The sequence below is a fragment of the Pinus tabuliformis genome, chromosome Q, assembly GCF_031772625.1.
Source record: "Pinus tabuliformis cultivar Carrire ecotype Pingquan chromosome Q, CPIR1, whole genome shotgun sequence".
In the NCBI taxonomy this organism is placed as follows: Eukaryota; Viridiplantae; Streptophyta; class Pinopsida; order Pinales; family Pinaceae; genus Pinus; species Pinus tabuliformis.
The window spans coordinates 1279475737-1279547825 of record NC_142296.1 but is presented as its reverse complement, the minus strand read 5'-3'; the positions used below and the strand labels follow the sequence as shown (position 1 = coordinate 1279547825).

The 72089-nt window shown below is 35.8% G+C and overlaps 1 pseudogene; it reads left to right on the top strand.

Moving 5' to 3' along the window:
* Positions 1-25216: 25216 nt before the first annotated feature.
* On the top strand, positions 25217-29343 carry LOC149224522 (putative LRR receptor-like serine/threonine-protein kinase At4g37250; annotated as a pseudogene).
* The last annotated feature ends 42746 nt before the right edge of the window (positions 29344-72089 follow it).

The following is a 72089-nucleotide window of genomic DNA, read 5'->3' as shown; positions in this document are numbered from 1 at the left end:
AGAATCTTCTCTAATGACACTTGCCTCACTGAATTCGACCAGTGATGAGTAAGAGGCTCTCAGTCTCCAAGTGGAAGCAAGAACTGACAGAGAGAAGCCACAAGTCAAAACATAAGCTGACTCATCTTCTCTGCTTACATCTATATATGGATCCCTCATCCCAGAGATCCAAAGGCTGGAATTTTGTACTTTGCAGAGAATTGCTGTTGGTTTTGAGATTGAGATTAGTGCATTCAGGGTGATTTATGCTTTGTTGGAAGTGAGGAAGGGATTCCTTTGCTGGGAGGTAGATGCTGGATCGGGACTCACTTGGTTGTATCTCCTCTTGGACTTTCTTATTATATCAATAAAACTATTTGAGTTTCTCCTACATGCTTGTGTATCAATGATATTTTGTTATATTTGCATGTTTAGCTTAAATCTGATCCTAAGCTATTTATGAATGTAAATCTATGTCTTTGTGTAGTTTTCCTCTTCTGTGATCTTGCAGGAACTTGGTGAAGCTGGGCGAGTAAGGGAGCAGGTAGCAGGAAACAAACAAAGAGGAGAGCAATTGGATCAACAAACTAGCGCAAGACACATGTTAGTTCATTCTTCCTCTTCGTTTACATTTCATAAAGAAGAATACGAAAATAGTTTTCCTTGTTTGTTGCTAAGGCACTGTCACACCTTAGAGTGGGATAGGGGCGTTCTGAATAGATACTTTTCCCAACAACAAAATGGCGACTCCACTGTATTGAAAGAACTTCGGATCCTCCTAATAAAGCATTTCACCCGATAAAACGGCCTCATACTTTAGGGGGCAACTGTTATAGACATTTTTGTGCCTTACAGCTATAAGCATGAAATGTCCATAAACCAAGGGATCCTAAGTCCCTAAAGATGTTGTTCCAGCTCCTAAAGAAACAAGGTCAACAAATTATAGCTTCTCCCAGAAGTTCTCCACCAGAAACTGCTCAAAACTAGTCAAATCAGGATCAATTCAGATGCTCCACTAGCTGCCTACGTTGCAAAGCACCCAAATACACTGGCTAGGTGCGTTGCAACGCAGGTGAATGCACTACCAGGGTGCGTTGAGCGGGAAATGACAAATGGCAAAGTCATTCAACGAGGTGGAAAGGCAATGGAAGCTTCCAGAATCTTCTCTAATGACACTTGCCTCACTTAATTCGACCAGTGATGAGTAAGAGGCTCTCAGTCTCCAAGTGGAAGCAAGAACTGACAGAGAGAAGCCACAAGTCAAAACATAAGCTGACTCATCTTCTCTGCTTACATCTATATATGGATCCCTCATCCCAGAGATCCAAAGGCTAGAATTTTGTACTTTGCAGAGAATTGTTGTTGGTTTTGAGATTGAGATTAGTGCATTGGGTGATTTATGCTTTGTTGGAAGTGAGGAAGGGATTCCTTTGCTGGGAGGTAGATGCTGGATCGGGACTCACTTGGTTGTATCTCCTCTTGGACTTTCTTATTATATCAATAAAACTATTTGAGTTTCTCCTACATGCTTGTGTATCAATGATGTTTTGTTATATTTGCATGTTTAGCTTAAATCTGATCCTAAGCTATTTATGAATGTAAATCTATGTCTTTGTGTAGTTTTCCTCTTTTGTGATCTTGCAGGAACTTGGTGAAGCTGGGCGAGTAAGGGAGCAGGTAGCGGGAAACAAACAAAGAGGAGAGCGATTGGATCAACAAACTAGCGCAAGACACAGGTTAGTTCATCCTTCCTCTTCGTTTACATTTCATAAAGAAGAATACGAAAATAGTTTTCCTTGTTTGTTGCTAAGGCACTGTCACACCTTAGAGTGGGATAGGGGCGTTCTGAATAGATACTTTTCCCAACAACACCACTGCTTGAACCTTAGAATTTTCTGTTAAATATGATGTGATGGATGGTGGTTGATACCCATAAAGTGCCATAAATGGGGTCATTTTTGTTGTTGTATGGAAGGAAGTGTTATACCACCATTCAGCTAGAGGCAACCATTTGACCCATTGTGTCTGTTTATCAGATACAAAGCAACGAAGATATCCTTCCAAACATTTGTTTACTATCTCAGTTTTCCCATCAGATTGAGGATGATAAGATGAGCTATGAGCTAACTGAGTACCAAGACAAGAAAATAATTTTGTCCAAAAATTTCCAGTGAAAATGGGATCTCTGTCACTTACAATAATCTTTGGGTTTCCATGTAGCTTTTGAATTGTTTCCATAAATGCAGTAGAAACTGTACTGGCTTTAAATGGATGTGATAATGCACAAAAGTGTGCATACTTGGTAAGTCTATCAACTACCACCATGATGACACTCTTTCCCTCAGACTTGGGTAAACCTGTGATAAAATCCATTGAAACCTCCTCCCAACGTTGGCTTGGAATGGATAAAGGTTGTAATAGACTCGGTGTCTTAATTGTTTCAACTTTATTTTGTTGGAAAACCAAACATTCCGCCACAAACTTTTGAATATCTGATTTAAGGCCATCCCAAAAAAATTCCTTCTTAACCCTGTGGTAAGTTTTTAAAAATCCTGAGTGCCCTCCTAAGGGAGAAGTGTGCAATTCCATAAGAATCTTTTGTTTTAGCTGGGAATTCTTACAGAGGTATAAGCGATCTTTGTACCATAACGAATCATTTTGCCAGCTAAATGTATCAGACGTACTGGAATCTTGTTGTAACTTTCGAATAAGTGCCCACACTTCTTCGTCATTCTTCCATTCCTCCCTTGCTTCGTTTATCCATTCTGGTTGGATAATAGAAATGGCGTACAACAATGCTTCCACATCCTCATCCTTTCTTGAGAGTGCATCTGCCACCACATTTTGCTTCCCTTTTTTGTAGATGATTTCAAAGTCATAACCCAACATCTTTGTGACCCACTTTTGTTGCTCTTCAGAGGATAATCTTTGTTCTAAAAAGTATTTAAGGCTATCATGATCCGTTTTTACCTTGAAGTGTCTTCCCATTAGGTAGGGTCGCCATTTCTTAAGTGCATGGAGTATTGCCAACATTTCCTTCTCATAAATAGCTTTTCTTAAAAACTTTCCCTTGATTGGACGACTTTCAAAAGCAATGGGTCTTTCATCTTGCATTAGAATAGCACCAATTCCATTTCCTGAAGCATCACATTCCACAATAAAGGTTTTTGTGAAGTCCGGTGTAGCTAAGACCGGTGCTTGGCACATTGCCTCTTTAAGATGTTCAAAGGCCTTTGTTGCTTCTGGAGTCCATGAAAATGCATCTTTCTTCAATAATGTTGTTAGAGGTGCTGCTATTCTCCCATAATTCTTAACAAACTTGCGATAATACCCTGTCAACCCGAGAAATCCTCGCAGATGCTTTATGGATGTGGGGATTTTCCATTCCTTAATGGCTTTAATTTTGCTAGGGTCTACCTTAACTCCTTCATGAGATACAATATGACCCAGATATTCCACCTCCTGGACTCCAAAGAAACATTTGGATCTTTTTGCATATAATTGTTTCTCCTCCAATAGTTGTAGCACCCTGTCAACATGTTCAACATGATCCTTCCAAGACTTCTTGTAGATTAGTATATCATCAAAAAATACTAACACAAATTTTCTAAGGAATGGTTTGAAAATTGAATTCATCAAACCTTGAAATGTTGAAGGTGCATTGGTAAGGCCAAAAGGCATGACCAAAAATTCATAATGACCCTCATGAGTTCTAAATGTTGTTTTCGGAATGTCTTCAATCTTCATTCTGATTTGATGATATCCTAAATGAAGATCCAACTTGGTGAAGTAAATTGATCCATGCAATTCATCCAGTAATTCATCAATGACAGGAATGGGGAACTTATCTTTAATAGTGAGCTTGTTGAGCTCCCTATAATCTGGACACATGCGCCATGATCCATCCTTCTTGTACACCAATACTACTGGAGTAGAGAAAGAACTTTGACTCGGTTGAATTATACCAGCCTCTAGCATTTCTGCAACCATATGTTCAATTTCACTCTTTTGGACATAGGGATATCTGTACGGCCTGATGTTTGGAGGAACACTTCTTGGAATCAGATGAATAGCATGATCATGATCACGCATAGGTGGGAGACCTTTGGGAGTCTCAAATACCTTGGAATAATTGTCCAAGACTTTTTGGAGATCTTGAGAAATAGATGATTCCGATGTGGAAACATCTAGCGAACATAATTGTGCAATTACACCTCGTTGCTCCTTTTTAGAAGCTTCTCTATACCATTAGTGCTGATTATCTTTCCTGGTTTCCCTGCAATACCCCTTAATTCAACTTCCTTTCCTTCTGTAGAAAATTTGATGAAAAGTTCTTGAAAATTAAAAGCTATTGTACCCCAGGATTGTAGCCACTGGACTCCTAGTACAACATCAGCACCTCCCATTGGAATGGAAAGCATTGGGCTAGTCAGTACATATTCTCCCATGGATAGCTTGATATTATGGCACTTTCCAGAGCAATTTATTGTTCCTCTATTTGCAATCATCACTTGACACTCTAGTGCTAGATATAGGAAGCAATTCAATTATTTTGCTACCTTACAATGAATAAAATTGTGGGTGCTTCCTGAATCAATCAACACTATTACCTTTTTCTTCTTGATTTGTCCTTCTATCTTGATGGTTTGAGGAGTGGTAATTCCTACCAATGCACTACAGGATATGGTCAAATTGATTTGCTCTTCATCTAGGCTTTTTTCCTGGAGTATATCCTCTTCTTTTGACCTTTCTTGCTCCTTTTCTTCTTCCTCTTCACAATCTATGTAGAATAATTTCTTCTCAGCACACTTATGACCTTTAGTGTATTTGCTATCACAACTATAACAAATCCATTTTGCTCTTTTTTCTTCCAATTGTTGTGGTGTCAACCTTATAGGTTGTGGAAGACTAGGGGCAACAACACTTCCGTCTTTATAGTTGTGAGTGGTATGCTTCCTAGTTGCCATAATTTTGCTTTCCATTTTTCTTGCTAACCTGAATGCCTTCTCTAATGAATCAGGTTCCCAAAGGTGAACATCATGTTGGATATTATCCTTTAAAGACCCTATGAACACATCAATCTTATGCTCCTCTGGAATATCTTTTACCCTTATGTTCAATTTTTGAAACTCCTCAATGTGCTCCATTATTGAACCCTTTTGTTTGAGGCTTATCAATTGGCTAAAAAAAGTGTTGCTTTTTGTATCCTCATAATTTGCTATCAATTCTTCCGTAAAAATTGCCCAAGTGATAAATTGTTTACGAGAGCAAAGCCATTAATACCATACAAACTGATTTGGTTCCAAATATAAAGTTGCCATACGTACCTTTTTTGTGTTTTGCACATTATTGAGATTGAAGAATTGCTCCATCTGTAATATCCATGTGGCGGGATCCTTGCCATCAAACTTCCTCATATCGATTTTTGGAACATGGTGAGTCTTCGATCCAACATTAGAGTCTTTGGAATCATGATTAACATTTCTTTTGTTCTCATCATGAGTTTCCTTTAGTACCCTTTCACCCTTAGTGACCATTTCTTGTAGCAACTTATTCATATTTATCTTCAATTCTTCCATCTTATCATCCATGCCATCAATTTTAGCGTCCATGCCATTCACCTTAGCTTCCATGCCATCCATTTTAGCCTCTACGCCTTTCTTTAAACCATCCATCTTAGCTTCTACATCTTTCCTTAAACCATCCATCTTAGATTCTGTTGTTTTTTGTGCAAGTGACACTTGTTTCACTTGTTCTTGTAATTTTGATATATCATATAGCATTTCTTCTTCTTCTTCATGAGTCATGCTAGAGCTTTCAGGTTCCTTACTAAGTGTTTTCATTTTCTTTCCTCAGGGCATCAGTTACCGATAATAATGCTCTATTATGCTCTTTGAATTCCTTCAAAATAAATTTTCAAACCAAGCTTAAGCAAAAATTTAAGAAAATATACACACCTTTTTTCACTTTGTAGGAGCTCGATATTGCCTCTGATGTATCTCTGTACTTTTCGCTCATCTATTTCTAAATTTGTGAGCTGGAGTAGCCCACTATGTCCTCTTTCCAACGCCACAAGTCTGACCCAAATTGGATTCTCTAAGGAAGAGTTATGTGAAATCTCTCACAGTGACTTGATTATAGACTAGTTCAGTAGAGCGAACTTGTACGATGTGCCACGAGTTACTGTTTCGACATTTGGATCTAAAAAATGCATGCAAGAAGCTACAGTCTGTCCTGTTTCTGTACCTTCTTACGAAATTTCAATCCGATCCCTAGAGAGAAACTTATGATGATTTTCCCCAGGTCACCTGTTTGGAATGTAATTCAGGAGTCTGCAAAAAGACCAACTTCCTCATATCATATCTCCGCAAATATAGCGTGAAAAGCTCTGAAGTTCAGACCCTAGGTTCAGCGCGATTTCTTCTCAAATGGGTTTTTTTTGCAACTTCTGAAACGTCGCAAAAAAAAAGGTATAGCGAAAATGCCACGATGACCTGTTTGGAGCAGTGAAACCCTAGAATCCAAAGCTCTGATACCAAATGTTATGAAACCAGCTCAAGAAAAGATAGAAAAGATAGATCAACGCCTTAGAATTCAGCCTCTTCGAGGGGGCAGCCTCCTTTACATTACATAAATGAACAATTCTTTGATGATTCAAATGACAAAACCTCCTTTCTATATATAGGAGTCTAAGGAGTCACAATATAATCCAGTCGACCTAACAATAATAATATAAAGCCACAAAAATAACAATAGAGGGATTCTATGGGGCATAGTAATAAAAATATGGAAGCAATAGGGGCACAACAATATTAATAAGGGGTATAACTACAATAGTAATGGGGTAATCACTAGTATTATAGGACCCAACATAAATCAGTAAATTCAAGTTGGATACACTTGAGTTCAGTTGTACATTATTTATTTCAGTTAATTTGAGTTATTGTGAGTGTAACTAGTTCTCACTCTCAGTACAACTAGTGGAGGGTTAGTCAAGGGTTTGCAAATCTTTTCACACAAAGTGATCATGTAGTTAAAATGATCAATCAACCTAAATTAATTGATGCAAACAGAGAATTCGGGTTACCCAATTGAGATTGAAGTTCAAGAAAAATGTACTATTAGTTGTAGAATTTTCCAAGTTGTACAAGTGGTGCATGTAGTTAAAGAAGGGCCTAAAGGAATTACTTAATTCTCAATAAGGAATTTCCCTAATTAATAGGGTGTTAATTCCTCACCAAACAATGCAAGGAAATAAGAGCTTGGGAGACTGAGAAATTGGCTAAGTATTGGCTCGAGTCAGTCTATGACGCTGTGACATATAATATTACTATTGGAGGGGTTTCCGAACCTTAATAAAGCATTATATTTCTTCTCTATTATTTGATTAATGTAATACATATAGTAATGGGTTTTGAGAAATTTATTTCCCCTAGATAAATCTATGTGGATGTGTGTCGAATCTTGATGCATGTTAATTATTTTTGTTCCAGATTGTGATTTTCTTTACGTAGATGAGTAGAATAGCTTCATGTCTTGTGATTTAGTAAATTTCATGAAATTTTTTGAATCTACACATTAATTTTCTACATAATATCAGAGTAAGAATCACACTAGAGAAGAGAATATGAAGTTGTCTTTGCAGGTGGATCAAATTTGTAGGATCAATTCTTCAGAGCTAGCAGGATGGTTTTCTATGGACTGAGAGTTGAGTATGCCATTAAGGGTAGCTCAAATGATGTTACCTGGAAGGACAAGATGGAGGAACTGTTGGAAGATAATGGGCTGAAGGAATTCATAGCTAATGATATCTCGAAGCCTCCAACATCTGATGCTCAAGATCTAGCAGAATGGAAGAAGTGTGTAGAAAAGGTGAGGAGGATCATATTGGAGGGATTTCGAGATCATATTGTCTTGAATATCCATGGGAAAGAGACTCCATATGAAATGTGACAAGCCGTGATAAATTTTTTACATAATAGTAGTGACCATAGTAAGCTAGCACTAAAGGAAAAACTTCATAATATCAAGATGTAGAAGGGAAACACAATTCCAGAGCACCTCAATAGGTTCACACAATGTCATGATGGACATGGTCAAGTTGGTGTTAATATAGGAGCGGATTATTGGGTAAGCCTAGAACTTCTAGGCCTTCCCAAGCGCTGGCACAACTACCAAGATTTAGTAAATGGGAGGGATAAGATGCCTAATTGGGAATTCCTTTCGCCTAAATTGGTACAGTAAGAACACCAAAGATATAACCTCATCCAAGGGTGATGAGGATGATAAATGTGCCTTGGCTATAAAGGAAAAGAAAGGGAAAGGGAAGAAATCCCAATCCAAAGAAGAATTAGATCAATGGGGAAACAAGAAAGAATTGTCCAAAACCAAGTGCTTTCACTATCATGAATTGGGAAACTATGCCACAAATGTCCACACAAGAAAGCAAGTAATAAGACCACAGGAGGAGCCGCGGGTGAAGCCTTGGCTTCAAATTTCAAACTTGATTTTACCCTCATTGCATCCATGGCAAGCACAGTGATGGGTAGTGTGTGGTACCTTGATAGTAGTGCCTCATTCCACATGACAGGTAACAAATAATTTTTTAGTGACTTGGAGGAGAAGGATCTCCATATGCACATTGAGTTGATGGAAGGTATAGCATGATCGATATTTGTACAATTACTTTTCAGATGGATTTTTTCTACCCTATTAGCCTTAAGGATGTGATGTTTGTGCTGGGTCTAAATAAGAATATAGTTTCCATCGCGGTGTTGGAAGACCATGGACACGGTGTGATATTTGAAAACAGAAAGGATTTCTTGAGATCGGGGTTTGAGTAAAGATACTCTATAAATTAGGTGTGGAAGATTGTACAACATTAAGGACAAAAGCAAAGAAGTTGCAGAGCCGGAATGTCAGTGAATTATGGCATAGAATACATGGCCATTTTCATCATGGCACTTTGAATATCATGCAATGGATTGATATTGGCCTTTCCAATGGAGCACTAGAGCAACGAGATACATGAAAATGGTGTAGATTGGGGAAGTACACAAAGGCCACAATCAATGATCGAGACAACAAGGCAAATGCAATCCTTGAATGGATCCACTCTAATTTATGTGGACCCTTCTTGACAACCTCCACTACCAAGTGTAGGTATTATGTTATATTTGTGGATGATTTCTCACGGAAGTGCTGGATCTACTTCATGTAGAAGATATACCAGACATTCTATAAGTCTTTTGAGTTTAAAGAACTTGTTGAGAAAGACACTGGCAGGAAAGTGAAGGCTTTCACAAGCGATAACAATGGTGAGTACGTGTTGAACGAGTTTAATTTTTTTCATGCAAAGGAAGGCATTTAATGAAAGTTGACAACACCTCATAACCCACAACAGAATGGGTTAGATGAGGGAAAGAGAAAAAGTATTGTGGAAGAACCACAGTCACTATTGCATGACCAAATCCTACCTCTACACTTGTGGTTTGAAGCATGCAATATAACGGTCTATTTATAGAATAAGATTCCTCAAAGGATTCTTGGCATGAGTAAACTAGAGGAATATTTTTCAGGGAAGAAAATGGATGTGTCACACTTCAAGATGTTGGATCACCAATTTACTATCCTTTTTCCAAAGAAGCGAGGAAAAATATAGATCCGACAATAAAGTTAAGCATATTTTTTAGGTACACTGATACACCTCACAAATATCGAGTGTACCTTCCATTACTCGGGATGAGAGTGGTCAGACGGGATGTGAAGTTTGATCAGGAGAATGAAATGAACTCTTCTCTTGAGAGGGAGCTTTAGTTGTAGCCCGATCAAGAGCTTTTGGTTCCAAAGGAAGAGCCTCTATAAGTTGTGGAGTAGCCATAAGCACGGAAGGAGAGAGTGGAGATATCCACTTAAGCAGAGACATCTAGAGAAGGAAGGAAGCAGGTCAGGGAGGATGACATATTATTGCAAGATGCTAAAGAGAATGTGGGAGCAGCCACAACACAATGCAAGAAGAGAAGGTCACCAAATCGGTACAGTGGGTATATGGCTATGATGAGTGAACTAGTTGAGAAAGAACCATCCTCATTCGAGGAAACAGTGCAACGACCAGTATCGGTTGATGTTATGGTAGAGGAATATGATTCCATTGTCAGAAATAGTGTTTGGGATGTGGTCTCGAGACTAGCACACAAGTCGGTGGTTGGTTCGAGATGGATTTACTAGGTAAATCATGCAACATATGGGAGAATATAGAAACACAAGGCCATATTTTTGGCTGCAAGGTTCTCTTAGGTGGAGGGAATTGACTATGAGGAGACCTTTGCTTCAATAGCAAGGTACTCATCCATTAGGTCAATTATAGCACTGTCAGCACATATGGGGTGGAAGATTCACTAGATGGATGTGAAGACAACGTTCCTCAATGGAGTTATTGAGGAGGTGTATATTGAGCATTCAAAGGGGTTTAAGACCTTTGACAGAGATTCGTATCAGTGCATACTCAAGCAAGCATTGTATGGACTCATGCAAGCACCCCGTGCTTGGTATACCAGGATCAATAGCTATCTAATTGGTTTGGGCTTCACCAAAAGTGACACATATGCAAACCTTTATCACATTGTTGTAGAAGGTAAACTATTGATTATTATTTTATATGTCGATGACTTGATCATTACTGATGATGAGCGACTAATCAAATCTTGCAAGGAGGACCTTGCAAGAGAGTTTGAGATGAAGGACATGTGACTCATCCATTATTTCGTCAATCTGGAAGTATGGAAAGGAGATGGGGAATTTTTTGTCTCTTAGGGAATGTATACCAATGAGATACTAATGAAGTTCTACATGGAGAGTAGAAAACCCATGGACAATCCTCTATCAGGTAGTTGGATGAAAGAGGATGCCAGGTGAGGTGAGGAAGAGGATGCGCATAGAGAATTCGAGTTACCCAACTTATATTGGAGTTCAAGTATAGTGTACTATGAGTTGTAGAATTTTTCAAGTTGTATAGGTGGTGCATGCAGTAAAAGAAGGGCCTAAAGCAGTTACTCAATTCTCAATGAGTAGTTTCCCTAAATAATAGAGGGCTAATTCCTCATCAAACAATGCAAGGAAATCAGAGCTTGGAAGGTTGATAAATTGACTAAGGTAACTTTCCCTTTTAAAAAGATTATAAATATGTATGTTGTTTATATTAGTTAATGAACATATATTTGTTTGAAACTATAATTATATTAGTATAAAATATGAAAATAGAAAAAGTAAAAATGATTTAAAAACATTTTTCTTTTAATTATTTGTACATATATTAAATAATTTGTATATATATCAAATAATGATATATAATATATAGTTTATATATACTATAGTTTTTAATATCTTATATGTTAATTTTTTTATAATTTATGAATATGTTCTACTAAAAATTTAATAATATATATATATATTAAACCCCAAATCAAGCAAACGTACTAAAATAAACATTATTTTTTTGTTTGACGTTTCTGAATTCACTATGTAATATGGTCAATTCGTCGAACGTTTCAGATGGTGACTCCATTCATCCATGGAGGAAGTCTCCAATCACTCAACATTATTTTATTTAAACCATAATACACACAGCAAGGATCACTCGACATTATTGTATTTAAACCCTAATACACACACTAAGGACCACTCAACATTATTTTATTTAAACCCTAATACAAACATACACATCAAGCCACAAAATTCAACATCATTATTTTATTTAAACCCTAATACAAACATACACATCAAGCCACAAAATCCAACATCATTATTCTATTTAAACCCTAATACAAACATACACATCAAGCCACAAAATTCAACATCATTGTTCTATTTAAAGCCTAATACAAACATAAACATCAAGCCACAAAATTCAACATCATTATTCTATTTAAACCCTAATACAAACATACACATCAAGCCACAAAATTCAACATCATTATTCTATTTAAACCTTAATACAAACATGACTTGATCACTCAACATTATCTTATTTAAACCCTAATACTACACAAACATACACATCAAGCCACAAAATTCAACATCAAACCCTCACACAAGTGCAAAAGCCATAGACATCAAGCCACAAAATTCAACATCAAACGATCACACAACTACAAACGCATTGTGGAAGCCGCAAGGGAGGAGCACCAATATGGTGTCACACATTGAAACGGATGTCACACATAAACAACAGAATTTTTTTACCTCGACAATATGTGGGATTTATTCCCAATGAGAAAATTTAAAAATAAATGAAAAACATAATTAAAAATAACATTGAAATTTTAGTTTCTATTCCGGCTGATTGGGGATGAATCTGAGAAATCTAAGACATGGGTTTTTCTCAGAATGACCCCCCAGTCGACTTGACACCTGTGATATCGGCGAATCGATGTGCCCAATCGACTTGACACCTGTGATATCGACGAATTGATGTGCCATTTGGGAGAAAATTGCGGTTCTTTCGGAGCTAATTTTTTGAGTGACACCTAGAAAATCCCAAAACGCCATTCCAACCAGTTTCCCGGGATTTTTATTATCTGATCCAACATTATCGGCCATTTCAAGCATAGATATAGTAGTTAGGTGTGTTTGCTGGAGATTTTTATTGAATTATTGGCGTGGACAGCTTTCCCTTCATTGTTTTTGAAAAACCTTTGAAACATTGTTGCAAAGCTTAAAAATACCAGACATAATTTTATTCACACAAATTCAGTGATTTTATAGTTAATTTCTTATTTGGTTGTTTTGTTTCAGTCGTATATTGTTGTCTTTTTGGACAGGGTTCAATTTTCAACAAGATTTACAAAATGAAGCAAGAAAAATGAATGGGGGTGAAAATGCAGTGGACTGACCGACTTTTACCTCAGTTTCTTACCAAACCATGATAAAATATGGAGAATCCAGAACGTGGGTTTATCTTAGAAGGAGTCGAATTAGTTCATTGGAAGAAATTTTTGTGCTCCGATGCTGGATAATTTGGGAGGTCTTCTTGGTTCTTCTAGAAGTTATTTTGCTGGTTGCGCAGAACCACGTGTGGAAGGGAAATTGATTTGGTTTTATTTTTTTGTTTTGTTTTAAATAGAATAATTTCGTTTAGAAATTCAATCAATATAGTTTTATTTTGAAATTATTTCATATATTAATTTAGATTTAAATATGTTTTTTAATTTTTTATTCTCTGTTTGGGTAGCTGAATTAGTAATGACCATGGAATTGAAATCTCACTGAACTCGAAGTCTTGGGTTCAAATCTTGTACTATCACCCTATTGAGATGAGAAGTAAGACATAATGAAAATATAGTCTTACCAAACTTATAAAAAAAATAAAATAAAATAAAAAATCAATTAGTAATGACCATGGAACTGAAATCTCACTGAACTCGAAGTCTTGGGTTCAAATCTTGTACTATCACCCTATTGAGATGAGAAGTTAGACATAATGAAAATATAGTCTTACCAAACTTTAAAAAAAAAAAAAAATTATTCTAAAATACCATTTTATTTAGTTTTTGTTGGACACCTAATCCTCAATGGGTTAGTGTGGAAGGGGAATGGACAAAAGGAATCCAAGAGACCTTGGAATGTGAAACCCAACCGTCACATATTGTACTATAAATGTATATCTCTTGTTAATAAAAATTGTACTCTCATGATTTATCATTCAGATTATTCTTGCTTTCATGTGTGTTTAACATGGTATCAGAGCAGGCGATCGCTGGTCTTGCTCCAATTTAAGCCACTAATTTTTGTAGTCATTTTCTGTGAGTTTGTTTTTAATGTTGTCCTCTCTGTCTACTACGCAGTCTTCCTGCCTAAAATTCAGAAAGCGTTAAGAGAGGAACGACTTCAGCACTAGAATATTGTCATGCTGCGTTGAACAGTTGATTTGTGCGCCACTCCTGCTTTGTAATAAACCCAGGTATTCTAAATTTGTATGCTGCTCATGGATTTTGATCACCGGTTTGGGATTCATATCTAATGCCTCCATGCACGAACAAGGAACGAGGTTGTTTTTAAATAATTTCTTGAATGCTGCTATCAAAGTCTGAAGTATGTTGAACGCTGCTATACTCTGCTAATATAATGCTCCACCTCTCCGTTTATATATGCAGTCCCACTCCTTGATTTATTATATGTGTTTTTTAATACTCTGAGTATTGACTGGAATATTGCTTGCTGGCGAATTTTATGGTGAATACGCTTTGATGGCAACCCAGGAAATATGGTCTATGGACTGATATTTGAATAGAAGGAGGTGTTCTTATGATCTGTTTGAGTTGTTCATCTTTATAAATTGCTGGTTGTTATATACTGTGGTTGGAACACCAACCTTTCGGCATTATTAAACTGTTGTAAACAACTCCTTGAAAAATCAAAAGTACACAAAAATACCTACAACCGTATGTATGGGACATGTTTGACGAATTCTTGTTTACTATAGCTGTTATTCAATTACCACAATTTCTGAGCTTGGGTAAAAGTGTATTGTGGGTACTCCTTTATCAGTTCTAAGGGTGTGCTAAGAAAGCAACTCCCACCATTCTTAATCACTAGACAATTATCCAAAGAGGGTTCACGCTCTCCAATGCACCTGAATTTTCCCTTACAGCAGTCAAATCTACTTCTGGAACTGATTCAAGACATCTAGACCAAGACTAGAGTGGGGACAAGCATTTCTAGACAGCGCTATATCAGACGACTGGGCATTTGAGGGCTTCGTAGTGCGATTCGTGACAAGGGCATCTTCTAGAACAGCTCGAGGCGACTCTTCCTCTTCCACACGGACAGGTATGCCGGCGATCACAATCTACTATATAAAGGATGGTGGAGAGAGCCAGTGATAATGAGGCCATGCTTTTTAGGCTTTAAATGTGAATGATGAGATCCAACATATCATTTTCAAAGTTTAAAGAAATGATGAAGGCCCCCACATCTGAATCTGCACCTGAACCTGAATCTGCACCTGAATATACAATGCTACGCTGGTATATAACGCTGTCCGGTATGATGTGTGGTCTTCCATGAGTTTTATGGTCTAATCAAGCTCAACATTTAGTTTTCTAAATTTACTTGTTCAGTTCTGTGCGTAATGGTGATTATAAATTCCTTTAGCCATTCCATTTTATTGAGCGCACTCTGCACATGTCAGTGTTGTCAAATCTGAAACTAGTTCTGACCTTCCTCCTCTGCCTGTGTCTGGTCTCTATTTTTGGTCTCTAACACACTGTCCATATACATTATATCCACGTTGTCTCGGCTGACATCTCATTGAAAATGTTGGCCTGGCATCTCATGCAGTTTTAATATGTAACATTGGTTTTGATTTAAAACGAAATCTCAGAATTCCTATTCTGGCTTGGGCATTTTATCTTCCCAAGGAAACCTAATGCTCCTGCGCACTTGAGCTCTGCCAATTTGCTGACATTAATGATTGCCACCGCTCTGCTCCATTGAACCGTTTGCAGCTTGTCCCAACGAATTTGTATAGTCGAATCTAGCCTACGAACCGATCCATCAACAATAAGGGGACACTCATATCACGGTCACTTGTAATATTTGAGAAAATTTGGCGTCGACAGCAGGGAATAAAACCTGCTTCCCTTGCATGGGACTTGCAGCATGATTTTGGCGTGATGGAAATCTGCAAACACTTAAGTGTTCTAGTGACAGTTGTGTGGGAACCGAAAATGAAATAATCAGTCATTCTTGAACAGAAGGTTGCGGTCTTTCCTATTCCCCATTGCGCTTGCTGAATAACATCGAGACCTTGGCAGAAAGGAACAATTCCTCTCTACTGGATAGCAGAAGGCTTCTCAAAACCATATGCATAAAATCCTCTTAAGAGGTTTTCCTGAAGCCCCATGGAGTCGAACGTTTCATTAACTTCCTCCCAGGTAGAATAAAGTTCTTCTCCTCCAAGGAAACTCTACATGTTCTTTTCATATTTCTTGGCATCGAAGTTGTTTTCGGCCTGCTCCACAGCTGCCATTTCCAGTTTTACTTTGTATTTTCGCCCTTGATCTGAAAATAATGCTGAAAGGAAGATTTCTGTAATCAAACAAACAAACAAAAAATGCCGAAGAGAATAGAATATGTTACCTGGGCATCGTATCAACGCTCGAGTAATTTCAATCCCTCTGTCTATGGCAAAGTCTACTTTCTGAAGCATCACCGCTCAACCATTTATACTGTTGAAATCTGGTCTCTGTGTAGCTCCAATTTTTGAAGGACAAATGTGCTCAACGTATGCTACAAAATCAGTGAACCTTCAGTGACCTGTGTAGTATCTGGAATGTCGAAAAGCTCTGGAACTCTACAAGTATTGCTATCATGTCCTTCCTTATGGTAATGCTCCTTGCATTTTATCAGTTTGAAGTACAATTTATGTGCCTTAGATCTTCCATTTAAGACATTCGGAGACGGTTTTTGGTTTTGGAAAACTCCACTTCGATGCGATTTCTGTGTTGTTTGGTCTTTTGCTCAACAAGCTTTGACAGGGTTTTACTGCTATTGGGGGCCAGTTCATCGCTATTACTTACAGCTTTCGCTGGACGAAACGGATTTTTTGCGCCGTTGTATTAAAGAGAGAGTTTTTGCGTGTCTTAAATTTCCGGGTTTTTAATTTGTAATTTTCCAAATATTTGGACGCCTAGAAGAATTGTGAAATATTTTGTAATTTTGTAATTTTCCAAAGATCTCGACACCGGGAAGAATTGTTTGCAAAAAAAAAGAAAAAAGGCAGAGTTGTTTCAGTACTCTTTTGTTATAAGTGAAAATGGCTTTAATTAGTGATGTATTAGATTTATTAAATACCTTGATATTTTCCACTGTTGATGGGAAGGTAAACATCAACAAAGACACTCTCTATGACATTCAAACCTGCCTATATAATGCACAGGAAAAGATTGATTTTTTGCAGCTTGAATCACAGCTACAGCAAGAAGAGCTACAACAAAATAGACATCATTCTGAGCCTGTTTCTGTTCAGAACATTGAGACTGCAACCCATCAGCAGCAAGTCAATAATGTTATAGTTCATTCAGATTTACTACCCAATAAAGTAGCAGTTGTACATGCAGATGCAGAAGTCCAGTCTGCACTTTCCAAGTCCATCATCGGACCTTGGGAACATCTTGTCCACAACAAGCACAGAACTAGTCTTGGATATGACAAGGACTTGTCCTTTCATATTCCAGACTACTCAAAGCCCATTCAATTTCAGATTGTTGGATTCATTCATGACATTTCACATCCAGCTATTCTAGATTCTGCCCCTCTTCCACAGCAACAACAACAACAGATTGTGAAATGCCAACACTGTGACCAAGTTGGCCATTTGAAATATCACTGTTTTGATCTTCATCCATGTAAGCACTGCCATAAAACCAGTCATTATTCACATAGATGCTTCAGAAATAAACGTCCTGCAAGAACAAAGATTCATCTTGGATGGATCGGTTCTTGGCAATGGGCATCAACAGCCAAGAAGATATTCCAGTCACATGTCAGAACTTGCCCCAGAGTATTGAACAGTCTTGCAGTTGAGTTTTCTCCATCATCTCACCTTGTATCTGATGGGGGGGAAATGATGGCCATCTACAAGCTTCAAAGCCACATCAAGCGAGCCAGAGCCACAACCTGCCACACCAATTTCAGAGTTGTAGCCAGAAACAAAGATGCCCATGAACATGCCTTCAGTTTGCAATCTGGGACACTTTCTCTAGCAGAAGACTCCAGCTTCTTGCCAGTTTTGGAAGAGTTCCAGGAATTGCATTAAGCATTCCAGAGTTGTTGGTCATCCTTAAACCATCACAGGTTGAGACTTCCCTTTTCAGGTTGAAGTTCTCCCTTTTATGCGAGGTGAGACCTCCCTTTCATGGTTGAAGGTTTCCCTCTTCAAAACAATAAGAGCACTTCCTCTAGCAGAAGACTTTAGCTTCTTGCCAATTTTGGAAGAGTTCTGGAAACTGCACTAAGCATTCCAGTGTTGGTGGTCATCCTTAAACCACCGCCCTTTATGCCAACATTTCAAAGAGCACATTCAACCTAGTGCTGCCATGCATTTTTTCACATTTTGTATTAGAGCTCTCTTCTTGGACTCATACATAACCCTTCGGATTAACGGGGGGAATGTTGGACACCTAATCCACAATGGGTTAGTGTCGAAGCCGAATGGACAAGAGGAGTCCAAGAGACCTTGGGATGTGAAACCCAATGGTCACATATTGTACTATAAATGTATATCTCTTGTTAATAAAAATTGTACTCTCATGATTTATCATTCAGATTATTGTTGCTCCCATGTGTGTTTAACAATTTTTATTCAACTCTTCTTTAATTTTAATATAGTTTTTTTAGTTTTAATAATGAAACAATTTTTATTAATTTTAAATTTGTTTTAAAATAGTTTTATTTTAAATAGTATAATACATATTATATGTTTAATTTTTATATAGTTATATTTTAGTTTTAATTCGTTAATTTAACATTTTTCTTATTTGAAGTTTCGAGTTGGATTTGTATTAGTGTTAAGATTTCATGCTAATTTGATTTTGGGTTTTAAAAAACTTCCAATTGAATTTTAGTTTAATAATGTCTTGTGTTTTTTTTATGACACGTAAAAATTGAAGATTTAGGATCTTGAAGATATGGTCGTTAAACAAATTCAAAGGATGAAGACAAAATCTTTCAAGTTTATAAAGTACATAAATTAGAGAGAGCGCAGTGATAGTATAAGGAACAAATCTATGATTGGTAAAATAGGAAGGGCGATCAATCTTTAGCGTAGGGGATGCATCTGAAATTAGAGAGAGCAGTGATAGTATAAGGAACAAATCTATGATTGGTAAAATGGGAAGGACGATCAATCTTTAGCATAGGGGATGCATCTGAAAGGAGAATGAGAATGTTGCATATGTAATGACTATGCAGAATATTTGTAAGCAAGTGTTATTTGATTTTATTTGATTAATGTAAGCTTATAACTTTTGCTTCTATGAATTTTGTAATATTTTCTTCTTTAAGCTTTTTATAGTTGTATTTTTGAATGTTTGGAAGACTAGTTATAATTGTTCCGTGATTTGATTTCTTGAGCACATAGTAAGAAATTTCACATTTCCTTTGGATATTATTAATTCAGTGTTAATGGTTCATATCAATTGTATCATTATTTAATGGTTTTAATGATTTGATTCCAAGATTTTTATTGTAAAGAATGTCATTTTTCTTTAAATTGAATTGAAAATTTATTTGTAATTATTTCTAATATATTATCTTGTTTCATGGTTTATTGATTGATTTCATTCATCAGTGGATCGGTGAAATGTCTTTCAAACTTTAGAGGTTATTGCAGTTCTCATTATCTTAAAGTGAAACTAACAATAATTTCATATGGTATTTCTTGATGTATCAATATACAAACAAATCTAATTTGATATGATTTCATTTATAGAAGTTGAAGGCTTGCATTGTTGTGGTTTTTCCATCCTCACTTTAACATTAAAAACTATTATTATTTTAAATTATTTATTGCATCTTTAGTTAAAATCTTCATTATCATTTATTATTTATATAAAATAGAACACCCATTCACAAATCTTGCGAGTTACATGATTTTCTGGCCATATTATTCTTTGTATATAATATACATATATGTAGGTAATAGCGGTATGTTGTGTTTGATTAGAGTTGAATTTCATTGTTATTGCATTCATAAGGAATAGTTTTAGTAAAATTGTAGGATTCCCTTGCCTTTTCCTTTTCGTGAGAGGAAGAGGCAAAAGGCTAATGAAGCCTATAAACCCATCGTGGGTGAATACTCCAAACAAATTGGGCTGTATGAACATCCTTAGTCCCGGCCACTTTGTCCTAGTTGCTTAGGGTGCATACAATCCGCGTAAAAAAATGTTACTAGAAAGAGGGCCAAGGGAATTTTATTTGAGAAGATTATTAAACCCTTAGCCTCTATTATTCTAGATATATTTCTTTTAGGTTCATTGTAACATAAGCTCAATTGATAATCTTACCTCAAATATTCTTAGTGTTCCTTGAATGTTTTTAATTCCTTATGGCTTCTTTTCCGACTTTTGTTTTGGAGCATTCTTTTAGATCGTGTCAACCTACTAGGAGTGTTTCCAAAGGGACAATTAACCATTTTTAAAATTTAAGATTCGATGGTGAGGATGATTCTATTTCTACACTTGTACATCTTCATCGTTTTTAGTTCAAAGCTAAATATTTTAGAGATTTTAATGATGATGACTTATGTAGGTTGTTTACTCTTACTTTCCATGGAAGAATTAGAAATCAGTTGAAAGCATTGCCACCTAAGTCTATTCATCCATGGAACCAATTAGCTAAAACACTTTTTAATTCTCATCAATTTTATGAGTACGATTCATTATGTTCAGAAATTAATAGTTTGACTATGCATACAAATGAATCATTGAAGGAATTTTCTTCTAGATTTATTATACTTTGTTGGAGGTTTCATTTAGAATATTTATCCCCAGGTGCAATATAAATTTTAGGTTTCTTAATATTCTTCTTTCTAATAAAAAATAAAATAACGAAAAGAACATAAATGATGAGGCAATCATTAGCACTAATCTAGTTTTATAATATTTAGTGCCAATTTTTTAATCCCACATCCCTTCACAATCACCTGTAACAAGAATTGACCTTCCAGTTTTTAAAAAATATGAAATTGATTTAGATTGCAAATCTTAATTGGAAACTATTCCTAAAACTCTTTTAAATGTAGATTTCCAAGAGGAAAACTCAACAAAGGAAAATATCATAGAAAATCTAGATTTAAACATTGATCATGTTCATGATGTTTTAGAGTCAGACCCTACTATTCTAGCAGAGGATTCATCCAATAATAAGAGTATAACTAATAATATTATTGAAGATGCTTGTTTTCATGAAAATCACATGTGCTGTAGTAGTCATTATTCCATGTATCATGATTTGTTTTATGATTTTGATACGTTTAATAATGATTCATCTAATATTCTTGGTCGAACTTTTATTTTAATTGGTTCAAATTTAACTGAAGAGAAAAACCATGTAAATCAGCACAATGATCTTGATGAGGTTTCGTTATAATTTTTAATGAAATTGAGATTGAAAATAATCAACATGGTAATGAAACTCTTGCATATCCATTTGTCAACATTGATGAGTCTGATCCTTGTCATGATTTGCAAGAGAAGGAAATTCATTATGACGATTATGAGCATGACTTATAACTTCTTAAAAATAACTTCCAAATCTCAGTTTTATATTTTTTCATGACCATAATTCTTATTTATTCTTTTTTAAATAGGGATATTAACTAATGATTCAAATTTGTCTCAAAGTGTCTCTTTTGTTGATCAAAATGTTCTTAACAAAGAATCTTGGTTTTCTTGTAATCGATCAATTGATGTTGAAAATCATAATAAATTAATTATTACTTCTCATCACGATATTAATCACAAGATTCCACTATGAAGGGATGATGATTCACAATTTTTATCTAATAATGTCACTTCATCTCAAGTTGTTGATTTCAAAATATATGGGTTTAATGAAGATAGTGAAGAAAATGGGACACTATTTCAACTACTTTCTCATTCTCTTGATGTAATTTACGGAAGGAAACCCAATCATAATGATGATGCCAAGATTCATTTACAAAATTCTACTCACATGATCAAGGGATTTTTATTTCTCTAAATTCCTTAAAACATTTCCATGGTAATATTTCTACTTTTCAAGATGCAATTGGAGATTGTCTTGAGAAGTCCTTTAGAGAAAAGTTCCTGCAAAATGGCAAGATCATACTTGCCTTTTTTTTCAATGAATACCTTCCTCGCAAGTATGATTTGTTAATTTTCAATTTCATTATTCTCCAATTACTTTTACTAATTGAATATCTTTTTGTTCTTGTAGGATTGTAGCTGCTTGAGTGGTTACACTTGAAATATAATTTCACTTAGCTTTTTTATTTCCAGAGTAGCATAGGGTAGATTTAGGATCAAAGTAGTTTTGTTTTCATGTTTACTCTTCCTATTTGAATAATTCTATGTATGAAGAACCTGAGCTGGAGTTGAGCCATCATCATGACATTGTTAGGGGTGTTTGCTTAACCTTGATTATTTCACTTTTTGTATGCTTGTTCACTATGTTTAATGAAATTTGTATCATCAGGTTAACAAACAAGAATGCATTTAGTGAAATCATAATCCATATTATTTTCCTTAGTTCTGGTGACTCTCTTTAGTTTTAAGATTAACATCATACTTGCACATTTGTATTTAGTGTTTTATGATTTCTTTAATAAAGGGTTAAATCATAAAAACATCTCACACAATGTCTTACCTTTGAAAGCCAAACTTATAAAGGAGGTAAAACATTAAAAGGGTAAAATATGTAATCTTTTAAATTTGATATTATCCTATAATCCCTTTTATCATTCTTAACTTACAATTTGACTAGTACATTGGTAGATCACTATTTGTTCTTGGCATATTTTTCATGATTTTGATTTTGTTTTGATTTTCTTTCACATTTGTAGGTTTCCACAGTCACTTTTCTCCTTGGTTTGATGGAGGGTAGATTTTGACATTTTTCGATTCTCCTTGGCATGATTATTGTGCTAAAAATTTATTCTCTATTATACATAAATGAAATCCTATCTTTAAGGAAATATTTTCTACAAAGATGTTTTCCTTGTACTCACACTCAACCCTCCTAATAAGTTAAGTTTTTGATCTTGTAAATTTATTATTTAACCATTCTTAATTCTTGTATTAATATTTCCACCATTGTTTAAAAGTTGTGAAGTGATTGTTTTCTTTAAAAATGAGTTTTAGTCTAGGAAGAATAACCTGTAAATATTAGTTACTAAAAAGTTTTCATGTCATCCCTTGGTCTTAAGGGATAGATTTATGTCCCAATCTATTATAATTCATTAAGAATTAATATTAATAAGGGTGTAATTCAAAGATATAAAAGGACTAACTGAGGGATAGGAGGTATCATTACAAGTCAACCTACCATGATCATGGGTGTTAACGAAATAAAAATACCATTATCTGTTCACCAAGCCAGTGTAATGGATTTTAATTGCAAAACTGGAAGACTAAGGGTCTCATCATGAGCCAAATTCTCCGTCTTTTGTTAATTCTTGTGAGTTACAATGTCATTACACTGTTACCAAGATAGGATAGTGACCTTCGGTTGATTTTTATCAAACTTGATAACTGAAACTCTATATCTATATCTAATGGACATGATACATGCATTTCATTAGGTTAAAAGTGATCCCTACCAAGGCTATAGATGCCTGCTTGCAATAATGATCATGTATGTGGTATTAGAGTTAACCTTACACTATGATTTACTTGGTCATATATGTCATTCCCTAAGCTCATTATCAATAAAGTTTATTTATTGGTTTATATTTTATCTCGGTTTTTAATTATGGTGGAAATTATTTTGGGATATTGCAAATTTCTAATTGTTGTTCATACAAATCAGAGATCAAACTTTGCAAGTTATTTGAGTGCAAGCATAACACATATTATCATAATTCCTTCATGTTTATGGACGAGAGACAATTGGTTTGCCAGTTAGTCATCAATGTTAGCACACTAATGTACTCCCTTCAGCTTTTATGAAAAATAAAGGTCCCTCCTGATATTTTTTTCTATTTCCTCCAGTTGTTTGGATTTGAATGAAATGAGCTTAATGGAGATGTTTTTTATTGGTGGGATTATGGACTTCAAGGTATTTGAGGGATTTTCTATAGTGGCTACTTGATTTTATTGATCATGCTTCCAGTTAATGGTAACATAATGATCATGTTTCATTGAGTTATTACAAATGAATTATGGACGGGCCATGACTTTATACAACATTTGAACTTGAAAGTGTAAATACTCATTACATAATCTTTGATTCTACATCAATACTATTTTATTCCTATCATATACCATAAGGTATTTATAAACATTGCCTTTCATATGATTTGATCAAATTATGAGCCCTAATGTGGTTGATGATTTTCCCCTCATCCTCGTTATTACACTTTTCCTATTACACTTTTCCTCTTTTGAGCTCCGATCACATCGTATTCCTTAGTGATTGTTCCTTCAACTCAACACTTTCCACATTTTGGATGCCTTGGTTCACCATTTTCTTTTCCAGTTTAATGGGTCTCAGCGTGTCTTGGAAATTTTCCCTTTTGAAAAGATTGTAAATATGTATGTTGATTATATTAGTTAATGAACATATATGTATGTGAAACTATAATTATGTGAGGATAAAATGTTAAATAGAAAAAATAAAAATATCTTGAAAACATTTTTCTTTTAATTAATCATACTATATATTAAATAATTTATATATATTTTACACAATAATATAATCATACTATATATTAAATAATTTATATATATTTTACACAATAATATATGATGTATGTATACATACTATAGGTTTTTTAATTTTTAATAGTTTATGTATATGTTGCACTAAAAATTGACTAAAATGTATTTAAAATAAAAATATATATTTTTTCTTTTATTTAAAGAGAAAGTAAACAAATGTATTTAAAATAAAATTATTATATTTAAAACCCAAATCAAACCTAATACCAATATTTTCCTTTTGTTAAGTGCAAATCAATCAAATATATTTAAAAGAGAAATAATTTATTACTATTATTTAAAACGAAAGTCAAACAATTGATTTAAAATAAAATTATTTTATTTTATTTAAATCCAAGTGAAACCTAATACCAAAATTAAAAATATTTTTTATTTATTTATTTAAACTCCAATATTTAAAATCAAGTCAATAAATATATTTAGAATAAAATTATTTTATTTTATTTTATTTTAGTTAAACCTCAAATAAATCCTAATACCAAAATTAAAAATATTTTTTTTTATTACGTTGTAAGGCGTTTCCCTCTGAAATGAACTTCCCTAAAATCCACTTGTCATTAGATTATGTGTTAGACGATTAGAAGATCTTTAATTGTTCGATCAAGGGAGGGTAGTTGAGTGGTTGCAACTATTCACGATATTTGAAACAGTTGCAGACCCTCGCCTGAATGTTGCTAGATCAAAGTCTGAAAGATTTTCTTGGGGTACCCTTTTCGTCTTCTTCGCTCTTGCTTCCCATGCTGCCCTGACAGACCTCTGAAATGGGCTCCATCGAATCTCTGGGGAAAATTTCATCCATGGCTTTCCTGAATGTAGAAATGAGATCCGGATCAAATAAGGTCAGAGATGAATCGTCTGACGATGAATGTTGCGTCCAAATGGTTTTCGTGATTGAATCTGTAGGACTCGAGGGCGCATCCGCCACAGAGGAAGAAAAGCGGTTGAGAAATCCATTGCCGTTGTCAAAAGTTTTCGTCAGATTCATGTTGGGTGTTGTTGAGGACGCTTGCGAATTTCCGTCTACAATTTTTACGCCAGGGATAACCTTGTGCCTTTGACTAAACCCATTCCACAGTTTGGAGCTCTTTTGCATCAGAAAAATGATGCTTTTGCTGGTAATCTAGGTCTTTGTGGTCACCCACTGACAAATTTATCTTCAATTCCTTCAACACTCTCAGATCCTCCAAAAATCAGCTCACCTTCAGCAATTGCAGCCATGCCTGTTATCAACAAGGGAAAAGCTCTGAGTAAAGGCACCATAGTTGCCATTGTAGTTGGCGATTTTGTAGGGATAAGCCTCCTTTGCGCAGTTTTTATGTACCGTTACTGGGGAACAAGAAGAAAGAAGGAATCAGAGGATGAGCCTAATACCAGGAATATTCATTTGGACAACAATGGAGACTCTTCTTCCAGTTCGGGTAGAGTTGGATGGCTCTGCCTTAAAAAAGTTGATGAGAGCTCAGATGGAAGTGTCTCGGACAATGGAGATCAACAGCAAGGAACTTTTGTGACATTAAATGGAGATCTTGACATGGAATTAGATAAGCTACTCAGAGCCTCTGCATATATATTGGGTGCCAGTGGTTATACTATATTGTATAAGGAAATTCTTGCAGATGGGCTGACTTTTGCAGTAAGGAGACTTGGTGATGGTGGTTTGGAAAGGTACAAGGATTTTGAAGCAGAAGCTAAAGCAATCAGTAGGGTTAAACATCTAAACATTGTTCGTCTCCGAGCTTTCTATTGGGGAATAGAGGAAAAAATACTGGTTTATGACTACATTCCACATGGAAGCTTGGCAAATGCCTATTATGGTGGGTTCTCTTGTTCTCTTTTTTCCATTTCATGTATATCTGCAGGAAATCTCGTTCAATTTGTTTCTACATGGTTGTTTTTTATTTTTTTTACAAAGATAGCCCTTCAATAGCTTGCATATTATGCGTTTCTTATGGATTCCACAATCTCCCCCATTTAGCTACTGTTGGTAATCACAAGCCTGCATAGTATGAGTTCTTCTAACCAAGCAAATCCTTGGGGCTATCTCTGCTAGATTGTTATCAACTAACCTTGGTGGCATTTGATATTATAGTGAATTTTCATTTGCTATTATTCCAAATAGTCTGTAGGCTTATTCAGAAGTATCCCACTGGCTTGGTAATTGCACAAGTCCCTGAAATTGAAACCATCACCAAGAAGGTTGATTTCTCGATGCCTTTTAGAATGATCGTGTATGAAACTGTAGACCTTGAAAGTCTTTTCTATATTTTTTGAAGGACACAAACACTGGGAATAAGAAAATGAAGGAAAGTGAAAGTTGTAGGTTGTTTATTCCTTTGGGGTTATTTTTCTGGAGATTCTTACTGGGAAGCCACCGTGAGATAATGATTTTGTAGCATGGGGTCAAAACTTTGTTGATGACAAGAATCACCTTTTGTGCATCATAGATCCTACTCTTCGACCAGAGGTTGAAGGAAGGGAAGAAATCTCAATGTCTGTGGGGATTGCATTGAATTGTGCTTCTGCTTCCCCTCAAAAGAGACCATCAATGAAGGAGGTATTGCATTTTCTAGAAAAAAATGCCATCATCCACAACCAATTAACCAATTCTTTCTTCCTATGTAGCATCCTTGCTTTGACATAAGTTGGACAAAGATGAGGACTTACACCCACATTCCATATTCAACAGCTCTACTTAGACATTGACATAACTCATATAGACACCTCTATGATTGGGACTCAGCAACAAACAAACTCTGTTGTCAACTCAGCTGCTTATGAAATGGCCAGAGTCTTTTTAAAAAATTCAATATTTCTACAGTTGAGGATTGTAGCAAAGGTCAGGGATCAAACTTAACTCCATGCTTATGAGGCATCCATGTTCTCACAGTTTACTTGCAGCTCATTCTCAGTTTTAATGGGAAGGTGATATATGGTGTATTATTGTTGCAGTGGCAGGGGATGGATTTTAATTGCTGGTTGGACCAAAAGAAATTGATGCAAATCAATATTGAAAATTAGATTTATTGGTTCCACTATAGTTTGCGTTTACAAAGAATAAACTGCTCTTTTTTCAAGTTAGAATATTTATATATACATGTTCATCTCAGCAACAAATGATAATTTATCAAAACCATGAGAATGCTACACAACTTCCTTCATAAGCCTTCTTAGGAAGACCATGAAATAAGACAAGTTACCCTATGCTTGTATTTGTATCTTATTCTACATAACATCTTCTTATTTAGCTGGAGAACAATTAGTTGCAGTATTTATATCAGTTTCTATGGAATGTTTCTGCTGTTATATATTGAACAGGTCCATTATACCATATTCCTAGTAAGCCATATTTTATTGATGACTGCATTAATTACTTCAGTTTGGAGACTGAACACATCATAATGACTCAATTAATTACATTACAGTATTGGGATATTGTGTTGCATCATAACAGTATGGATTGAATTGATGGGAAAATTTACATTGTATTATTATTGTTTTGCATATTATGAGTTTCTTATGGATTCCACAGTCTCTCCTGTTTAGCTATTGTTGGTAATCACAAGCCTACATATTATGAGTTCCTTATGGATTCCACACTTTTCCCCTGTTTAGCTACTACTGGTAACCACTAGATATTCAATGACATTTGATCCTGAGAATTCCTTGAGCATTTGCACTAAAGCATCTTCTAACCAAGCTAATCCTTGGGACTATCTCTGCTAGATTGTTATCAACTAACCTTGGTGGCATTTCATATTATAGTGAATTTTCATTTGCTATTATTCCAAATAGTCTGTAGGCTTACTCAGAAGTATCCCACTCGCTTCATAATTGCTCAAGTCCCTGAAATTGAAGCCATCACCAGTGAGGCTGATTTCTCCATGCCTTTTAGAATGACCGTGTATGAAACTGTATACCTTGAAAGTCTTTTCTATATTTTCTGAAGGATACAAACACCAGGAATAAGAAAATGAAGGAAAGTGAAAGTTGCAGGTTTTTTTTGGCAGAAGCATCATAGATGTGAACGAAGGTTGTTACATCAAAGAACTAAAGAGCAATTATACAAGATCCCCATCTCTACATAAGCAAGGAGAGCTAGAATATAGAGTTTGGTTCCAAATTCAAGAAATATAACTTTGAAAGTGAAAACGAGAAGTTTAGGAATAGGAATCAACTTTCTGTGATGTGTTAAATTATTTGGGATTCTTCATCTTTGCTTCTTCATATAAGAATTTATTAAAGATAAAAATATCAATGAATCTTGTTCAGATTCTGGATTCTGCAGAGTCTATCCCTGTTTTCATGAAAGGAAGTTTGTTCATGGAAATGTTAAGCCAAGCAACATCCTTCTGGGCTTTGACATGGAGCCATACATAGCAGATTTTGGGCTAGAAAAGCTACTGCACACTGCCAGTGTCAAGTATAGTAGCTTTGCTATCCACCTAAGGAACCTTGAAGGTATATTTTCAGGGAGTAAATGCTCCATCGGCTCCCGAGATAGCCTGCAAACAACACCTGATTTGTTGGGCAGTCTAGGCACATCCAAGAACTTTGTATCTCCTTACCAGGCCCCAGAGACATTGAAAACTCTCAAACCCAACCAAAAGTGGGATGTCTATTACTTTGGGGTTATTTTTCTGGAGATTCTTACTGGGAAGCCACCTTCAGGTAAGGATTTTGCAGCATGGGGTCAAAACTTCGTTGATGACAAGCATAGCCTTTTGCGCATCATAGATCCTACTCTTCAACCAGAGGTTGAAGGAAGGGAGAAATCTCAGTGTTTGTGGGGATTTCATTGAATTGTGCTTCTGCTTCCCCTCAAAAGAGACCACCAATGAAGGAGGTATTGCATTTTGTAGAAAAAATGCCATCATCCACAACCGATTAACCAATTCTTTCTTCCTATGTAGTATCTTTGCTTTGACATAAGTTGGACAGAGATGAGGACTTACACCCACATTCCATATTCAACAGCTCTACTTAGACATTGACATAACTCATATAGACACCTCTATGATTGGGACTCAACAACAAACAAACTCTGCTGTCAACTCAGCTGCTTATGAAATGGCCAGAGTCTTCTTAAAAATTTCAATATTTAGGCCGATAGGCCTTCCTTTGAGTGAGCTTTTCGTCTACACTTTGTTTCTATGTTTGACAGCTGGCGTGCACCTTCAACTGGCATATGGTTGACATCTGTCGTGCAACTTCATTTCTATTTCTCCTCTTCAACTTTCTGCTCTTCCTGTTTTCTTCCACGACCATTTATGTTCCTCCTGTTTCCGCTTTCTGCTCTTCCTGTTCTCTTCCACGCCCTGCTGCAATAATGTTTTCGTGTTGTTCCACTAACTGCTGCAATAATGTGTCCCGTTTCTGCTATGCAATCTGTTGTGCACGACCTACTGTGTTGTATGGATCAATTTAGAGAAAAAACTGACGACGCAAATTGACAGAACAGGGGGCACAAACCCTACGTGGAATGACAAGGCCATATTCAAAGTGGAAGAGAGTTTTCTCCACTGTGAAACCTCTGCTGTGATGATGGAGATATAGTGCATGGGTTGCCTCAGGGATACCCTGCCAGGAACTGTGAGGGTCTTGCTTTCCACTCTCCTCAAGGACTACGGGAGCATAGATTTCAGTGGGATGAGTTTCTTGGCACTGTAGGTCCATCGTCCTTCTGGTTGCCCACATGGCATTCTCAACCTTGGCACCATGATTCTTGATGGAGTAGATCTTCATAGAATGAACAGATTCATCCCTGCAACTGGGGGGGCTGTGGGTTTCAGAGATTTGATAGGGAATCTTGTCGAACCCAGGCCTTCATTTGTGGGAAAATTACTGTCCATTAAACCTAATAATGTTGTTGATGCCCAAGAACAACAATCCCGTTGTCAAGACTTCAACAGTAGTGCATGCAAGGAATAAGGCAAAGATCAAGAAAAGCAGAAAGATGGTGGTGAGATGGTTGAGAAGGAGAAGAATAAAGTTGTTGGCTGCTATCAGATCTCATGGCCCCAAAATTGAAAAGGAATAAAGTTGGATTGAGGAATGGGGCTGCAAAAATTAATCTCAGTCCATCTGATAGTTACATCTGTGCCAAGGAAGATCAAGATCCTGCTCTGGCTTACAACAAAGCAATAGCAATTTATGCATAGTGTTATCATCAATAATATTATTGTGCAAGAATACGTTGTTTTTCTGTTATTATATTCTTTGTGCAAGTGCCTTCAATTCCTAGTTGATTCGTGAAGTTCTTATTATGGCATACATAAATAGTTTAAAAATCACGAGCCACTATGGATGAAACACTAGTTTATGTAAAATTTTGAATAGATATATGAATCTGAAAAGGGCAAGTTTAGTGCCTTCAGTCTGCCACTCCGATATATATTCTTAGCCTATGTGGATGAAACATTGGTATGTGTAAAAGTTTGAATAGATATGAGTCTGAATTTTGCAATGGGCATGTTTATTGCCTTCAGTCTGCTACTTTGATAGATACTCTTAGCAACTATGGATCACACATTGGTTTGTTAAAAATTTGAATAGATATATAACTCTCAAATGGGCAAGTTCAGTGCCTTCAGTCTGCTACTTTGATATATACTCTTAGGCACTGTGGATGAAATATTGGTTTGTGTGGAAATTTGAGTAGATATATGAGTGAATTGGGCAAGTTTAGTGCCTCCAGTCTTTGATATATACTACTCTTAGCCACTGTGGATAAAATATTGGTTTATGTAAACATTTGAATATATATATCATATATGAGTCTGAAATGGGCAAATTCAGTGCCTTCAGTCTGCTTCTTTGATATATATAGAGTATATATATTTGTTTACAGGATGATCACTACATTTTTAACTTATGTCCTTCATTAATCGAATCGATCTTTCAAATACACAGTGGGCTTTCCTAATCTTGCAGAAAATGGTCCATCCATATTAAGCCATAAGGATGAAAACCAAGCAAGATAATAATCAGCTGATGCAAATGACTATAGTTCAAAAATATTTCTAACTCTCGTTTTACTTTCAAATTATTTTATAATCAAGAAAATGTGGGAAAGAAGATTATATTACAAGCCCATTAGTTGAAGTTGGGGTAGATTTTATGGTTTGAAACTAACTCAACCGAAATTTTCTACAATTTTTTTATCAATATGAAAGCCTGAGAAGATAGGTGCAGGTGAAGCAATGGATTTTTGAAATCAATGAAGGAGGTATTGCATTTTCTAGAAAAAATGCCATCATCCACAACCGATTAACCAATTCTTTCTTCCTATGTAGCATCCTTGCTTTGACATAATTTGGACAGAGATGAGGACTTACACCGACATTCCATATTCAACAGCTCTACTTAGACATTGACATAACTCATATAGACATCTCTATGATTGGGACTCAGCAACAGACAAACTCTGCTGTCAACTCAGCTGCTTATGAAATGGCCAGAGTCTTCTTAAAAATTTCAATATTTCTATAGTTGAGGATTGTAGCAAAGCTCAGGGATCAAACTTAACTCCATGCTTATGAGGCATCCGCGTTCTCACAGTTTACTTGCAGCTCATTCTCAGTTTTAATGGGAAAGTGATATATGGTGTATTATTGTTGCAGTGGCAAGGGATGGATTTTAATTGCTGGTTGGACCAAAAGAAATTGATGCAAATCAATATTAACTAGTTATTGATAATTTTGCCCACTGAGTTCCCTGAGGTCGAGTATAATGCTTTCCTTGCTTATCAAAGAATATTTCTTATCAAAGAGTATTGATTCCTTTTCAATAGGAGGAGCATGTGAGTGTGAGTGTTATAAAGAAGATTCTTTTTATTATTAATAAAATTATAGATAGTTAGTTTCATTTTAAAGGGTTATAAATGAGTTATAAATACAAGACTTAAAAGGTTGTAAATATTTAAAGGGTTGTAAATATGAGTTATTAATTGTTTTTACTCAAAACCTTATAAATAGCTATTTAGCAATTTCTTTTTAATTGAGTGACTCAAATTAATGTTTCTTTAGGTTGAAGGTAAACCCACTAAAGTGGAAAAAATTGTGATTCCAATAATTAGAGGGATTGTCATCGTGGGGTGATAAGAAATTTAATATTCGAAGAAGAGGAGGTAGTAGTAGATTCTAAATAAATTAGCAATGCAACAACATAAATGTTTGCAACAAATTTAGAGAGATCCACCTTGTTGAATAATGCACACACTACATGGATAATACATTTGCGCACTTTATGTTTTCTTTACAACATCTGGTGCAAATGCTAATTTTAATTAAATCCAAAAAAAAAATTTGTTTTAATTAAATCCAAGTCCATCCAATGTATCTTAAAAAAATGTTTTATTTAAAGGTAAAATCAAACCAAATATATTTAAAATAAAAATAAGTCAAACATATGTATTTAATAAAATAAAACTAATGCTTTTTGTTTCATTTAAAACCGGAGTGAGCACCAAGCAAGAAAGCAGGAGCGACAATATGGTGAACCACATAATGAAAGATATTCAAACTCAAGATCGTAAAAGTATCTGCGGTGAATGTCGTAAAAGTATCTGTGGTGAATGTGGGATTTATTCACGAGTAGCAAAATTGAAACAATAGACACAAAGAAAAAAAAAACATTATTAAAAATGGCACTGAATGGCTTAAATGAGCTCACCCACGAAAATTTTCGCAACCCGATACACCATTTAAGAGATCCGCTTGGTTCTTCCATAGGTTATTTTGATGTTTGCACCCGACCATGCGCATGGCAAATTTGATTTGTTTTTATTTTTTTTTGGTTTTAAATCGAATAATTTCACTTAGAAATTCGATTAGCATCGTTTTATTTTAAAAATATTTCATATTTAAATTTGTTTTATATTAACTTTTTTAAGATTTAAATTTGTTTTTAAAATTTATTTTAATATAAGTTTTTATTCAAATTTTATTTAATTTTAATATAGTTTCTTTTAGCTTTAATAATAAAACGATTTCCATTGATTTTGATTTTGTTTTAAAGTATTTTTAGTTTAATAATATAATACATATTATATGGTTTAGTTTCTATTTAGTTTTAATATAGCTATATTTTAATTTTAATTCATTATTTTTTTTTAATTTTCGTTTCTTTTCCGTGAAGTTTCAAATTAGATTTATATTAGTTTTAAGACTTCATGTTAGTTTGATTTTTGGTTTTAAAAATCTTTGAGATGATCTTTGGTTTAATAATGTCTTGCGGTTTGGATTACACGTAAAAATGGAAGATTTGGGATCCTAAGGATATGGAGTTAAACAAATCTAAAGAATGAAGAAAATTTTTTCAAGTTTATGTAAGACATAAACTAGAGAGAATAATCATAATATAGAATAGAAAGTAAGATTTATATTTAGTGTAGGGGCACACAAGAAAGGAGAAAGAGAATGTTGCATATGTAATTACTATGGAGGTTGTTTGTAAGAAAATGTTATTATGATTTTTTTCGATTAATATAACTTGATAAATTTTTCTTCCATGGTCATTGTAGTTGTATCTTTGAAAGTTTTTGTTAGTCTCCTTACATTTGTTCAGTACTTTGATTCCATGAATAGATAGTAGGAAATTTCACATATCCCTTGAATATTGTTAATTCAATTTTAATGGTTCATATCAATTGTATCATTGTTTAATGGTTTTAATCCTAAGAAAGATACTGCATTCAAGAATTACTTCAATTAAAGTCTTTGTGATTTTATTCTAGGATTTTGATTGTAAAAAGAGTGTTTTTTCTTTAAATTGAATTGAAAATTAATCACGGGGGCTTCCCTTGGGGAGAAATACCATACCACATGGGTTCATATTGGGGAATATTTATTGAAGAAAAAATGACATAATATATTGGGGGATATATAGAGGGGGGAGAGGGTTTTTATATTAGCAGGTATAAAAGATGGAGTCCAGAGTTAAGGAAAAATATAAAGGGGTATAAAAAATGTTAACAGTACGTACAATATCTAGTGAAAGTAGGGGTTTTTAAATTGGGAAGATGTATTGGGTTTATATTGGTAGGGGGTTAGATAATGTGATTTTCATATGTATTTTTCAATATGCGATGAACGTAAGTGATATGTGAGAGGGTCATTGAGTGAAGCCCCTATGCAATTAGTATCTAATTATTTCTTTTGTGTTATGTCTTTTCATGATTTATTGAATAAATTCTTTTGGAGATACACTGAAAATATGAGTTCAAAAAGTAGGTTTTTTTCTTTTTTCCCTCTAAAATTTGGCGATGTAATTTAATATTATTTTATTATTTTCACTATTATTTTATATTAGGACTTAAAATTTCTCTAGTGCAAACCTATCATGGGTGACTAGTCCAAGTGCCTTAGGCTATGTGAAGAGCCTCAATCTGGGTCACTTCCTCCTCATTCATTTGGGTGGTGCATAAAACCTATGTCAAGAAGGTCAAATAACCATAAGTCTGAAATTAAGAGCTACAAGCTCTTAAAATAAATGTCCAAACGAGTCATTTATATAGCCATGATTAAGGATATAAAAATGACCACAAGTCATCTATATGGTGTTACCTGAAACAATAAGAGGATATAGGACAATAATAAGCACATATGCAATAACACTATACTCAAAAAATGTTCGAGGAATTAGGTACGATTCTTACATATGGGATATATTAACCTATTAGGTGACAAACAAGAAATCACCAATTAACAATGGGACTTTATTAAAGAACATTAACAAAGAAAAAGGGTAAATGCAAAAGGGAAAGAACATTATTTTACGTATTTTTAGAAATTTAGAGTTGCCATTGTTCTAGACAACTTATACAATCAATGCATATACTCAATATTGGTTTCTAATGAAGAGATGGACTAGAGGTTGGTGCTTAACGCTAGGTTTTTAGGGTGGGACTACTTTACCCTTGGTGTAACCCTATGTGTGTTCCAAAAAAATAGTGGAAATGCCTTTGGTGTGAACGCATTTGAAACCTTGATAAATTTTCCGCTCAAGTGGTGTGATCCCAAGAAAATTAACGAAGAGAAACAACCTCGACTGCCAATAATGGAACATTGAGCAAAATTTTGTTAGGGTTTCACTTAGCTAATATTTATTAACTCAAGAATGCATATTTATTAACTCAAGAATGCATACCTCGTGACCATAAGGTTGTAGGATTAAGGATTAATGGCATAGAGACGACATTATTTGGACAACAATACTCCTCGTTATGAAAGAGAAGTTACAGAGTCCACTCCAAAGGTCTAAGGATGCCACTAAGGAAAACAAAGTGCGACGAGAGAGCGGATAGTTACCCATAATGGTACAGACTACCTCTCCACCATTATTTTGAACCCTAAGTTGGGAAAATTGTGGAATGGTGGCAACTCATTTCTGCGAATACCAAGACCTCCAATGTGCTACAGCTACATACTCTAGAGGGATCGACCGATAAAAATGCTCATATGAACATAATAAAGAATTGAATCACTAAGTTGAATGACCCCAACGGTTGTAACACATGTTCCAAGAAAAATATATAATAACTAAGTCAAGGCTGAGACCCATCCTAAGTTTAATTACAACAAAGTGGAAATATAACCCTTCTATGGTAATCTCCTCTAGCTGCAAGGTAAATAATGAACAATAATGATAATTATTTATGTATATTTGAATAAGGCAAGGTATGATAAATCAAATTGTTACCAAATACAAGATGTATGGTAAAGTAATATATTATGGTGATGAAAATTATATTTCTTGTTCCATAGAGAAAAGAAGAAAGATGAGGTAGTAAGATGACCACTTTGTCCACAAGACCACCTACTACACCTAATTAAATACCCTTTTAAGGACCCAATCTAGGGATGTGAGTGGAGTTAGGGGAATAACCATAGTCCACAACTACAATACTTCTGGAAAGAGTGGAGCAAATGAGGATAGGAATGGCTAGCTTAAGTGCTGACAATGAGAAACTTATGAGGGACTAGGAAAGAATAATTAAAAGTCTAACTGATAGGCAAAATCAAAGGACTTCAACCCCTACTCTTGATAATGGAAATAAATAAGAATAAAATAAATTGAGAAAGGATAACATTCCTAAGAAATGTTTTACACATGAATCATAGGGTGGTAAGGAAAGAGAGGAAGAAGAATCTGAAAACATTTCTCAAGGGAAAATACATAAAGGGGAAAAACAAAGAAAATATAATTACAAGGGGAATTTAGGAAAATTAAATAACGAATATTTTAAGGTGAGTTTAAGGAAGTTGTAGATGCGTGGTTGGTAAAAATTAATAAATACTTTCATGATTATGAGTGTTGTCACCTACTGCAAAATATGTTTTCAACTATCAAAACAGAGCAAAAGAGCAGATAAGTTTACAGTAATCCGCCAAGCCTTAAAAGGACTCAAAGTCTAAATGGATCATCTCCATTGGAAATATATCTGAAAAATATTTCTAGTGGTATGTAGAAGTCCAAAAATGGACTCGTGGATCAAAAGTTATGGTCTTCTGAAGTTCAAGGGTTAAAGCCTCAAGGAATGAATGAATATGAGAGGTTTGATATCAGAGATCACATATGAGAGGTCCTAGCACATTAGTGATCAACTATTGGTGATTGCACTTAGAGAAGCATAGAATGTTGGTGATCAGTGATCACACATCAAAGCCACATAGCATATCGATGGTCACACTTCATAACATCATGGTATATCAATGACGCATCATAAATCACATCAGAATATTGATGATCACATAATGAGAGGTGTCGGTGTTTCGGTGATCACATATGAAGAAACATGGGAGATCAGTGATCACAAGACTAGCATCACACAATATCGCAACATTGGCATTCAAAACTTTTGAACGTGACAACCTTTAACGGTTGTGAAACACACAAAGTTCTCATATAACGTGAAACCACTAGGTAACTCTAAAATGAATTTACAAAGGATGTCACTACAAAACCAAGGGCAGATGGGCCATTTTTATCTCTCCTCCATTAGGACGTGTGGCAGGATTTAGTTGGTCTTGATAACTGATGCATGGCAGCACAGTATTGGTTCCGATAATGATGCGTGGTAGAATAGGATTGGCTTTGATAAGGACGCATGGTAAATGATATCAAGATGACATGGCAGTATGGAAAGACACGTGGCAATATATTTTGGAATTTTGAGGGGACCTATCGAGGCATATCTAGTTGACACGTGTCACCACTCAAGAAGTGCCACATGGGAGTGATCACGTCACATCAGAGGTTGCAAATTGGAGGTTGAGGATTATCAACAATTTGTAACATAGTTCACACTTGAAAATGCCGACAAGGGAGCACATGGTCACGAGAGGAGTCAAAGAGCCAAGGGTGAAATGCTGAGGCAAACCATAGAGAGTGATCTACGATCAAGGAATTAGTATTGTCGCAACTCAAGAGTAAAAACCTCGGTTGGAAACCTCTGATAACAAGGCTTCGATAGTTTGGGTTAGCACACTGTCACTAGAGAAACTCAAATTAGTTGGGTGCTAATCTATTTACAAAGGGGAAAGGGCACATGGATAGGAACAAAAGGTCCTAGCACCTTAAGGCCAAGCCTTTGGTCACAACCCCCGCTCCTATGGTGAAAAATGTTGAAAAGGGCCTTGTTGTAGCTACTGCAATACCCTCCAAAATTCTAGTCTGCACTTAAATTCTGGATCCTACCATGGATCCTATGATTGATCGTTCCTTAGTCACTTATTGGTAAGTTGATGATCTCAATCTCCTCTCTTTGATCTTAAGAGTCATTCATGATTTTATCTAAATATGGTATTTGTCATCTTTGGGCATGGCTATTATCACTTGCCATGCAAAGGGAAGTTTGTTTTGTTTTAAGGGTAAATATTTGTGAGAATGGGTTGTCCCATCACATATACAGGTTTTTCATGCATTTCAACACTCTTCCACATGTGTCGCATTTATCCTCTCAAAGTCTATCATCGGAGCTGTATTTGTTGTACGCTGCCACAAAGGTTGTTGCATTAAGCAAAGTATATTTTTATATATTCTGGATGGTCTATGTTGTGTCACTAAGTGTTCAAGTGTGTGATCATAGTCACATTCTATCACTGTTCACATTGGTTCCATCAATCCCACACTTTTCCAGATTCCAGAGTTTCCCTAGCAACTTAGCCTTATCCGTCTTTCCTCAACTGTGCACTTCCCATCTGCAAACCTCAAGATTTTCCCTTGCCGTCTAGAACTGCACAATGCGCATAAATCCTAGCGTCCATTGGCATTGAAAACTGCGTAGTAGCTTCCTTCAGTGTCCTACCTAGTTTTGTCCTTCACACGTCTGAGTTGCCAAGTCACCTTGCATCCTGAAATTGCACAGATGTGTCCTCCCAGGGCCTCATTCGTAGTAGTCACTGCCCACTTAAATTGTGCAATTGTGTCTCTCAATGGCCACGAAGAAGGATGACATGCTAGATGACTCTCAAGGAGCTAAGGAGAAATATGCGGAGACTAACGAACCCAAGGTATGATAGAAGATTGAAAGTGCATGAAGACTCCATCTGATGCATAACCCTTTGCATAGTAGGTGTGGAAAAAAAGCATATATTTTGAAATACACCTCTTAGTGTAGCACGAAGGAATGCTTATCATTAGCATATCATTCTATCTTCAATGAGATGAATGATTGCAAGCACTGAAAATCATTCCATGTGTTTCCTCTAAGTGTCTTTCTCACTTTCGCTTGTTGGATCAATTATCGTGTGCTATAGGTTTTGATTGAATTATTGGAGTGGAGCACTTTCCCTTCATTATTTCTTCATAACTTTCTAGACGTTGCTGCCAAGCCTATAAATACCATACAATTTTATTCATGCAAATTTAGTGATTTTATGGTTAATTTTTTATTTGGATATTTTATTTTTAATAAAAGATTGTCAGCCAGATGTGTAGAATGCAACAAGAAAAACAAATTGAGCAAAAATGAAGTTGGGTGACCGACTTCTCATTCAGTATTTGACCAAACTATGGCAAACCTAGAGAATCTGGAACGTGGGTTTTTCTCGGAATGGGTTAAACTAGCACACCGACAAAAATGTTCACAACCCGATACACCATTTAAGAGATCCGCTTGGTTCTTCCATAGGTTATTTTTCTTGTTGCCGCCAACCATGTGCACGAGGAAAATTTGATTTTTTTTTTTAATTTGTTTTATTTTAATATAAGTTTTTATTATTTAGATTTTATTCCACTTTTATTTAATTTTAATATAGTTTATTTTAGTTTTAATAAGGAAAGGATTTTCATTGATTTTGATTTTGTTTTGAAATATTTTTAGTTTAAATAATATAATACATATTATTCGGCCTGGAGTATGCCGTAAAACTGCTTCTGCTTGGCTAAGAGCTCGTCTTCCTCGGACGTAAGGAAACAGGTTAACGGCCCAAGACCCAGAGGCATCTGGCAGGAGTGAGAGCCTGCTCCCGATTACGGACCACCAGCAGGGTTATGCCAGGTGGCGTGGTTTTCCTATTTAACAGTGATGAGTCAACCCAGCTTTCGCGGATAGCAGCCAGAGATGGCTGTCCTCACTGTTGGTTTGACACCTGAGTTGATAGGTTTTACCACCTTCGGAAAAAAAATATAATACATATTATATTGTTTAGTTTTTATTTGGTTTTAATATAGCTATATTTTAGTTTTAATTCATTTTTTTGTTTTTAAAGTTTCGTTTCTTTTCCGTGAAGTTTCAAATTAGATTTATATTAGTTTTAAGACTTCATGTTAGTTTATTTTTGGTTTTAAAAATCTTTGAGATGATTTTTGGTTTAATTATGTCTTGTGGTTTGGATGATAGGTAAAATGGGAAGATTTGGGATCTTAAACATATGGGTTAAATAAATCCAAAGAATGAAGAGAAACTCTTTCAAGCTTATGAAAGACATAAACTAGAGAGAATAGTGATAGTAGGGAACAAATTTGTAATTGCTAGAATAGAAAGCAAGATCGATATTTAGTGTAGGGGAGTACACGAAAGGAGAAAGATAATCTTGCATATGTAATCACTGTGGAGGTTATTTGTAAGAAAATGTTATTATGATTTTTTCTATTAATATAACCTAATAAATTTTGCTTCCATGGTCGTTTTAATAATATCTTCTTTAATCCTTTTGTAGTTGTATCTTTGAAATTTTTTGGAAGTCTCCTTACATTTGTTCAGTGCTTTGATTCCATGAATAGATAGTAGGAAATTTGGCATATCCCTTCAATATTATTAATTCAAATTCAATGGTTCATATCAATTGTATCATTGTTTAATGGTTTTAATCCTAAGAAAGATACTTCATTCAAGAATTACTTCAATTAAAGTCTTGGTGATTTTATTCTAGGATTTTGATTGTAAAAAATGTATTTTTTCTTTAAATTGAACTAACAATTAATATCTAATTATTTATTATCTGTCATCTCGTTTCATGATTTATTGGTTGATTTCATTCATCAGTAGCTCAATGAACTATATTTCAAAATTTAGAGGTTATTAGAGTTCTCCTTATCTTAGACTAAAATGAAAAATAGTTGCCTTTGATGACATTTATTAATCTATCAATATATAAACAAATCTAGCTTGATCTGATTTTGTTTATAGAAGTTGAAGGCTTGAACTGTTGTCGTTTTTTCATCTTCACTTTAAAATCAAGAATTGTTATCATTTTAAATTAGTTATTGCAACTTTAGTTAGAATATTTATTATCATTTATTCTTTATATATAACATAACATGCATTCATAGATCTTTCGAGTTACATGAATTTTTGGCCATCTTGTTCTTTGTATATATTGTACATATACATAGGTAGTAGAAATATGTAATGTTTATTTAGAGTTGAATTTCATTGTTATTGAATTCATATAGGATAGATTTAGGATAATTGCACGATTCCATTCTCTTTTCATTTTTGCTAGAGGAAGAGGAAAAAGGTTAGCGAAGCCTCCATTAGAGAATTTCTGAGGTCTAAAATGAGCCTCAAAACAAATATGAACAACCAAAATCAACTTTATAAGAATCAATAATCATTCAAAATTATCATATCAACCATGGGGGATGATTCAACATTTTTAGAGTAAAAAATTAAAGATACTAAAAATTAAAAAACTACTTTTTCAACTTGACTCCCTACAATTTCACTAAATTTTCGAGTGGGAGCACTTGTGGGATGCATAATTTAATTCCTTGTCCATGTAGTACCCATGTTGCGTACTTTTTATGGACCTTGCTACACAAAAAGTGAGAAATGGTGGAAATGCCTTTGGTGTGAACTCCTCTGTGACCCTAATAAATTTCCCACTTGAGTCGTGTGAACCCGAGAAAATTAACGAAAAGAAACAATGCCGGCTTGTAAGTAACAGAACATTGAGCAAAATTTGGTTACGGTTTCACTTAACTAACATTTCTTAAAATTCTCAACAAACAAATTAAATGAATTCAGTAATGCATACCTCGTGACCATAAGGTTGTAGGATTAAGTCTTAATGACACAGAGACAACATTATTTGTAGAACAATACTCCTTGTTATGAAAACAAATTTATAGAGTCCAATTTAAAGGTCTAAGGATGCCACTAAGGAATACAAAGTGCAACGGGAGAGCAGATAGTTACCCATAATGGTACAGACTGCCTCTCCACCATTGTTTTGAACCCTAAGTTGGGAAAATAGTGGAATGGTGACAACTCATTTATGTGAATACCAAGACCTCCAATGCACTACAGCTACATACTCTAAAAGGATGGATCGATAAAAGCGCTCATATGAACATAATAAATAATTTAATCCCTAAGTCGAATGACCCCAGCGGTTGTAACACATGTTCCAAGAAAACAATATAATAACTAAGTCAAGGTTGAGACCTGTTAGCACTCTAGGAAACTCTCCTAGGTTGTAGCTCAGAGATGCCTGGTAACATATAAATCTTCAATATCATTCTCGGAACTATTTGAATGGATGATGGATTGGATCAATTCAGATGACTATTTCAACTCTGTTTTCGCTCAAGACATGCATGAACACCCTCAGCTTGACAAGGTTTTCGACCACTAATGCTCAATAGTTTATAGATTCAATGAATAGATGGAGAATCCTGATTGTACTAGCAAATACATACATAAACACATATGAATGGATAGCTACAGAAAGTAAATGAAGCTTGCAAATCTAATTCATCAATGCAAATATAAGATGACAATTATCTGGCACTAGACATAGAAGAAAACATGAATAACCTATCAAGTGCAAGCTTAGAACACAGGAGAAGATGACGATTGAACATGTAACAACAAAAGAAGCTTGTATTACTGGAATGAATATGAGACGTTGGGAGGAACAGAGTATCCACAGTTTCCAAAATTTGAACCCTTGTTTCTTCAAGCCTTTAGCCATTTATAGGCTTTTTACAATGCTCTCGGGCTCTCTGAGGCTCGAGACGTCCTAATCTATCCCCTCTATCTTCTAACTACTTGATGCCATAATCAGACAAACGTGAGCTCAGAGGGCTCTCTTCTAACAACATAGTAACCAAATTCTAGTAATTTTGTCACGCTGTTAGGTGGCTCACTCGTGCCAGCGATGTTCCATGACCATTTCTGTTGGTTTCGCTACACCGTGCTGTTGTTTTTTTCCATTTTCGGCTTTTTGTCTCTCGGTCTCTATCCACTCGAGTCCCTCTTCTAACATTAAATAACCATTGCATAACGCCTTAAGGGGAGGTGGCCACCTATTTTGCAACGGATGAGTGCATCGGGTCTTTGAAATCCCTGAAACAGTCGCTTTCTGTTAAAACAGAGAAATGGCTTCAAACTGTGAAAATCCTCCAAAAACATTGTTCATCTAGTCTATTCTCCTATTGGGTCCACTTGTGAGTTACTATCGCATGTCGCAAATGGCCTGTCCATTTGTATTTTAGAAATACATTAAAACACTAGAAATCTTGTAAAAATGGCCTTGGGTGGATTTGAAATGACATACAATAGCCTTAAGGAACCCTTTCGGGTCTGGTTAATCACATTGCATCTATCTATATATATATATATATATATATATATATATATATATATATATATATATATATATATATATATATATATATATATATATATATATATATATATATATATATATATATATATATATATATATATATATATATATATATATATATATATATATATATATAAGCACAACTCCATTGTGTTTCTCCAATTGCGATATCGCGATGCGATTGATCGCAATCGCATATCGTGATAACCCTGGCCCATTTGGTGAGCGCACTATTGTTGTTTGCCGATGCGATGTTGCCATGTAACATGGGCTATTGATCTACGTGCTTGATCGACGGTCCTGATTGACCCTGTTGATCGCAATCACAATACACATATAATATGCACTGATATCCTCCAATAGCCTTCGCTGATTGTGATTCGCCGATCAAATATGGATCGTTGATCGGCCAGATCTGATGGCTGTAGTGCCAAGTTGCTGTAAGCCTTTGATAAGCCTTATTTCACTGTTTTCATGTGTTTTTCGCCTCTCGATAGTGTTTTTCCACCTGTTTGAAGGTTCCCCTTATGCGACGGTTTTGATATTTTGAATGATTTTAAGAATATTTTGAAGACAGAGAGTGTTTTGGATCAGCAACTCAAGGAAAACATTGGCTCCTTCTAGGGATGAAAGCCTCCCTGTGAGGTTTCAAGAACTGTAGACTACTGCCTTTCTAGTAACAACAAAAACAAACTTATTGGACTACTCTTCCCTTGGGCATGGAGTTTATTTGCATAGAAAACAAAGACTGAAAAACCTATTACAATATTACAGCCTTAAAGCCTCATATGAAGTAAAGTTTCAAAAACCACCCATTGACTAGGCCACCAAAAATACCTTCCCCCTCCAAATTGTGCAAAATGAAAGTATTATTCATCTGAACTTTAGCAATGACAAAGGGTCCCGTCCATAAGGCATCAAATTTACCATGGTTGCCCTTCTTTTCCTTCAATGCATCCCATTTGAGAACCCAATCGCCAACCTGAAAACTGTCCATTTTTTCCTTTCTATCAAAGGTTTCTTTGATCTTCTTTTGATGGATTCTTGACTTCTCAACCAATTGTTCTCTAATCTGTTGTAATTCAACCAAGTTACTCATTCTCCTCGCCCTGTCATTCTCTTCATCCTGTTCTTCTTGCAAGAATTTGACCACAGGGAGAATCAGCTGGATAGGAAAAACAACATCAGCGCCATAAACCAGCTTAAATGGAGAATTCCCTATGGACTTCTTGTTGCTAACTCTGTCAGCCCATAGTGCAAACTTCAACTTGGAATCCCAGCTCTTTTTGTTGTCCTCCAACAGTTTGTTGATTATCCTTACAAGACTCTTGTTAGATGATTCTACTAGGCCATTTCCTTGAGGATAATATTAGGTAGAATGCACCAATTGAATGCCCATGGCTTCACACATGTCCACCAATTCTTCTGCCTTGAAAGCTGTTGCATTATCAGTGACTAGTTTGGTTGCGAAACCAAATCTAGTGAAAATATTCTCATTCAAGAAATTTATGATAACTTGATGATTAGCATTTTTAGTGGGTATAACCTCAATCCATTTGGTGAACTAATCAGTGGCTACCAAGATCCATTTGTGATGGCCACTAGAATGTGGATTGATCTCACCTATGAAGTCCAAGTCCCACTGCTAGAAGGGACCATTGGCATGTACGGGCTTCAAGGGTAGATATTTTAGTGGTTATCTTCCTACAAACCTCTGAAATTTGTCACAGGACTTCAAAAAAGAAAACACATTAGAGAACAGAGTACGCCAATAATACCTAGGTCTCAGGATCTTGTGGGCTGTGGTTTTCCAATAATAATTCCCTCCACAGATGCTAGAATGGAATTGGTGCATGACTTTCATAGATTGTCCGTTTTCTAGACCTCTCAAGAGGATCCTTGATGGGTCTTTCCAATAAAGCAGGTTTTCATTAATGCAAAATTTGGCTGATCTGAGCTTAATGGCCCGGGCTTGACCTGAGCTATGCGCTGGAGGGACTTCTAGCTTATGCAAAAAATGAACTACACTGGAATACCATTCACAGGTGGCTAGATTTTCAACCAAAGACTAATTCTACTCTTGCTCTTCTGCTACTTCCTTTGTCTGCTCACCACCTGAATTTGAATCCATGCAATTGATGTCTAACAAACTACAATTTTCCTCAACCACAAGCTTAGCCAAGCCCTGGGCTTTGACAAGCTTGGTGGGATTCACCTCTATGTTGAACTCTATGAATTTTGCAATCCATTTAGCTCTGTTTCCATCAATATCTGGCTGAGTTAGAACATCTTTTACTGATCCTGAAGGTACATATGCAATCACTTTGGAATTTAGAATATAAATTCCGAATGCGTTTAAAGAATTTATGAAAGCATAAGCTTGTTTTTCAATAAGGTCATACCTTAGTTCAACATCCCTCAGAGTTTTGCTGAAAAAGGCCACAGGGTGCTCTACACCTTCATCATTTTTCTGCAATATAACTACTCCAAGTGTATCATAAGAGGCAAAAGAGAAGATATAAAACTCCCTGGTATAATCTGGACTGATTACAGTGGGAGCTTCCATGATAGCTTGTTTGATGGCTTCAAAAGAGCTTCTTGCACCATCTGTCCATTTTATTTTTGATCCTTTCTTCAGCATGGAAGTGATGTGCTTCACTAGGTCTACAAAGTTTGGAATAAACCTCCTAACAAAGTTAATATTACCCAGAAAAGATTGAATGTCCCTTTTTGACCTTGTGATGTACAATGTCTGAATTTCTTGAACTCTTGCTGGATTGATCTTCACACCTTCAGCAGAAACAATATGTCTTGGAAGTTTGCCTCCTTCTAGAGAAATTGTGACTTCTTTGGGTTTATAGATATTCCAAACCATCTGCACTTTAGAAACACCTTCTTCAAATTCTTCAAATGGTCCTCGTGACTGCTGGAAAAGACTGTTATGTCATCAAGGTAAATAAGGACAAACTTTTCCTTCTCTCCCACAAAGGCTATGTCCATGTCTCTCTGAAAAGTAGCCCCAGCATTCATCAGTCCAAAAGGCATCTTGGAGTACATGAAAGTGCCCAAGGAGTAGTGAAGGCGATATTTTCCTGATCTTCTAGATGTACAATAATCTGATTGTAACTTGAAAATCCATCTAAGAAAGACATGACTCTAGCCCCTGAAATTTTTTGCAGCAAGTGTTCCATCTTAGGGAGGGGGTAGTTTTCTTTTCTAGAGCATTTGTTCAGATTCTTGAAGTCAACACAAAGTCTGATTTCTCCATTATTCTTTCTTACTACCACAAGGTTAGCTATCCACTTTGAATACCTTAGGGGAACTATGATCTTGGCATCCAACAACTTCTTGATTTCCTTTTCAATCAAAGGCAATAAGAGAGGGCTGATAGGTCTTAATTTATACTTAAAAGGGATGGTGTTCTTCTCCAGTGGAATATTATGTTGAATGATGTTGGTGTCATAAGTCTTAATATCACTGTAATCCCAAGCAAAAATATCAGCAAAGTATTTCATCAGGGTGCAATACTTAGAACTTTGAGTAGAACACAAGTGAGTGGCCAGATTTATGTACTTTGGATGGGATAGACTCCGTACATTATTTCTATGAACTGCAGACTCATTTTCTTTTTTGGTAGGCTTATAAGGTACATCATTATGATCAAACAGCTTCTCTAGGGGCACTGATCATTTGGGTATATGGTTACTAGGCAGATGAACAATGCTATCCTAACCAATCTCGTCCTTTAGCTTGGACTGATTGTATTCTTCAATGGTTTCATTTTCTTGGTTAATGTGCATTTCAAAAAATGCATCAATGACTTGTAAAAACCTATTAATTTCATCATCATCTTCAAAAAATTTCCAGTATTTGACGTTGTCAGGAAGAGATGGTCTTTATTTCACCTGAACTTCATAAGTCAATTTAGGAGGTAAAGGATGAATAAACGTGCTAGCAGACACAACAAGGGAATCAACAAGTTGGTTCTTCATTCTAGGGATGCAAGAAATGTTGAAACTATTGAAAGAACCCTTGAGATTCCATACCTCATCTATGTATGCTTTCAGCCTTCGATTCTTTGCTTTGAAAGTTTTTTTGACCTGCTAAATGATAAGGTTTGCATCTCCAAACACCTTCAGACCTTTGATGCCCATTTCTTTAGCAGTGTTTAAGCCCAATATCAAGGCTTCGTACTTTGTTATGTTATTTGTGACCTGCAAAGTTAACGTGAAATATAAATGAATACATTCTTGTGTGGGGGACACAAGGACTACCCCTGCCCCTGTAGCTTCCTTAGAGAAAGATCCATTAAAGAACATGTCCCAAATTTTTGGGCCTTCTTCCTCTATGATTTGGCAAACCGATTTCGTAAGTTGCATGGAGGCCAATTTGGATTCTTCAATCTGAAGAATACAGGCTCCAAAATTAGTGTTGATGGCATAGATGGGATGATTAGTGGGATTCCTTTCATCACTGATAATATAATCCTGCTGAGCTTCTCTGTATAATCTCCTACTCTCACCTCCAAAAACTGGGATAGTAGCATAGGACAGATCATTTTGCAATGTTCCACCTAATCTCTTGATCCAACCTCTAGAAAGCAACATGCCAAACTTGGGGGGTGCATCTGCTACCACAATATCCATCATCATGCTCTTCGTGGGCAGCTAAGACATGGTGATGGCTAGGTCATTGATTAATCACAAACATTTCACTTTTCTAGAGTCAAAAGAGAACAGGTCATGATAAGACTTGGTAATGTCAAGACCCAACCCATCCATGACAACCTTGGGCATTAGATTATGGCTAGCTCCTGTTTCCAAAAGGCAGTTGTGAAGGATTTTTTCATGAACAGTTAAAGAGACATAGAATGATGGGGACCTGTCATCACAGTTTTCAATCATTCGGCTCAGAACCATAACTGTTTTGTCGTCTTGCATATTTACATAGTCAGTGGAGGTTTGGATGGCTTTAGGCTCAAGGGCCTCAAGGATAGATCTCTTGAAGGACTCATTATTCACTAGTTCAATCAAAGGTATAGGTATGCTTAGCTTTTGAATTTCTGATTTAAAACTGAAAGGAGAAGGAGACTTGTCAAGGCCTCTTACCTTGTGAGTTGGAGCTTTGAGGATGATGGGATCAATTGTTGGTCGTTTCTGCTTTTTAGCTTGTTATATTGCAGGGACAACAACTCTCTGAATAGGGGTTTCCTTGGCATTATTCATCTTCGACCTCAGATCATATCTGTGCCGATCATCAATTTGCAGAACAACTTCACCATCCCACTCTTGGCTGATCTGGACATTGAATAATGACTTTTCATAGGCAGCTGAGGTCAAAAAGGAGGCACTGCCTTTGTCTTCCAGACGATGGATCTCATCATCTTCTTTAAACTGCTATTCTTCCATGACTACATTCTGGAAAGGGGTCTTCACCCTATGGTCTTCATTAGTATCTTTGCTTCTTTACAGAATCTGCAACTGCTCATTAGCTCTTCTATATGGATTTGGGTTTCTAGGAGCAAAGGCATTAGGAACTCTTCCTTTCCCAGGGTGTTGCTCAACCTTTAATTTGGAGATTTTAGAGGCTAATGACTCTATCATCTTGGTCATTTTATCTATCTTGGGATCCAAAGATGATGAAGATTCGCCCCTCTGTCTCCTTCTATCAATATTCCCCTTGAGCTTCTCTGCAACCATGATGTTTGATTCTACTTCCAAGGCTGCATCTTGCATATCAGCCAAGGTAACACATCGTCTCTCTGTCAATAGTAGAGAGAAGTCAGAATCAAAGGTACTATCATAAGTGAGTTTAGCAGAGGTAGTGGTGCGTTTTACTTCAGCTATTATCTTGTTGTACATGCGGTTAAACCTTTTATTAAAATCAGACAACAACTCACCATTTTCATTTTTAAGTTCCCAAACTCGATGTGGTAGTAGAGTAGATCCTTCTTATCCCCCCAATGCTGTAGGAATCCATCATCTAAAGCCTAAATATCTGCTATAGACCTTGGGGCCAGTTCTCTGAACCATTTTCTAGCCTCTCCATCTAGACTTTAGACAAAGACTCTCATCCATACATCATCTTCACTAATGCCCAGGTTATCAACGTAGCTATAGAATGATTCAAGATGTTCCTCGGTTGTAACACCTTCAGTCCCAGTGAGCTTAGGCATATACTTCTGATATTCTCCAGTAGGCATGGCATTCAAAGGGGTGGGCAGTATTAGAGGTCCATACCTGGCAGCTATGATTCTTTCCATTTTGGTAGGTGCTGCCATAGCTGTGGTGGCTATAAGGGTACTACAATTCTAAATGATAGAGGGTTGAGGAGTGACTGATAGGACTAAAGGAGTATGATGGATAGGAGGAGATGCTACCTTTTGTCTTACAATGAAAGAAGAACCGAATAAGGAGCTCTATGAATCTCTGAGATTTTTTCTTCACTGCTAGTATTAGATGCTATACTCTCAACATGTATTTGTTCTATTATAGCATTTTCTAGAAGAGATATAGAATATTCTTTAGAGCTACCTGAACCTGATGCTCCTTTCTGCAATGCCTTTCTTTCTCTGATGATTTTTCTAGGGTTAGGTACTAGGTCAGCTCATGGCTTCCAAGGGTTTCTTTAAGTATTCCCCACAAATTGAGCCAGAACTATGGAGTGGAGTCTCCAAGAGGTTTTTCCTCCAGTAGATTCGCTAGATAGATGATTACAACCCAAATAGTGTCCACACTTTGTCTATTATCAAAGCAGGATCTGTTTTGTCCCCCAGGGAAGCTGAGCTTCAGTCTCCTCTTCCCGACAACGGTGCTAATTATGTTAGCACTCCAGGAAAGTCTTCTAGGTTGTAGGTCAGAGATGCCTAGTAACATATAAATCTTCAATATCGTTCTCAAAATTATTTGAATGGATGATGGTTTGGATCAAGTCAGATGATTGTTTCAACTCTGTTTTCACTCAATACATGCATGAATACCCTCAACTTAACAAGGCTTTTGACCACTAATGCTCAATAGTATGTAGATTCAATGACTAGATGGAGAATCCTGATTGAACCAGCAGATACATACATAAACACATATGAATGGCTAGATACAGAAAGTAAATGAAGCTTGCAAATATAATTTATCAACACAGAGATAAGATGACAGTTATCTGGCATTAGACACAGAAGAAAACATGAATAACCTATTCAAGTGCAAGCTTAGAACATAGGAGAAGATGATGATTGAACATGTAACAACAAAAGAAGCTTGTATTACTGGAATGAAGATGAGACGCTGGGAGGAATAGAGTATCCACAGTCTCCAAAGGTTGAACCCTTGTTTCTTCTAGCATTCAGCCATTTATAGGCTTTTTACAATGCTCTTAGCCTCTCTAAGGCTCGAGATGTTTTAATCTATCCCCTCTGTCTTCTAACTACTTGATGCCATAAAGACAAACATGAGCTTAGAGGGCTCTTTTCTAACAACACAGTAACCAAATTTTGGTAATTTTGCCGTGCTGTTAGGTGGCTCTCTCATGCGAGCGATGTTCCATGACCATTTCTATTGGTTTGGCTGCATTGTGCTATTGTTTTTTTCCCTTCTCGTCTTTTTGTCTCCTAGCCTCTGTCCGCTTGAATACCTCTTCTAGCGTTAAATAATCATTGCAGAACACCTTAAGGGGAGGTGGCCACCTATTCTGCAACGGATGAGTGCATAAGGCCTTTGAAATCCCTGAAACAGTTGCTTTCTATTAACACATAGAACTACCTTCAAACTGTGAAAATCTGCCAAAAACACTGTTCATTCGGACTTCAAATTTCCTCAAATCCAGTCTATTCTCCTATTGGGTCCACCTGTTAGTCACTATCGCATGTTGCAAATGGCTTGTCCCTTTGTATTTTAGAAATACATTAAAACACTAGAAATCCCATAAAAATGGCCTTGGGTGGATTTGAAATGACATACAGTAGCCTTAAGGAACCCTTTCGGGTCTAGCTAATCACATCGCACATATATATAGGTATAAGCCCCACTCCATTGTGTTTCTTTGATTGTGATATCATGATGCGATTGATCGCAATTGGGTATCATGATAACCCCGAGCCATTTGGTGAGTGCTCTATTGTTGTTTCCTGATGTGATGTTGCGATGCAATGTGGCCCCTCGATCTGCATGCTTGATCGACAGTCCTCATTGACCCCACTAATCGCTATCACAATATACATATAATATGCATTGATATCCTCCAATATCCTTTGCTGATCACGACTTGCTGATCATATCTGGAACGTTGATCGGCCAGATCTGATAGTTGTTGTGCCAAGTTGCTCTAAGCCTCTGATAAGCCTTATTTCACTGTTTTCTTGTGTTTTTCACCTCCCAATAGTGTTTTTTTACCTATTTGAAGGTTCCCCTTATGCGAAAGTTTTGATCTTTTGAATGATTTTAAGAAGATTTCGAAGACGTAGAGAGTGTTTTGGATTTGTTTGGATCAGCACCTCAGGGCTAACAAGACCCATCCTAAGTTTAATTACAACAAAGTGGAAATAGAGCCTTCGATGGTAATCTCCTCTAGCTGCAAGGTAAACAATGAACAACAATTATCATTACTTATGTATATTTGAATAAGGAAAGGTATGATAAATCAAATTGTTACCAAATACAAGATGTATGGTAAAGCAATATATTATGGTGATGACAATTATATTTCTTGTTCCATAGAGAAAAGAAGAAAGATGAGGTAGTAAGGTGACCACTTTGTCCACAAGACAACCTGTTACGCCTAATTAAATACTCTTTCAAGGACCCAATCTAGGGATGTGAGTCTAGTTAGGGGAATAACCCTAGTCCACAACTACAATACTTCTTGAAAGGGCGGAACAAATAAGGATAGAAATGGCTAGCTTAAGTGCTCACAATGAGAAACTAATGAGGGACTAGGAAAGAATAATTGAAAGTCTAATTGATAGGCAAAATCAAAGAACTTCAACCCCTACTCTTGATAATGGAAATAAAGAAGAATAACATAAATGGAGAAAGGATAACATTCCTAAGAAGTGTTTTACACATGAATCATAGGGTTCTAAGGAAAGAGAGGAAGAAGAATCTAAAAACATTTCTTGAGGAAAATTACATAAAGGGGAAAAACAAAGAAAATATAATTACAAGGGGAAGTTAGGAAAATTAAATACCTAATGTTTTACGGTGAGTTTGAGGAATTTTTAGATGTGTGGTTAGTAAAAATTAATAAATACTTTCAGGTTTATGAGTGTTGTCACCTACTGCAAAATATGTTTCCAGCTATCAAAAGAGTACGAAAAAGCATAGAAGTTTACAGTCATACCCCAAGCCTTAAAAGGAAAAAAATTATAAATGGATCCTCTCCAATGGAAATTTCTTTGAACAAGATTTCCACCGGTTTGTAGAAGTCCAAAAATGCACTCCTGGATCAAAAGTTATGGTCTTCTAAAGTTCAAGGGTTAAAGCCTGGAGGACTGAAGGAATATCACAACCCTAATACTAGAGATAACATGTTAGAGGTCCTAGCACATTGGCGATCAACTATCGGCGATTGCACTCAGAGAAGTACAAAATATCGATGATCAGTTCTCACACATCAAAGCCACATTGCATATCGGCGATCACACTTCATAACATCATGGTATATCAACGACCACAACATAAAATCACATCAGAATATTGATGATCACATAATCGGAGGTGCCAGCATGTTGGTGATCGCATATCAACGATCTCACATAAAGAAACATGGGAGATTAGTGATCGCAGGTCTCACATCACAAAATATCACAACATTGATAATTAGAACTTTTGAATGTGACAACCTTTAAAGGTTATGAAACACACTAAGTTATGATATAACGTGAAACCACTTGGGAAGTCTAAAATGATTTTAAAAAGGATTCCACTGTAGAAAAAGGGTGGATGGGCCCTTTTTATCTCACCTCCAACAGGACGCATGGTAGGATATGGTTGGTCTCGATAACTGATGCATGGGAGAATGGTATTGGTTCTTATAATGACACGTGGCAGCACAGGATTGGCTCTGATAAGGACACTTGGTAGATGACATCAACATGACATGGTAGTATGGAAAGACACGTGGTAGTCTATTTTGGCATTTTGAGGGGACCTATCAAGGCATATCTAGGTGACATGTGTCACCACTGAAGAAGTTCCACTTGGGAGTGATGACATGACATTGGAGGTCACAAATCGGAGGTTGAGGATTATTAGCACTTTGTAACATAGTGCACACCTAAAAATGCCAACAAGGGAGCTTCAGTATAGGGTTGGCGCATGGTTTCGAGAAGAGTCAAAGAGCCAATGGTGAAATGATGAGGCAACGCATAGAGAGTGATCAATGATCAAAGAATGAGCATTGTCACAACTTAAGAGTAAAAACCCCGATTGGAATTCGCTGATAACGGGCCTTCGATAGTTTGGGTTAGTGCATGGTCACTAGAGAAAATCAAAATAATTTGGTGCTAATATATTTACAAAGGAGGAAAGGACCCTTGGATAGGAACAAAAGGTCCTAGTGCCTTAAGGCCAAGCATTTGGTCTCAATCCCCTGTCATATGGAGAAAAAATTTGAAAAGGGGCTTATTGTAGCTATTGCAACACCATCCAAAATTTTGGTCTACATTTAAATTTAGTAGACTAATATGGATACTATGATTTCCTTTGTCACTTATTGTCAAGTTTATGATCTCAAGCTCCCCTCTTTGATCTTAAGAGTCATTCATGCTTTTATCTATATACAGTATGTGTCATCTTTGGGCATGGCGATTATCACTTATGATGCAAAGGGAAGTTTGTTTTGTTTTAAGGGTAAATATTTGTGAGAATGGGTCATCCCATCACATACACAAGTTTTCCATGCATTTCAGCACTCTTCCACAAGTGTCCCCTTTATCCTATCAAAGTCTATCATCGGAGCCGCACTTGTTGTACGCAACCGCAAAGGTTGTTGCATTAAGCGAAGTATATTTTTATATGTTTTGGATGGTATATTCTCTAGGACTAAGTGTTCAAGTGTGTGACCGTAGTCAATTTCTATCACTGTTCACGTTGGTTCCACCAATCCCACACTTGGACGAATTTCGTAGTTTCCCTAGCAACCTAACCTCATGGATCTTTCCTCAACTGCGAACTTTGCATCTGTAACCCTAGAGATTTTCCTTTCCCTACTTGAACTGCACAATGTGCATAAAGCCCAACCTCCCTTAGCATCAAAAATTGTGCAGTGGCTTCATTGAGTGTCCTTCCCTCAACCAGAATGCACTGTCTCAAGAAACTACCTAGTTTTGTCCCTCATTTGTCTTAGTTGTCGAGTCACCTTGCATCATGAAACTACACAAATTTTTCCTGCCAAAAGCCTCATCCCGCAACAGTCACTGCCCATAGAAACTATGCAATTGTGTCTCTCAATGGCCACAAAGAAGGATGACATGCTAGATGACTCTCAAGGAGCTAAGGAGAAAGATGAGGAGACCAAGGAACCCATGGTATGATAGAAGATCAAGACCACATGAAGACTCCATATGATGCATAACCCTTCGGAAAGTAGGTATGGAAAAGAAAGAACATATTTTGAAATACACCTCTTAGCGTAGCATGAAGGAATTCTTATCATTATCATATCATTTTGTCTTCAATGACATTCATGGTTGCAAGAACTGACAATCATTCCATGTGTTTCCTCTAAGTGTCTTTCTCACTTTCGCTTGTTGGATCAATTGTTCTCTTTTGGCATGTTTGGTTGTTATATCATGTTTGTGAACCTTTCTTATGACCTTGCAGTTTGGTCTTTGTGTATACAAGTCATCCTAGCCATATAAATACCTTTCACACTCATAGAAAACGTTTTAAGCATTGTCAAAAAAGTGTCATCACGATCAGACCAAGGTCTATCTTAAGTATCACATTTGTCGCTTTTAGTTCTAGAGAGTCTCACAAAGGGTAATGCTTTGTCTTGTTGATCTGGTGGTCTAGGTTGTTGTGTCATTGAAGTATGCTAAGTGTGTGATCACAATGTTAAGTTCCTCACAAGTTCACTTTACTTCCACACTTCACCAGTTTCCTAAAAATCCTTCTCACTCGACACCTCACTTTCGACGGACCCCGAGTGAGATGAAAAATGCATAGTATTAGCCTTCAATGATGCTCCTCTACTGCCTAGAACTCCCTAATGCGCAAAGATTGTCCCCTAGGGAAGTTTCAATATGAAATTCCAGAGTTGAGCAGGCTTCCTTCCTCCCTGGAATTGTGCAGAAAATACCTCAAGCCTGACCTAAACTGTGCATTTCATAAGATCATTCATAAAGACTCTTCCTTGCTTGCTATAACTTTGTAATGTGGAAAGACCCAAGCATGCCTTACCTCCCATAATTGTGCAGAGGTGTCCCCCCTGTGTCCTCCCTCAGTCGGGACTCATTGATCCCAGAAATTGCGTGGACCTGTCCTCCACGATCCCTCTACTGCCCAGTCTTTCCTTCCCTAATAAAAATATGGAGGCTTGCCTCCTAGGGTCTCCTCTTACAGCAACCAGTGACTGTCCAAAATGTGCAGTCCTGTCTCCGAGTGGGCTCTGCACATTTTTTTCCATTAGCGAACACCGTTCTCAAGAGATCCTCAACCAATCCTAAATTACACTCTACATGGTCTTAGTGACCATCATCCCTCCCTGTCACCTGTCTCGGGTGTTAGCGTCCTATAATAACAGGATTCATAATTTTAAAAATTGGTCGTGGTTAGTCTTGTAATATTGTACATACTTTTTCTTTCTGCAAAATGTTTTCCCATATTAAAATAAAAAATGTAAATAGGGTATATCCTAAAAGAATAATCAAAGGAAAAAAAGAAAGAAAAAGATAAAAAACAGTAGAAAGTATGAACCCCAAAAAAGAGATAAAAATATATCATGAAAGTGTGCAAATTCAAATGCCACTCCTTTTAATTTCCCTTGCAAAATAATATTGTGTGCAGCGTGTCAAAAATGCCATAATCCATGACGGTCAAATAGTTTAATCATGATTCGTTCTTGCTTTAAATTTCATGTTGATAGATAGAGAATAAAGATCTAGCCAAATTGTTTAATATTGGTAGATTAGTAGTTAGGTAGAGATAAAAATGAGCTCAACAGTTTAATATGAGCCATTGGAAGTTATAAGTTAGAATTAGATTGTTTTCTTATCAAAAGAAAGAAGAAATGAAGGGTCAGCAAATTAAATGCACCCATTGAATGAAGAGAAAATTATAGGGTAAATAAAGGGTAGGTAGAAGAAATGTTGCAAGTGCACAAAGTTTCTGAGTCAAAAGCAAATTCATCATACTTAATCCTATGTTTCATGTGTAGGAGAAATTGTGAAAAAGAAAGGAAATTCATCAAAGCTTGTTTACTAATTTCCCCTCATTTCACTACACCCCCACATACTTATTTGCTAATTTCCACTCATTATCCCTTCATTACAGGTAAATACCATTTCCCCTCATTTTAATCTTTTACCCCTTGGTTCCACACATATCCCTAGATATTACCCTTCAAATATCATCCCCCCTTCCCAAAACCCTTTTCCCTAGTATGAAACCCATTCCCCATTACAAATATCACCTCCCCCCCTTATTAATTTCCATTTTCCCTTAAAAACCCACAAAAATCCTTTGTCCTAAGTTTTCCCTAAAGTCCCTCTTTGTAAATTGCCCGCACTATAAATTCCCCGACACCCTTTTTTAGCCCACCAACCCTTGGTGCAGTTAAAAAACCACGCCATATAACCTATGGTCCCACCTTTATTAACCATTGGCTTAGATTAAAAATCTCGACATTTTTCGTTAATTAATTACAATTCTTTGTAATTAAACCTCGAGCCCCTCCAACTGCTATCTCGACTCTGTCCGTGCAACACAAATGAAATATCCCTCTGATCTCCCACCCCTAGATCCAACAATGTACAACCATATCACACACATTCATCCTCCGACTCTTAACGACCCCATAGCATGCGAGGTTCATGGTTTTGGCCGAGAACTATTCTGCTACATGGCGGCACCATGTTATATCGTGTGCTCACGAAAAATACTGCCCGTCATCCAAAAGCGATGTGATGTCCCACCAAACCACCTCCCCACCTAAAGGCAAAACTACCCACTGTTCATTCAATAACACTTGCGTAGAAATGTAATTGTTATCAGTTAAAAGGCCAAAACTGCCCCATTTTATGTTTTTTGCTCATTTTTGTTGTAAACAGCTGGTTAACAAATTGTGACACCCTGAACCTATGAGCGACCAATTTAGCCACCTTTTGCCACCTGAAGACATTGTGGACACCAAATGGAAGGAGCAAAAAAACCAGTTCAAGATTCAGTACCCTCTACAGTCACCAGAGAACCCCGTTTGCACACCAAAAACTGTCTAATTCCAGGTATTCTTGAAAAAAATAGAACAACCCTGTAAATTTGAATTATAAATATTAACTATCAAAGCTCAATTGATTAAATTAATTAAAAAACCTTCCTGAATTGAAGAGAATCCTATTGTACATCCCAAACCCTTTTCTACAGACTGTAATTACCCTCCAACTGTTCCAGAGCTTCTAAACCTCACTCCTAAAGGCACAAAAAGACTAATTTAGTTCAATATACCAAATTATGGCTTTGCAAACATCTCTGGATGTAAGACCCCTGCAAACCCCTTACTTGGATATTGACGACCGTGTATTCATCGATAAAGACTTTCAAATTAAAGACACTGCTTCCATTGCCTACCTACTAAAAATCCACTGTTGGAGTAAAGACATGCTTTTAAACCAAAATGATGACATTCACCTATGGCAGTCCAATTTTCCCAAATACTTATTCCCAGAAGTACACCCATTCCTAGAAATCATTCACTTCTGTCAAGATTGCTATATTCCAAGTCAAAGAACCATAATCACCTATAATGAGCAAGTTTTATTAACCATTACTGCAGAATCAAGTAATCAAATGCTGCAAATCCAACCAAGCCCCAATGAGACCCCACTCTCCATTGAAGGCTTACTTGAACTCTACATCAAGCTATACCTTCCCAATAAGGCTTAGATTTTTCAAACCTTCATCGTAGAGGAGTCTCATACTCTAACAAATAGTCCTCCATATGCTACCACCATTTTTCCTGAGAGAGGCAGACAAATTATAACTATGATCTCTTGCATTCTAGGGTACACCACAGATGAACATGTGGATGAGGTTGTCCTTGATTTTTTTCTACCTTTTGCCCAGGAGAGCCTCCTACTACAATATACAACTATGCTCAGTTCATGGCAGACAAAATCCATGAACAGTTCATCAGACTACCAAATGAGAGAGTCTTCAAATATTTGTCAGTGTTATTTCATATGTTCTTGTATTTTCAGTCAGACAAATTTCGAGTTAGCATTTAGAAGCTAGACACCAAAGGCAATCCAAGATTTGTCATCTATTGGAGACCATTAATCTAAAAATACTCCATTTTTTTTTTCCGATAAAGACTTCATTGATTCATTTGTAAATCTAGTAATGAACATCCTAACTAGTAGCTATCAATCCAGGATCAGACATGAGATTATAAGATTTTTATAGTTGGCAAAGAATAGTAAAGTGGGAGACTAGTATTTATTCCAGGACCACATAGAGATAAGGATATAGGATGCCAACTAGCTCCCTACAAACTGCTCAATTACCTCCCCATGAGGATATTTGCATTGGAATACTTTAGGCAGATTATAAACTCTGATGATGTCAATTTCCTATCAGCTAGGAAGAAGACCTAGTTCAAAATGAAAAACAAATTGGGCGCCTTTATTTGTAATAATAGGGAAGCTGGACCAGAGGCTGATAAGATTTTACAGCAGATGAATTTCAAGAATAGTTTTATGTGGCAATATGACCCTCCTGGAGTCATAAATAAACTAAGGCTCAAATTCAAATTGGATCGTTTCATACATCATCCCAGGCCAGACATTGAAAGATTTTCTAACCAGTCAAAATGGTTGGAAAACACTTTGATAGATATGGAAAGTACTATAATAGATGTGGAGAATACATTAATGGATGTGGAAAAGAATATTGATACTAGTTCATTTCTACAGGTTCCAGCCCTAGAAGAACAGATGAATATTCCTCCTATTTTGCAGACTCTAGCCAATGCAGATAGAAATGTAAAAATAACCAGGGAAGAATGTTCCAGTTCAGCCATGGAAACCACAAATGAAAAATTTAAGACTAGTTATAGGAAGAGGCCCAAGATTAATCCTGTGACTGAACAAGAAGACACCATTGACACAATGGAAATCAATGACACTGAAACAATGGTTGGAAGGAATAAAGGCCCAACAACTTCAGAAGAAACACACTAAAATTCTACCTCAAAGAACCAACTTATTGAGAAATAACTCAACATTGAGGTCTCTTCATCCAGCAAGCCTTTGGATAAAGAGAAATATATTAAAGAAAAGTACAAGGAAATTATGTTGAGGAATGAGGCATTGAAGGCTAACACTTATGCTCAGTACTTCAAGTGAACACCTACCAACCAAAATAGGTTAATGTCAGCCTTTGACATTAATACTGGGAATATGCAAATGACATTCATGCAGCCTACAGTCCAGCAACCCAAGTCATCATCTAACTACAGAAAAACTGCATTTGAAGTTCTGGATAGGGATTTTCACCCAATTGACCAAATTGAGTTTCACAAACAGGTAGTTGAGATGATCCATACCACCATGACAAATAAAGTTATGACTATGCAAAAACTCCAAGGCTCACTAGATAATATTACAACATAGTACAAGTTGGAAAAGGCCTCCTCACAGGCCAAGGAAAATAGAATCAAGTCACTGGAAGACTTGGTCATTGATCTTGGGTATAATCCAAATGATGTCAAAGCTATATAGAAATTAATAAAAAAGAAGAATGAGGATATTGCTTCTTTATAGAAGCAACCAAAGCTATCTCATTTAGAGCATCCACAGACTAAGGAGGTCCTTGAAATCTAGACCCAGCAACAAGAGATGATGGACCTCATCCTCCAATTAAATGATCAGTTAAAGGAAATGGAGAAGGAATTGGACAGTTTGATACAGTTAAAACATGCCAGCCTTGAGACAGCCACTGCCACTACAATTCCAACAGTCACTATAGCAGTTCCACCAACCTTAGCAGCTTCATTGGCTCCTACAACTCCACTGGCTCCATCACTTCCAGCTACAACAATATCTACATGAGCAACATCAACAACAGTAGCAGCTCAACCAAGTGATGAGGCAAGCAAATTGGTCAAAGCAATGGAGGACATGCCAATTCAGAATGCAAAGATAAATAAACTTAAAGAAAAGATAACAAGTCTAGAGAATGAGAATAAAATTGCCCAAGTTATGCACAAGGATGAAGTTCAGAAGTCAACCAGGTTGACTAAAAGAATGAAGAGCTTGGAAAAAGAATTTACATTAAAGGAGCCACTTGGTCAAGCTAAAGAACAACTATGGGCCAATATCATTGTCTCTGTCAATGATATTTGTCCATCTATACAAGTGATCTTTGAACAAAATGATTTAGCCAAAGAGGCTACAGAAGTAGTTCAGAGAGTTAAGGGTGAACTGGGAGACATGCCAGAAGAAACCATTAGAATAATCCATTTCCTTAACTCTAAAAACAAATGTGAATTGCAGGATATGGAAATAGCTGATAGGAATAGGACCATACTAGAGGTAAAAAATGTAATCACCAAAAGGAATTTAATGATGAACCTTTAGGACAAATGCTAAACCATGCAACTCGCTATAGACAGGTTCATGGTTAAGTTTGATTCTTTAAGGTAGAAAGGTCTACCAAATCCCTTGGTGATAAATAACAAATTGATACCATGGGAAGACTACAACAAGAGAATCAGAGAGGTGGCAAGAGATCAAGCCAATAATTCCTCTATGAAGGGAATGTGTACAAGAAAGGTTTTGTACCAAACATTTGAGAACCTATTTTACATCCAGTATGAGGTAAAACACCTTTTTGTGAGCAGACCCTTCTTTGCTAAGTACACAGAAGGAAGTGAAATTTACAGGAAAATGGTAAATATCAAATTGCTAGATGCAGATATTTGGGATAAGTTAAATGAGTTATTGTAAAAATGCATAGTAAAAGTGAAAACAACACAGTGAAAGAAAAGTGACAAATCAGCCAGATGAAAGAGTATCAAGTGAAAGTGTATTAGTTAAAAGGGAAAAGTAAAAAAAGAACAACCATCATAGAATACCAACAACAAGGGATAATAAACAACAAAATATCAAAGAATAAAATAGCAGAGCCTAATAAACAGGGATAGATTGCAGCAGTTGAATATCTGTCTCTATCTTCTTTCATGAAGATATTTCTTTCTCCTAGATTAATTCCCAAGATAGTTTGGGATATTTTGTAAATTATTTTTGTATAAATACTCCATAATTCGAAGTATAGAAGGTGTATTGCTAGACATTTGTAGAGTTGTATTGATCTATAACCTGAGGGTTCATTGTACCAATTTTTCAAGTCAACGAACTGGGCTGAGTAATAAAGATATTACATTATAGGATTCATGTGTTGAGCTACTTCAGTGAAGTATTTTCTTTTGACAAATAGTTATTCCCTTATGTATTTCACAAACTTGCATGTTATCTAAATTGAATGAATGAATTATAATTATATTACAAAATTTGTTTAAGTACAGTATGTCTTGAACAATTAATCATTTTAATGTTTTCTTCTGATATCTAGATCTGAGAATCCTTAATTTCTCTCCCATCCCAGTTGACCTCTTTCATCTCCTTCATTATCCGGTTTAAGGAACCCTTAATTTCTCCTTCGATCTGATTGAAAACCACTTCACCATCCAACCTTAAGATCTGAAATCACTCAACTACCTTGCCTTGTAAAGAATATATTTAGAACTTGATCCAGTCCTATTGTCTTGACACTTGACCCCATATTCCAATGGTAAAATACATCCCTCTATCCATCTAAGTTAGTGATCCCACCACCAACTCAAAATCAAAACCCAAGTACAATCACAACTAGCCTAAAATCAATTAACTAAACAAAGTTAAATCATAAGGAGAGAGCCCTATCTAAGCATTAGGAAGGCTAGATCCTAATCTCCAAAGTAGGTTTGTGGTTACTCTATCATTTCTTTCACAACAACTCTAGAGAAATTTTGGAGTGATAACATCGGGCTTAGTCTATGGATAACAGTGCTTCCTCCTAGACTAGGGAGTTTTTGGATTTGATGTCATCACATCATGACTGAATTCTAGGAAAAAGTATGATGTTAGATCATGGTGAGATGATGAAGGAGTAGAAATGCTAGAAGATTCACTTATAGTTGGACAGACAAAGAATCTTATCAAGTACCAGAAAAGGGAACACATGTATTTAAAATAAGTCAAACAAATGTACTTAAAATAAAAATCAAATAAAGATAATGCCTTTTGTTCTATTTAAAACTGAAGTGAGCACAAAGCCACAAAGAAGGAGAAACAATCTAGTGAATTGGTGAACCACACATTGAAATAAACTCAAACTATTCTCATACATAAAAACCACAAAAGTTGTATCCCTAGTGAATGTGGAATTTATTCCCAACTAGCAAAATTAAAATAATAGACAAAAAAAAAGTAATTAAAAATGGCATTGGGATGACACCTGAAATCTCAATAATAGAGAGAGAGAGAGTAGCGATAGTATAGGGAACAAATTTGTAATTGCTAGAATATGAAGGAAGATCGATAGTTAGTGTAGGTGCGCACCCAAAAGGAGAAAGAGAATGTTGCATATGTAATCACTGTGGAGGTTTTTTGTAAGAAAGTGTTATTATGACTTTTTTCGATTAATATAACCTTATAAATTTTGCTTCCGTGGTCATTTTAATACTATCTTCTTTAATCTTTTTGTAGTTGTATCTTTGAAAGTTTCGAAGTCTTCTTACATTTGTTCAGTGCTTTGATTCCATGAATAAATAGTAGGAAATTTCACATATCCCTTGAATATTGTTAATTCAATTTTAATGGTTGATATCAATTGTATCTTTGATTAATGCTTTTAATCCTAATAAAGATGTTGCATTCAAGAATTACTTCAATGAAAGTCTTGGTGATTTTATTCTAGGATTTTGATTGTAAAAAATGCATTTTTTCTTTAAATTGAATTGACAATTAACATCTAAATATTTCTTATGTATTATGTAATTTCATGATTTATTGATTTCATTCATTCATGAGTAGATCAGTGAAATATATTTCAAAATTTAGAGGTTGTTGCATTTCTCCTTATCCTAGACTAAAACTAATAATAGTTTCCATTGATGACATTTCTTAATATATTAATATATAAACAAATCTAGCTTGATTTGATTTTGTTTATAGAAGTTGAAGGCTTGCATTGTTATGGTTTTTCATATTCACTTTAACATCGAGAGTTGTTATCATTTTAAATTAGTTATTGCAACTTTAGCTATAATATTTATTATCATTTATTCCTTTTATATAACAAAACATGCATTCATAGATCTTTCTAGTTACATGAATTTTTGGCCATCTTATTCTTTGTATATATGGTACATATACATAGGTAGTAGAAATATGTAGTGTTTATTTAGAGTTGAATTTCATTGTTAGTGCATTCATATAGGATAGTTTTATGATAATTGTAGGATTCCCTTCTGTTTTCCTTTTTGCTAGAGGAAGAGGCAAAAGATTAACACAGCCTCCATTGGAGAATTTCTGAGGTCTAAAATGGGCCTCAAAACAAATACAGACAACCAAAATCAACTTTATAAGAGTCAATAATGATTCAAGATGATGATATCAACCATGGGGGATGATTCACCATTTTTGGAGTAAAAAATTAAAAAACTACTTTTCAACTTGACTCCATACAATTTTACTCAATTTTTGAGTGGGAGCACATGTGGGATGCAAAATTTGATTCCTCTTCCATGTAGTACCCATGTTGCATACTTTTGATGGACCTTCCTACACTAAAGTGAGAAAGACATGAAAATGTATTATTGCAATCATGTTTTTCATGTATTTATCCTTTTTGTCGTAGTAAAGTCCATTGAAAGTATGAAACATGGGTACTCCTTTGATGAAGAATTAAATTTCGCATCCAACAAGTGCTTTCGCTAAAAAATTGAGGAAATTCTTAGGGAGATATGCTGAAAATATGAGTTCAAAAAGTAGTTTTTTTCCTTCTTCCCTCTAAAATTTGATGATGTAATTCAGTATTATTTTATTATTTCCACTATTATTTTATAATATTATTTAGGTGGCCCATTTTAGGACTTAAAATTTCTCTAATGCAAACCCATCATGGGTGACTACCCAAAGTGGCTCGGATTGTGTGAAGAGCCTCGGTTTGGGTCACTTCCTCCTTCTTGACTCGGGTGCATAAAACTTGTGTGAAGAAGTTCGAATAACCTTAAGTCTAAAATTAAGAGTTGCAAGTTTTTAAAATAAATGGTCAAATGGGTCATTTCTATATCCATGATTGAAGAGATAAAAATGACCACAATTCACCTTTACGGTGTTACCCGAAATAGTGAGAAAAGATAGGACAATTATAAGCACCTATGAAATAACACTGTACTAAAAAAATGTTCGAAGAATTAGGTAACCATTCTTAAATAGGGGAGATATTAACCAATTAGATGACAAACTTACACAATCAATGCATATACTCAGTATTTATTTCTAATGAAAAGCTGAACTGGAAGTTGCTACTTAATGCTAGGTTTTTATGGTGGGACTAGTTTACCATTGGGGTAACCCTATGTGTGTTCGAAAAGAATGGTGGAAGTGCCTCTGGTGTGAAATCCTCTGAGACTTTGAGAAATTACCAGCTCAAGTGGTGTGAACCCAAGCAAAATAACGAAGAGAAAAAACCTTGACCTGTAAGTAATGGAACATTGAGAAAAATTTGGTTAGGGTTTCACTTAACTAACATTTCTTAATATTATCAACAAAGAAATTAAATGAATTCAAGAATGCATACCACTTGACAATAAGGTTGTAGGATTAAGGCTTAATGGCATAGAGACAACATTATTTGTACAACAATACTCCTCGTTATGAAATCAAAGTTACAGAGCCCGCTTGAAGGGTCTAAGGATGCCACTAAGGACAACAGAGTGTAGTGGGAGAGTGGATAGTTACCCATAATGGTACAGGCTGTGTCTCCACCATTTATCTAAACCCTAAGTAAGGAAAATCATGGAATGGTGACAACACATCCATGCAAATACCAAGACCTCCAATGTGCTACATCTAGATACTCTAGAAGGATCTGTGGATAAAAACACTCATATGAACATAATAAAGAATAGAATCTCTAAGTCGAATGACCCCAATGGTTGTAACAGATGTTCTAAGAAAAAATATAATAACTTAGTCAAGGTTGGGACCCATCCTAAGTTTAATTACAACAAAGTGGAAATAAAACCCTTCGATGGTAGTGTCCTCTAGCTGCAAGGTAAATAATGAACAACGATGATCATTATTTATGTATATTTGAATAAGGGAAGTTATGATAAATCAAATTGTTACAAAATACAAGACGTATGGTAAAGTATGATATTATGGTAATGGAAATTATATTTCTTGTTCCATAGAGAAAATAATAAAGACGAGGTAGTAATATGACCACCTTGTCTACAAGACTACCTACCCAACCTAATTCAATACCTTTTTAAGGACCCAATCTAGGGATGTGAGTCCAGTTAGGGGAATAACCCTAGTCCACAACTGCAATACTTCTAGAAAGAGATGAACAAATGAGGATATAAATGGCTAGGTTAAGTGCCGATGTAATATATCTTATTTGCAAATATAATAAAAATACGGAATATGCCCAAGAAATAACAAAATATAAGATAACAACTTCAGATCTTTATTAATCTCAAAACCCTTAAGGTAGGGAAACACCATACAATCACTCCTTAAGGAAGGAGAGTGCTCCACAAGCCATATGCTTGTTCATACAATATTCCATGACATTCTCAATGGGGAGTCTCTAACCTCTATGTATGATTCATACCTACAATACCATGGGTCATTACCATGGTTCTCTCAATACCATATATCTAATACCATGTGCTTACCTTATAACTATGGCCCATATCATTATTACATTATTCCCTTGGGTACCTCCCTATGTATCCCATACTATCCCCCCTAGGTATACTACAATCGACAATGGGAAACTCATGAGGGACTAGGAAAGAATAATTAAAAGACTAACTGATAAGCAAAATCAAAGAACTTCAACCCCTACTTTTGATAATGGAAATAAAGAAGAATAACATAGATGGAGAAAGGATAACAATCCTAAGAAATTTTTTACACATGAATCATAGGGTGGTAAGGAAAGAGAGGAAGAATAATCTGGAAACGTTTCTCGGGGAAAAATACATAAAGGGGAAACACAAAGAGAATATAATTAGAAGGGAAATTTAGGAAAATTAAATCCCCAATGTTTTACAATGAGTTTGAGGAAGTCATAGATGTGTGGTTAGTAAAAATTAATAAACAATTGCAGGTTTATGACAGTTGTACCTACTGCAAAATATGTTCTCAACTATCAAAAGAATGCAAAAGAGAAGAGAAGTTTATAGTCATCCTCCAAGCCTTAAAAGGACTCAAAGTCTAAATTGGACCCTCTCCTTTGGAAATTTCTTTGAACAATAATTCTAGCATTATGTAGAAGTCCAAAAATGGACTCCTGGATCAAAATTTATGGTATTCTAAAGTTCAATGGTTAAAGCCTCAAGGAATGAAGGAATATCAAAGGTATGATATTAGAGATCGCATATCATAGGTCATAGCATGTTACCGATCAACTATCGGCTATTGCACTTAGAGAAGCATAGAATATTGGTGATTGGTGATCATACATCAGAGCTACATTGCATATCAACAATCACACTTCATAACATCACGGTACATCGGTGATCACAGTATAAAGAACATCAGAATATTGATGATCGCATAATTGGAGATGCCAACACGTCGACAATCTCACATCAAGAAACATGGGAGATCAACGATATCGCAACGTCGACAATCAGAACTTTTGAACGTGATAACCTTTAAAGATTGTAAAACACATAAAGTTCCAATATAATGTGAAACTATTGGGGGACTCTAAAATGAGTTTACAAATGATTTCACTACAAAACCAAGGGTAGATGGGCCCTTTTTATCTCTCCACCAGCAGGATGTGTGGTAGGATCTAGTTTTTCCCAATAAGTGATGCATGGCATCACAGTATTCGTTACGATAATGATGAGTGGCGGCACAGGATTAGCTTTGAAAAGGACGCGCAGAAGATGACATCATCATGACATGGTTATATGGAATGACACATGGCAGTGTATTTTTTATTTTTGAGGGGAACTATCGAGGAATACCTAGGTGACACATGTCACCACTTAGTAAGTGCCATGTGGCAGTGATGATGTCACATCGAAGTTCGCAAATCATAGGTTGAGTATTATCGACACTTTGTAATGCAGTGCACACTTGAAAATGCTAATAAGGGAGCTCTGATATAGTGTTGGTGCATGGTCATGAGAAGATTCAAAGAAATAAAGGCGCAATGCTGAGGCCAAGCATAGAGAGCAATAGATGACTAGAGAATGAGCATTGTCGCAACTCAATAGTGTAAACGCCAACTGGAAATCGCAGATAAGGGGGCTTTGATATTTTGGGCTAGCACATGGTCACTAGAGCAACTCAAAGGAATTGGGTGCTATTCTATTTAGAAAGGAAAATGGGACCTTGGATAGGAACAAAAGGCCCTAGCACCTTAAGGCCAAGACTTCGGTCACAAACCTCGATCCTATGGAGAAAAATGTTGAAAAGGGGCTTGTTGTAGCGACTGCAACACCCTCCAAATTTCTAGTCTACACTTAAATTTTGGAGCATGCTATGGATCCTATGACCAATTCTTCCTTAGTCACTTATTAGTAAGTTGATGATCTCAAGCTCCCCTATTTAATCTTAAGAGTTGTTCATTCTTTTATCTTTATACATTATGTGTCATCTTTGGGCATGGCGATTATCACTTGTCATGCAAAGGGATGTTTGTTTCACTTTAAGGGGAAATCTTTGTGGGAATGGGTTGTCCCATCACATGGACATGTTTTGCATGCATTTCAACACTCTTTCACAAGTGTCGCCTTTATCCTATCAAAGTCTATCATCGGAGCCGCACTTGTCGTAAGCTGCCACAAAGGTTGTTGCATTAAGCGAAGTATATTTGTATATGTTCTGGATGGTCTATACTGTGTCACTAGGTGTTCAAGTGTGTGAACGTAGTCATGTCCTATCACTGTTCACATTGCTTCAACTGATCCCATACTTATTCGAATTCCATCGTTTCCCTAGCAACATAGTCTCATCCATATTTCCTGTTACGCACTTCGCATTTGAAACCCTCAAGATTTTCCCTTGCCTACTGGAACTCTGTAATGCACATAAAGCCCAACCTCCCTTGGCATCCAAAACTATCTAGTGGCTTCGCCTAGTGTCCTTCCTGTTGAGCCACTAATTTTTCATTATTATTATCACTTTTTAACATCTATTTCATCCATTTCTACCATTCTTTATCACATCTTTTATCATAATTTATCATATAATTCCATTTTATAATTATTTATGCTCTTATAGATAAATATTATTTTTTTTCTATTTTTAATATGTTGAAGATTATTATGCATTATTTTTCCAATAATGGTTTATTAATGAATTTTTTATAACATCACTCACTATTTTAGCCTCTAATATCTTTACCAGATTGCAAATTTGATTTCCAGCTCATAATCAAATATTCCAACTCAGAAATTTGATGGGATAAGAGGTGACAGTTTTATGTTGGACTTTCCCGACAAATGAAGGTGAATCGTGAAACTCCGAGCCATGGGTTTTGTGAAGAATGAACCAAATTAGTTTTGCAATGGGAAGTTTTCCAAAATTTGGTTTGGATTCAGAGAATGATAAGGTTCTCTAAAAGTGATTTTCTCAGATTTGTTGTTGCAACTGTTTTTCCAAATTCTTCCAATTGCAATACTAGATTCGACTTGTTCCTGCTAAATGATGATGGAAATATATTTCAGATCTGATGTTTTTTTATTGAGATTATGTAATCAATGCAAAATTATAATGGAAATAATTTTGTAATCAACTTTTTTGTAACTTTCCTTTGCTCTCTCTGTATTTAAATGAAAACAGAGATCAAAGAAGGAGGAGATAATTAGGAGATAAGAGATGGAAAATTATTAGATAAGATGTAGGAGGAGATATATGAGATGAGAGATGGGAGATAAACAATTGTTGAATTTGAGGCAAAGCTAACAACTTCATTATTTTTAATTATTTCTCTCGTATATTTTAATGAAAGAAGTTATCCACTGAGTTCTACATCTGTTACTTGTAATCTAATCTGAATTATTTCGCAAGGTAGAACTGTGTCTTGGGAAGTTGGGCCCACTACCTTGGACAAGGTACTGCCTTGAACATGTAAATTAATGTAGTTATGTGTTTGTTTATTTGCATTTCAATTGGAATTCCTTAAAGTAGATTTCCTTTCTTTTAACTAATTTGTTGTTTGTCGCATTTTCCAGATTTTTTTATCTCATCCAATTTCTAGATTTCATTTAATTTACTACTCTAGTTTAACATTTGAATTATGTTGGGTGAAATAGATTAAATTTCATATTAAGCAATGTGTGGTGTAATTTAGCAATGATTCAAGTTGTGTGATTAGCATAATTGTTTTTTGTGTCATTTACTTTCTTCTTTTTAATTTTAGTTTTATTATTCAAGTCTTACATTTTATTTCTTGTTGAATGAGCTTGATAGTATAGAACACAATCATATAGAACTAGTGTTAGCTGCTGGTATTTGTTATGCATATGTTTTTCCAATTGCCTTGAAATAAAAATATGCTCCTCATGTTGATAAATAATGTTCAAGTGATTAGTTTTTTTTATTCAAAAATTAATTTTCCCCAACATTTTGGCATCGTTGCAAGGGAGGCAGTCAAATAACACTACCACACTAATATATGGTTGCAGATGCATAACTAACTTCATGAGAGCTGGATATTGAAGACGGAAGGTAAGAACCTACTCATGAATTCTGGGGAAATAGTGATGGGTCTACCCGTAGTATTCAGGCTTAGGTCATATAGCATTCGCTAATTGAAGTAGGAATTTTAGAGGTAGAGTTTTGAAAAGAAAATAAATCTCATGATTCACTTAAGTGGTGATGTAAGCACCACACATTCCACTAACCAATTGATGGGAACATTTGAAGGAGGAGCCTTAAAGAAACACATGAAGAACATCTTATATTATGGTAAGAAATGGTTCACATTGCTACTTTTGAATTCTCTATCAAAGATCTAGGAGGAGTGACACAAATGCACATAATTACCCCATATTCTCTAAAAAAATTTCATGGTTTGGCAAATGAAGACCCAGATACACTCTTATTTGAGTTTGAATTACTTTGTAGAGGATATTATTATTGTTTTAATGATCAAAGTTTGAAAGTGTTTCCTCTTACTCTAAAAGGAGCAACTCTCCAATGGTTCATGAGCCTTGGTGGGAGTTGCATTCAAATATGGGAGGACAAGAAGAATGTAGTCTTAAAGAAGTACCAAGACTATTGCAAGGCTAGTGAAGATATTTTCAGTATGATACAAGGGAAAAATGAAATCTTGGAGGACTATGTAGAGTGATTTCAATACAACCTTCAAAAATCAAAGCATAATCCTTTGGAAAAAGAGAACTTAAAAACACTTCTTAAAGGAATCAAAGAAGAATTTTTAGAACTCTTAAATCTAATGGGAAAAGGTGATGTTTTTCAGTTATCATATGATGATGTTTGTGAATTATGCATAAGGTATTCAAGAGGAATCTCCAAGGATGTTAAGAATTCTAAAGAAGTTTCTTCTTTCTTTTCCAAATCTACTGTAAGAACATGAGATATAGGAGTTGAAATCGATGTTTTATTTCAAAATTTTAAATATGTTTTTATTAGCTCTCTAAATTTTGCAGGTTAAAAAAATCAGGGAGAATTTGATGAAGTGTTTTGCCCTCATTACCGAGAGGAGCATTCGGTAGATAGTCACTCTTCATCATCTAGGATGGAAGTAGCATATCAAAGAGATGGGGAAGCTGCAATGATGTCAAAACCATGGAAATCATGGCCTAAATATGTGGTTCGAAACACTTCCTCTCCATTTTCTTACTTGCATAATCCATTATGGAATACATCTCTGTTAGGGCAGCCATGCTAATCTCAATATAACCCTAACCAATCTTGTCCACAAGCCTGACATAACTTATCTTATGATTACATGACTACTTTCCCTCATCTTGTAGCACAAACACATCATCCATATTCTTCACCATCTCTTCCACAACATCTTGCTTGCCTATCAAAACCATCCACACAACCCAATCAACTACATCATCAAAATGCTCCATTCCC